This window comes from Medicago sativa, chromosome 2, assembly GCF_051527215.1.
Source record: "Medicago sativa cultivar Bolivia chromosome 2, Bolivia_mono, whole genome shotgun sequence".
Classification (NCBI taxonomy): Eukaryota; Viridiplantae; Streptophyta; class Magnoliopsida; order Fabales; family Fabaceae; genus Medicago; species Medicago sativa.
In genome coordinates, this window is record NC_140750.1 from 14,932,440 (window position 1) to 14,993,387 (window position 60,948).

Below are 60,948 nucleotides of genomic sequence, written 5' to 3' on the forward strand. Positions count from 1 at the left end.
AGAATATGAAAATAAAGCATTGATCGATGTAGTGTTTGAATTTGAATTTGAGTTAAATGCATTGAATTTATATTTTAGAAAGTGTTGCGGATTCGATGAGAAAACTCACACCAATAACAACTTGATGTGTGGAGCAAGGGATAATAAAGCAACCAATAATCAAAGTGAATAGAACAGTTATAATCACAAGCCAAAAGTAGAAAACAACACAGCAAGAGAAAAGAAGAAGAGAGAACACAAAGAATCTGTTTACCCAGTTCGGTCCAAATTGACCTAGTCTGGGGGAGAGAGCAGCCCTCCGTTCCACTATATGATGAGTAACGTTACAAAAGAGATGGATTACAAGAATAAGTCTCCCGCCTAATTCTACCCAAATCCCAGCCTCTTCCCGTAACCAAGAGACTCAACCCTAATAGTGTTTCCCAAGGTGAATCAACCCTCAAAACCTAGTGTTTGTTCCAAAGAGACAAACTCTATACAAACCCTAGTTTTGTTGTTGCCTTTCTAAACCCTTGTTTCAGCCCCCTCTATCTCAAAGTTTACACTGATACAATGCCTATATTTATAGTAAAAGAAACTCCCATAAAATTGTACCAAATCTGGCCCAAAAAATATGTTTCTGAAAAATAACAGCACGCAAAATCGGGCCCCGATTTTTACCATTCGGGCGCCGATTTTTCCAGTACCAAACTGCTCCCAAAGACAGCCAAAATCGGGCCCCGATTTTTGCCATTCGGGCCCCGATTTGTACTTTCAGCAAACATCAATTTTTGGCCTCCAAACTCCAATTTTGAGTCACTTTCACAACAATCTCCACCTTGACTCCAAATTAGTGATGATGCCCATTTAACATCAACACCTTGCTGCTCTTTCCCTTGTTCCCACTACACCAAGTAGCTCCACAAGTTTGCACCCTAATCCCTTCAGCCATCGGAATGTCTTCCGCCTTCTCGAAGGTACTTGCAGTCCAACTACGCCAGGAATTTTAGGTTGTTCCACAAGCCTTTACCATACCTCTTCAATACGAGACATCTCCCGCTTCCTTGAAGATCTACTTGTTCCCAATCACCCTTGGCTTTTAGAGTAATCCACAAGTATACACCTCCCATCCCTTCAGCCCTCGGAATGTCTTCCGCCTTCTCGAAGGTCCTTGCAGTCTAACTACGCTAGGTATTTTAGGTAGTCCCACAAACATTCACCATGACATCTTCAACACAGGACATCTCCCGCTTCCTTGAAGGTCTCCTTGCATCCAATCACCCTTGGCCTTTTTTTAGGGTAATCCTGCAAGCTGTGCAGTACATTCTTCAACCTTATGAAGAAATCCCTTGCTCACCATAGAGCATAGCACCCAAGGTTCTCCATAGCCGTACCATTACCGGTGTGTTCAACTCCACCTCAAGCTGAGCGTACTTTACCTCAACTAGCAAATGCGTACATCCCATTATGTCTTCAACCTTGAAACTCCACCTCAACAGGTAGATCATGAGTATTGTTGCCTCCGCCTCTCCAGACTGATCATGAGTATTCTTACCACCGCCTCTCCAGGCTGATGTTGAGTGTTTAACGTCTCTCCAGACGAACACCGCTCCACTAGGCATCAATCCCAAGGTGACCAACATCACCTTCATCCTCCAAACAACACCACACCATCAGAGCACCTGCATCCTCATAACCCTCAGTGACAAATTGTGCGGAGTTACCATTAATCTCCGGACAATCCTTCATGAAGTGACCCATCTTGTGACAGTTAAAGCATTCAGATTTTGACTTTTTATCACTCTTTCTCCGGTTACCTCTACCTCCACCATTCCCTCTTGTGACACTTAGGCCTTCACCGTTTTCATGAACTCTCAAGTCCTTGGACTTGGTCAACTCCTTGGTTCTCAAAGCCGATTGAACTTCTTCCAAGGTAACAGTGCCTTCTTTGCCATAGAGCATGGTATCTTTGAACGATTCATAAGATTTCGGTAGAGCACACAACAAGAGTATAGCTTTATCTTCATCCTCAAGTTGCACCTCAATATTCTCCAAGTCATCAAGGATTTTGTTGAACTCCGTAAGTTGCTCCATGATGGCCTTTGACTCCACCATCTTGAATGAGTAGAGTTGTTGCTTTAGGAATTGCCGATGAGCCAAAGACTTTGTCATATACAAAGATTCCAACTTTGCCCACATTGATGCCGCGGTTGGTTCCTTTGCTACTTCTCTCAAAACTTTATCTCCGAGGCACAAGACAATGGCACTCCTGGCCTTGTCCACCATCTCGGTCTTCTCCGCACGTGACATGGTGATCGGTAACGAACCTTCACCCTTCAAAGCTTTCTCACACTTTTGCTGTATTAACACCGCTTCCATCTTTACCTTCCATAACCCAAAATCGTTATCTCCGGTAAACTTCTCAATATCCCACTTCGAACCCATGGTACTAGATTATCCTTTGACCTTTGCCCCACGGTGGGCGCCAATTGTTGCGGATTCGATGAGAAAACTCACACCAATAACAACTTGATGTGTGGAGCAAGGGATAATAAAGCAACCAATAATCAAAGTGAATAGAACAGTTATAATCACAAGCCAAAAGTAGAAAACAACACAGCAAGAGAAAAGAAGAAGAGAGAACACAAAGAATCTGTTTACCCAGTTCGGTCCAAATTGACCTAGTCTGGGGGAGAGAGCAGCCCTCCGTTCCACTATATGATGAGTAACGTTACAAAAGAGATGGATTACAAGAATAAGTCTCCCGCCTAATTCTACCCAAATCCCAGCCTCTTCCCGTAACCAAGAGACTCAATCCTAATAGTGTTTCCCAAGGTGAATCAACCCTCAAAACCTAGTGTTTGTTCCAAAGAGACAAACTCTATACAAACCCTAGTTTTGTTGTTGCCTTTCTAAACCCTTGTTTCAGCCCCCTCTATCTCAAAGTTTACACTGATACAATGCCTATATTTATAGTAAAAGAAACTCCCATAAAATTGTACCAAATCTGCCCAAAAAATATGTTTCTGAAAAATAACAGCACGCAAAATCGGGCCCCGATTTTTACCATTCGGGCGCCGATTTTTCCAGTACCAAACTGCTCCCAAAGACAGCCAAAATCGGGCCCCGATTTTTGCCATTCGGGCCCCGATTTGTACTTTCAGCAAACATCAATTTTTGGCCTCCAAACTCCAATTTTGAGTCACTTTCACAACAGAAAGAAAAAAAACTAACCTGAACGTCTATAATTGATAAAGACAATGCACAACTAATAAATGAGTTCATTATCATCTTCATATCTTTGTAAAGATAAAAGGAGTTTCATTTACCTACCCTTGTTGTTCAAGAACAACTTTTCTGCAAAAGAGAGATGAAAATAAAATGAAGGTTAGAAAAAATTGAGAAGAAAAAAAAAAGTTAACATAAAAACCAGTGAAAGAGAGGAAAAAGAGAGAATGATATAATAGTGAAGGAGTATTGGATGATATATAAAGGAGTATTTGAAATTTTGCCCCCAACAGTACAACTTGCAGCGTTGGTATTGACATAAATGCTGACAAGATACCAGCAGGAGTGATTTATCTAGTTGCAATAGTAAGGGAAATGGTGTTTTTGTAGAGCAAATAAACTAAACCAAATCCTTTTAATAGTTACATGACATCATCATAGTCAATTGTGTGATTTGACAAGCAACCAGCTTAAGGTAAGAATAGATTTTCCACAACATCTTCCCTTCTTATATCAAGAGAGATAACTATAGAAAAGGAAGGCAATGCTATTAACAGTTGAATGTCTCACCGAAGATCTAAAGAAAAGAAGTTAATGCTGTTTTTTGTCTCATTAGGAAAAATAATTTACTAAAGGATAAGATTAGCCCCACAAAGATTTTGATAGCTTATATAGTACTCCCTCCGGTCTCAAATGTAAGAAACTTTTCACTTTTTTGGTTCATTCAATAAATGATGTATGTGGTTTATAATAAAGACCACATACATCATTTATTGAATGAATCTAAAAAGTGAAAATTTTCTTACATTTGAGACTGGAGGGAGTATAGTCTGTCTAGTTAAAGCATTCAAACGAACATATTAAAATTGTCCCACATCGGGTGTTTTAAAACAATAGATAGAATGATTCATCTATAAAAATAGAGGCTGCCCATCTCAATTTGCAATGTAATTTAGGTTGGAGTATGATTCCAAACCAGTGAGAAGTTTCTTCTCATTTCTGAGGTGATATTGGGGATGGAGGACCTTTAAAATCCTCGATCCCAATATTTTCTCCGTGATAAGGAGAAACTCCTAAAAAATAAAGATTGTGAGTAGAAATTAGACTTTAGCTAATTTTGGTATGATTGTTACCTCTATTAATAATTTGATTTCTCCTCCATTTCTATAAAATTTGTTATTAATATAGTTTGTAATAGTGTTTTTTTGTCTAAAATCTCCATTTCATTTTACCTTCTTTTTTTTTTGAAAAATTAATTCAAACAAATAAAAGATGCAAGAAGCCAAGCTAAGAACAAATAATCTTAGAACATTCTTTTCCATTACGTGCGCTGTGGCTTGTTCACAACAATCTTCAGCCACAAATGAATAGGTATATTTTCATCTCAATGCAATATCTATGAAGGAAGGTCATCAGACATAACACGAACACTGACACATCGACACCTATAGTAATTGTAGAAAATGACATAATTCAATGTCGGATGCTAATAGTATGAGACATTGGGTACGTCTTCCATCATAATGCTACAAAGCTTAATATCAAAAGGTTGATTATTTTACTTTGAGTGATTTGTGGATAAAAGTAGGCATTATTCTCTGGTTTTTGAAGGCTCTTTGAGTGTTCAGGTATGAATACAACCTCCACTTTTCCCCTCATCATTTATTTTTTTCAGCGCAAGATCAAAAAAAAGGTTGGTTTAATTTTTCTTTACTGCTTCCTTTGAATGAAAGAGCATATACAATAATTTGAAGTCATCAGCAGTTAATATCTGCTAATGAGAATGCATTTAAATGAGAAACTATGCTGCAGCATCCTTAAATTTTATTCCACCGCCAAGTGGAAATGTTTGCCATTTTGTTTCTATTTGGCTTATGTTTTAAATGCTACGAAGTTTCTCATTTTTGTTGATATTGTCTATCATATTTTACAAAAATTGCTATGGAAACCATAAAAGACTAAGTCCCAAGTCAAGAAGGTCGTGAGCTCTATCCTGAACTTCCATTTTGACACAAAGATCAATTAGGCTGTTGCACAAAGAATTCTTCATAACATAGTCATCAATTGAATTCAAAAGTTCTAATGCCTCCTTCCTAAAATCTGCACCCTCCCTCTCTTCCATCAAATATCTAACCACAAAACCAAGCTTTGGATTAGCCTTCTCAATGCAATCTGTTATTTTACCATGTTCTTGTTTTGGTATTCATGTCATTACACACAGAAGACAATCACACAAGCGATCATCGGGACTAATGCCTAAATCCAAAATTTTATCAATTATCCTCACAACATTATCAGTTCGTTTAGCTTTTCCCATATGACATACAACATATTAGTGTATGTTGCCAAGTTTTCCTTAACACCAAGAACCTTCATATCATCGTAAAGACTCTCGCATCCATCATAACTCCCCAACTTCCCATACATATTAATCAACGCAGAGAACACCCCCTTATCAACTTTCCATTTCTCCTTCTTCGCAAGATCATATAATCTCAAAGCCGTATCAACATCACCAACGCATGCATAAGAACCAATAATAGAAGCCGACATATTATCATGCGGTTCACATTCAAACGAGCCCATCATCTTAAACAACTCCACAGCCTTATGATGCATAGAACAAAATGCAGCACAAGTAATCATCGCCGAAAACGTAATAACATTAGGCCTCACCCTTCTTTGAAGCATTTCATCATTTGGTTGGCTATAGATGTTTAATTTTGACTAGAGTCACATGACACCTAAAGAATACTTTTTTGATTTCTCTTTTGACTAACTTGTTTCTATGATCAAATATGTGGTTTTGCTCCATATTCATTTTGTTATTTTATAGTACAATTCCGCATATTCATGTTCATATGAAATTACAACTTAGTGTAATACCACAACTTAGTAGGTAAAAAGTATCATTTGCAGCACAACATCATAATTACAATCATAACTATATAGATTTTCAATATTTTGGTCTCTGAGCATGTTTGAATCAATCCTCATACTCCAATCCAAACAGAAAACCTTTAACAAACAAAAAAAAAACTGAACCTACCAAAATCTATATAGGGTTCATTATGAACTGGGATACTCAACATACGTATCTAAGTGTCCTATACAAGTAAAAGAAAATGGTCTTATTGAATATTGACCCAGATTCGCATCAAAAGAAGCATAGTAATCTTCAGAAGGCATAACAATCCAGATCGGTGGTGCTAATCCAATCCATTAGGGATAATTTTTTTATTAAGATTATGATTGGACAATTCATAAAGATCAACACCTCTAACTAATTTTTGTTTGATAAACATCCAAAGAAAATTAATTTGAAAAATGATACAACATCACCCCTTTGAAAGAATCAAGACCAAAACAAACACGATATAGTTCAAAATGTTTTTGGATAATGTTTTTTTTTAAGATGCCAAACTAGTTTACCGAAATTGGCATCAGAAAAAAATCGAACCTAAAGACCTTGAGAGGAACAAATTCAAAATTCCTAAGTCACCAGACCAACCCAAGTAGGTTAATAATGCTTTTTTTAGTAGCATGTTTATGAATAATGGTTGATATAAACACATGGGGACAATGCATAAGTAAATATAGCGGTGCACGATTGTGTGAATGTTCTCAAAAAATAGGGGGCACGAAAACTCATTTTGAAATGGTGGGTTAATTTAGTGAGATTCATAAAATAGAGGGACCAAACTTGCAATTAAAAAATGAATAAGGTCTCGTTAACAAAAAAAGAAAAAAGGATAAGAATAGCTCCACATGCATGGATATTGGCAGAGTATACTAGTATAGGCTAGACATGGCAACGGGGCGGGTCGGAGGCTGATTTAAGCATCCCCGTCCCCGCCCCCGCTTCCATGCATCCGCCCCCGTCCCTAAACCATATTGGGGGTAAAAATTGAACACCTAACTCCGCCCCCAATGGGACGGGTCTCCTGGACCCGCCCCCACCTCCATCCGCGAAAACTCTATTTTTTATAAAATATTTAAAAAATGTATATTTTTTCATAGCAATAAAAACAAATAATTTTATTAATAATTAAAGATCTAATTAAAGATCTAATAAACTTTTTTCAAAAAAGTAAAATAATTATAATAAATATGTTTCTAAAGAGTAATAATATATTAAAATAGGTTGGTGCTTATGAAAATAAGATTATAAAATTTAATAAAGTAAATTTCAAAAAGCAGGTGTGGGGCAGGGGTGGATGCGAGGCGGGTGTAAGCGTCCTCGTCCCCGCCCCCGCACAATAAATTCAGATTTCCCCCACACCCGCACCCGCACCCAGTTAAATCGGTTTTTCCCCGTTAAATTCAGGGCGGGGGCGGGGTTTGTTGCCATGTCTCGTATAGGCTCACATCGAGAGTTATAAAACAATAAAGAGAATGACTCATATATGAAAGAGCAGTCCATCCCATTGTGCTATGTACTGTAGGTAATATTCTTGAAACGAGTAAAGCTTCTCCTCATTGTTGCGACTTATCAGTTCATCGAGGACCTTTAAAAGTTGTCCCTAATGAGTTTAATGAGTTGCAACAATAAGGATTAAACTTGTAAGAAATAAAACAAAATAGACTTGAGCTTATTTTGGTATCATTGTTGCCTCAAAGAGTCAAGACTAATGTGTATCCAACAATAAGGAGTAAACTCGCAAAACATGACCTTCCTGCATGATTTGTTGTATACTACTTGAATTTTAGTTTAATGCGCTTAAGTTATAATTGCTCTTAGATAATAAGATTGGTATAAACTATACTATCATAAGGTTAATTTTTTCTTTTTTCTTTTAAGGTAAATTGTTGATCTTAGTGTGGAAATTGTTTTGCAGGATCCTTAAATTTTCTTCTAAACAAGGAAATAAAATAGTGTTGATCATTTAGAAGTTTCTAGCTTTTGGCTCATCTCTTTAAATACACTCCTTGACAAGGCCTCGTTTAAATAATAATGTACTTGAGAATTAGTAGAGATATTACTCAATATGATGAGACTTGAGTCAATCTCAATGCTTTACCTCATCAGAATGAATAGGATTATTAGTTTTTCTAATTATTGTCACGTTATCATTGAACACATTCATTGTGTTGCAAGTTCATTAATCTTTGGAAGATCTTCAATGTTGATTTGTGGAAGAACACTGAAGTTCATGGTGAGTTGGTGGCTGCCTACAACAATCCTTTGGTGTGAAGGCTCTACTGTTAGCAATGGTACACAAGTGAGGGATTCAATTGGACCATAATACTACTAATAATTATACAAATTATTTGAAGTATCATAAATAAAGCACAATTGTGGTGCTATCCGACTTGAAGAATTAGTCTATGCAGTTGTACGTAGCGGTACTCGGAAATAAATCTAAGCGGTTTAAAAAGGAGACCATCCTACTCTTCCTCAATCATTGGTAATAATTAAACCTTTCACTACTATTGGAAATCTTCGCAAGTTTATTTTGGAAATAAATATTAATATCTTGCAGTATGCTCTAAATTTAAGCCATGGTAGCTTCTTGTCTTGTAGAATACTACTGATAATCATAATTTTGGCATTTCGAAATTGTTCTTTGCAGTCTCTATTATCAAAAGGTAGAAGAAAAGAAGGGTCAAATGGAGAGTAAAGTAACAGGTAACATAACATCTACATGATTTACAGAAGCAAATTTATTTCAGCCAGTGATTTAATTTCTAGTAAATCATGTTTCAAAGAGGGAAAAATTTTTGTATATTCTGAATTTCAGATCTTGTGTTTGTCATTTTTCCTGATATTGTCTTGTCTGTCCTATCTTACAACAATTGCAGTGGAAAAACATAACATAATCAAACTAAACAAGGAGACAATATAGTGTTGATCATTTTTAATTTTCTATCTTTTGGCTCAAAAGGAAATTTAAACTAAAAAATATTAAAATAAATAAATATGAAAGTATGGTTTCTATCCATCAATAATTAATAAGGTGTATGTTTATAATTGGGTCTAATCATCTGATACATGAATAATAAGATGATGCAGTTTTGATACTTGATCCAAACTTCACCATTAATCTATCACTCAAGTACAACCCTCGTTTGATGTTGCGAGTTATTAAAACCTCCTAAATCAATCTCTGTGCGACACTCATATTTTTCATAACAAAATTGAAATTTGTTACATAGTTTCAGTCAATAAAGCAAGCACAAAGTGAAAGGGGAATGACTACCTCTAATAATTGTGTTCACTTTTTCTTTAAAGGAAATATTATTTATTTGATTAACAATTACTATAAAATAAAAGATCGATTTGGATCCTCAGCTGCAGCATCCTCTACTGCAATGTCTGCTGCTAAATCTGAGCCATTGGATTAAATAATTAATTAATTAAAATAGATAATAATAAAAATATGAAAACTGCCCAATTACTGCATGTAGTGCGCCCGTTATTTTGTTTCTACCAGGGAAGTTATTCATTGATGCTGCAAAAACTAACTAGCTTGTGCCAAGATACAAAGAACACTAATATTCTTTGTCCTTATTTACTTTTTCGATTGTCTCAAATCTTAGGTATGTTTGTTGTTTTTTCTCCAATGGTCATTACTAATTTCATATGCTGATCTATTTCTTTTACTTGTAATATTTTTCACATGTTTGTCCTTATTACTTATATAAGAAACAAATTATTTCACATGTTTGTCCTCATTCACGATTACAAAAAACTAACCAAGAGAGTTGAGAATTGATTTTAAAATGTGAGACATTAAATATTATATATATGTTTCTTTTGTGAGTTATATATACTCTTTTACGATAATTTAGATTGTTTAAAAAAAAATGTATAATTAAATAAGGTATACATTTGGCTACCGCAAATAAGATATACATTTATTTTTTTTAGGAATTTTTAAGACTTTTGATACAAGATGAATGAAGATTGGAAGCCAAAAGTTGATATGGTTTTCGGTAGCTTTGAAGATCCTTGGGAGTTCTGGAAAACTTACGGTGGTAAGGTTTGATTCGGGGTGAGGAAAGATTATACACACAGAAAAAAGGATGGTTCAGTTTCTTCTTGTAGGTTTGTTTGCTGCAAAGAAGGCATACGAAAGCCAGACAAGCGAGATCATAAAACAAAGAATCCAAGACTAGAGACCAGAACAAATTGTGAAGCAAGGTTAGGACTTAAGAATGTGGATGGAAAATTGATGGTGCATGATTTTGTGGAGGACCACAACCACGAGTTACATTTGCCAGAAACAACTCATATGTTGTCTTCTCAACGAAAGATTTCTGAAATTCAATGTCAACAAATTGAACTAGCTGATAGTGCCGGTGTACAACAAAGGAAATCGTTTGATTTACTGAGTAAAGAAGTAGGAGGCAGAACTAACTTGAGTTTTATTTGTCTTGATCAAAAGAATTATCTTCGAAAAAAAAGAGAAAGAAGTTTGGTACAAGGGGAGGCTGGCTATTTACTGCAATACTTTCAAAGAAAGTCAGTAGAAAATCCAACTTTCTACCATGCTTATCAGCTAGATATTGAAGATCAGATCACCAATGTGTTTTGGGCAGATGCTAGGATGTTGATTGATTACAGTTATTTTGGTGATGTTGTTTCTCTTGATTCAACATATTGCACAAATAGTTCACACAGACCACTAGCAATCATCTCAGGATTTAACCACCATCGAGGAGCTGTAATTTTTGGAGCTGCATTATTATATGATGAAACTGCTGAGTCATATGAGTGGCTCTTTGAGACATTTCTAGAAGCACATAAGCAGAAAATGCCTCAAACAGTTTTTACTGATCAAGACAAATCAATGGCAAAAGCGTTAGCCGAGGTTATGCCCGGAGCTTACCATGGTTTATGTACGTGGCACTTGATGCAAAATGGAATTAAACACTTAGGAAATTTAATGAAGGGGGAATCTTATTTTCTTACTGACTTTAAGAAATGCATGTATGGTTATGAAGATGAAGAACAATTTGAAGATGGTTGGACATCCCTCTTTATAAAGTATGGTGTTCAGAAAAATGATTGGTTGCAAAGAATGTACAGTATAAAGGAGAAATGGGCATCTTGTTACATGAAGAAGACTTTGACATTAGGGATGCGAAGCACTCAACATAGTGAAAGCGTGAATGCAGATATTAAAAATTTTATGAGTAAGGACTTGGATTTAATTAAATTTTTTGAGCGTTTTGAAGATGTTGTAGAAGAAAAGCGGTATAAAGAATTGAAGTGTGAATTTGAAGCACGCCAAAAAATTCCAAGACTGAAGAACTCGTATTCTGATATTTTGCAACAAGTGTCCAAGCTTTATACTCCTACTATTTTTGACTTATTCCAACGTGAGTATGAGTTGTTTGAAGCATGCTTTGTGAATAGCATGGACATACAAACATCATCATCTACTTATGTTATTGCAAAGAAAAGGAATATGGGAGAATGGCAAGTGACCTTCGATTTGGAAAAGAATACAATTTGTTGCTCTTGTCGTAAATTTGAGAGCTTTGGCATACTTTGTTGTCATTGCTTAAAAGTCTTCATTCATATGGACGTTACTTCAGTGCCTGAGCCTTATATTTTAAAGAGGTGGACAAAGATATCAAGAAGTAGAGCTTCACAAACTATTGGTGTTAGTCATGTTGTAGAAGACTTGGATTTATCTCCAGCACAATGTTATAAGGAAATTTGTCCCCGCTTTAGTAGGATCGTCACAGAAGGATGTAGAAGTCCAGAAGCTGTCGAGTTTCTTAAGGAAGTTGCTGATGAATTGGATGAGCAAATGTTGAAGTTTCAAAATATGCAAATAAGTAGTGAACAAGTGAATGGAACCTCTAACAATATTAAAGAGATATCAAGTACTAATGATGGTGCAACACAAGTAAAGGGGTTTAAGAACAAAGAAGGTCCAAAGGGTTCAAAACGTTGGAAAGGTTGGGTAGAAACGAAACTGGCCAAGAGAAAGAAACGCGCAAAGTCCACTGCTTCACAAATTCAAGAACCTATGGTATTATTAATATATTTAGTTTTATTTTTTGTTTTTGTTGACTACATAAGCTCACCTTTATATTCCTTTTTTTCGTGTAGAAGAACAAAGCTAAGCAGGTTTCCAAAAATGTAATGAGGCGGGATGAAGTGTCAAACACAAGTGCTTCACAAAGTCAAAAGCAATATGTTGTGTCCAACATTAGTGATTTACAATGTCAACAGCCATATGCATCGCCAATTACAAGTGCACCTATATGGCTTAATAATGCATACAATCAACCATCTATGGTTAGCTAATAACAATTTGAATTTGTGAATGACCTTAACTATGTTTAGTGTTTAAATTATTTTGGTTTTTATGTAGGGAGACGATGGAACATCTAGTCAATTTGGTGTCGCTAGTTTTACTAGCTTATTGATGGTAAATTTCAAATTATACGATTCACTTTCAAATCTATATATATAATATTAACTTGCATTTTTTAAATTATAGGAGCAACTTGATGATGGTACCTGAGACTTGAATGGAGGCCTGTAGTTGTGCTGAGATGTTGAAGAGCTTATGATACAAATTCAGTGTTGACATGAGTTTTTTTTTATCAGCTGCTATTTTTGATTAGTTATTTAAGTGTTACCATGAATTTTTAATTAGGTGTTGCTTTACATGAGCCCCTTTTACAATTATTGTACTATTTCTTTGCTGTTTGATTAGGTACTGTCAAATGTCAATGCAGGTAAAACATCCATTTGCTTTTCTTGTTTTAAATAATCAAATGATATATTGTTATGTGTTTAGCTTCTCTAAAATGAGTTTGTACCGTCATTAAAATAAGTTTTTTAATTTAAAATCCAAGCAACATGATATAATAGAGGAGTAAACTGTCCGTCGTTGTGTGTATTTTGTAACGACCGTCACGAGGACTGTTATCATCTGTTTTTCCACTGCTGTACAGCAGTTGGTATTTGGAGAAGTACAGGTTTATAACAAGTAATAGAACCACTTCTGCATAGATTTCATAATGCACCGGAAATTATTTTTTATCTGTTGGAACACGGTACAGCGGTGCAATCCGAGCTACTTGTCAAAACTATGTGGAGCATTTGGAAGAGTAGGAATAATAAGTTATGGCAGCAAGTAACAGAGTCAAATGGAAGTATAATTGAGCGAGCCAAACATCTCCTTGAAGACTAGAGAAATGCAAACAAGAAGCAGGAAGTGCAGGCATCTCAGCAAGGAAATGCAGCTGCTGTCATGCTGCCAACTACACAGCAGGTCACGGCAGGAAGTAATGAGGGGAATAGGTGGAAAAAACCAATGTGTGGACGGCTGAAATGTAACGTGGACGCTTCGTTCTCATCTTCCACTAACAAAGTGGGTGTAGGTATGTGTATAAGGGACGAAGATGGATGTTTTGTTCGTGCAAAAACAATGAATGTGGCACACACCGTTATGTTCAGTTGATATTGGAGAAGCATTGGGGCTGCATCACATCATTTGTTGGGTTCATGAACTACAGCTCCAAAATGTTGATTTTGAGGTAGATTCAAAGCGTGTAGCAGATTACTTCAACCGAGGCAATGGTGATTTCACGGAATTTGGGGTCATTATGGATAGTAATAGGCACTATTGTTCTCTTTATTTACCAAACTCTCGTGTTGAGTTTTCTAAGAGGCAAGCGAATGGGGTTGCCCATGAATTAGCAAAGGCAGCCCTTTCCGAGTCTAGCTTCCGTATTTTTTATTATGTTTCAACATGTATTAACAATTTGATATCTAATGAAATGCTATAAACATATTTCCTTAAAAAAAATGATATAATAATCCAAACCATTACTTGTTCAAAAAAAAAATAATTCCAAACCGGTAAATGAGTTTCTTGTTTGTACAATATCTTTTGCACTTTCAAATCTTACAAACTAGTATGCACTAACCAAACCAAACTCCACCAAGCCACAAGGCATTTATAAGTCCACACAACTTGCTCCATCACCCAATGACCATATCTCTATTTAAGGAGAACTAAACTTTGATAAAAAAAAACCCTGCTAAATGCCATACAAAATCCAGTACAGCCAATAAATCTAATTGCAACCCAACAACTCATATGGCAAAATACTAACATAATCATATGACAAGAGCATGGCTTGAGATGTGGATGTGCAGCTCGAACTCAATGAAAACCGTGATCATCCTCCAAAAACAATTCTAATAATTGTCTGAATTTGAGACTGAGACAATTGTAAAGTTAAGCCACCAATACCAGAAAATTGCAGAAGAAATATTAGTTAAAATCACTTGTGACTCCGCAGTAAAATTAATCACCAATTCACCATCCACCTCAAAGCACATACCAAAACACAGAGAGCCACACTCAATAACTTATCCATTTTATAAGAAGCACTAAGCAGTGATTTCATTTTTTACTGATACAAGCAGTGATTTCCAACAAAATTTCTTTTAGTTTTATCAATGTTAAAACCTGAAAAACTTATCTCCCTGTTTAACCCAATTCACAGAACCACAATAACATGTATATGCCAGATTTTGAATTGCAAGAAAGATGAGAAGTGAGATGATGAGAATTGAATAGAGGACCATTGATCACTGAACGATGACAATTTTGATCCATGGTTCTTCAAATCACGTTTCGCAACTTGTCTCCGCACGGACCACACCCAAAACAAATTTAGGGGTTCCAATAGGTGAGTGATTGTTGAAAGAGACGGTAGTTCCGATAGGTGATTGTTGAAAGAGACTGTGTATCTGAAGATTTTGTCATTCACACTCACTGAGTCGTGTGTTCTTGTTTGCCATTCGAAAACAAAATAACGCGCGCAGAACACGCCGTAATTGGCCAGTTTTCATTTTTTATTATTATCTATTTTAATTAATTAATTATTTAATCCAATGGCTCAGATTTAGCAGCAGACATTGCAGTAGAGGATGCTGCAGCTGAGGATCCAAATCGCAATGCATCAAGAATAGACGGGTAGCACTTTGGTGCCATTAATGGCACCGTGGCATTAAATCTGGGCCATTAATGGCACCAAGATAGACCACAAGGATCTTGACAGCGTATAAGATATAGTCCCACATCGGCAGTTTTAAAACAGTATAGAGTAGGACTCCGCTATAAAACTACTCAGCTATAAAACTGTTGTCCATTGCAAGTATTTTGGCTAGTAGATTCATGCCTTGCTCCCTTGTACATTGAAACTTCTCTCCATTGTTGGGATTCGTGATGATAGGAGGACGACTTCTAAAAGTTGACCTCCATTGTTGATGAATCTTTATAATGTGGAGGAAATTCCTAAGAATTAAAAAAACAAAATTAGACTTGGCATACTTTGTAAAATTGCAAATGTCACATACTTTGGTATGATTGTTGTTAATGTTAGACCAAAAATAATTTAGGCATTACACAACCGTGCTTTGATAGTGTTTCTCTCAGTTCTATCACAAAATACTCCAAGTCTCCAACTTCTCATCCATTATTCCTGTATAAATTATTATCATTGTTATAGTTTATGAGTTTTTTTTGTTCAAAAACTCCATTTCATTTTCCCTATTTTTTGTTGAAAAATTAATTAATTCAAACAAATAAAAGATTGCTCACGACAAATTAATTGATTCGTATGATGTAGCTTGTCTTGGAACTTGTGTTGGGGGTCTGCTGCAATAACTGTACCAAGAAGATGATGAAGATGAATACGATGAAGTGTGCACATAAATTCCAAAGATTGTTGTATATCTTGATTGTTGGGAAGAGGCTGCTGCACCCTGAAAAGTTTAATAGTTATGCATGTAAACTCAAAGCGTATGGGGTTGCCATACTAACCTTTAGGTTCGATTCGCCCCCACCAATAACTGTATATTGGATGCAATAAGGAATGACCGCCGAATCCCCTTCAGGATACTATGAGTTCCTTGACGTGTATTGCACAACCACACCAAGCATATCTCCTAACAGTATTTTACAGATTTATGGTTCCAGCAATTCACTCATGCATTAGAGAATTGATGGATGATTTAGAGTAAGAGAATGAGGGAGAATTATGTTGTTAATGCAACAAAATTCTGTCCAAAGTTGTGTGTTGTAGTGTTCTTGCTGTATCAAACTAATGCCCAAATGCCAAGCATTTATAGTGCATTATATGACCCTTCACATGAGAGAAAGCACCCCTTTGACTTGAAACAATGTTATGGTTCATTAAACATCCTTTTGCCAAATGTTATAACCATATACATTTGAATCAATGCAAATGTTCATTAAGCATCACTTTGCCAAAGGTTCCAATGTATATGAATGATTCCCATGAAGAGTTACAACTTTTGGTTCTAAAGTGATTCCATTATTTTGGAAATCACCAACAATCCCCCACCATTTTCAAAATACTAAATCACATAAATCCGGAAATTCCATGCCTTCAGATAATGGTATCTCGCGATTTGAACCATTACTTAGTAAGTTAAGTTTTCGCTCATTCCCAAATAGTATGGTAGGCAAGCTTTGAACCAACTATTCATTAGAACAAGTGTGCATAACTTACACATAGAATCTTGGTACCATTGATAAAGAGACTTGTAAGATGACACATTAAGAAGGCCTTGTGTCATATATCCCTTTTCATGAGAATTTAAGAGTCAAACCCTTGAACTCCGTGAAGCGGCCAAACTTCATTCTCACATAGGTAGACTATATCGGAAATGCCCCATAAGTATGCATTCCAGCAAATATATGCTATATGTCCATTAAGAGGAAAACCTCATCCTACCCTTTTTCTTCTTATGGTCCAAGTACTTTTGTCCCTTGGGATGTTATCTATTGTCAAGTACTTCAATTACTCTAATAGTGTACTTTCACCATTGAACCCAAGACTTGATGCTACTCAAGTGTGGGTTGAGTTTCCACCATTGGTAATCAATTAGATTTGGGTTTGTACCACATCCCTAATAATGTCTTCAATGTATTCAACATCATTTCCAAAGACATCATTCCTTGTCAATCATTTCGTCAAATAATTGCAACATTTTCTTTTAACTTTTATAAACTTTGAATCTTCAATTCTTCACATAGATTTTTAATTCTCATAGCTATGTCTATGGATCAACTTATATACTCTTGATAGTATTTACTAACTATCATCAAACCATGACACTTTTGTCAATATTATAATAATACACAAACTTTTATGTCATTACATCTTTGCTATAACAATATTTAACATGCATTTCAATTTGAACTTCAACTTTTCTTTTATATCTAGCCAAGATATATCATACATTGAATGCATTAAACATACATAGCAAAATAAAACTTGATCATAAAAGAATGACATAACCAAACTTCATAAGATGAGATTAAACATGTAATTAAGTCATATACTCCACATAAAATTAAATATAACACAAACATTTTGATTTTAGTTATCATATAACTAATACATATATCATAAATTCATTGTGTTAAATTCAAGTTTATGTTTAAATATGATCAGTGCTAAATTTCAATAAACAATGACATAGAAGAATAAACAATGAACCAAAATCATTAATGTTTTCTATGACTTTTCTTCCATGAACATATATTAACTTACAATAATTCAAAACATACCCAAATTATTTTAATATCATGATAAACAAGAAATAAACCATTACTTTTCATATTATCATGTACATATAATATCAACACAATATTAATGATAATAATTTCTTACACAAAGTAAATAATATCATTAAAGCAACCACTTGATATTTTGACAATTTATCTACACTACTTTCATAAATAAAATAGTGTTTAAACATTCTTAACATACTACTATACTCATCAAAATTCATATACTTGAACAATTTTTAAATCATGTATATATATGTCAGCACATGTTAAATCTAACATATTTATATTTACTTAGATACTATACACATGCATTTAGAACACCAAATATTTCATAATAGGTAATCATTTATATGCACATCATCTCATGTTCAAATTAACATCAAACAGATTCCAAACGATAAATTTCATACATATCAAAATTTATCATGCATATATTATCTACAACCACACGTAAACTTAACACAAGCACATCACATATGAAATATTTATCCATAAATTTCCATAACATATATTCATAAATGGAATTTGTTTACCGTTCACCGTAGTCATGGATGAATATGTAAGATTTCATCTCTCCCAAAAATTGCAGCCATTAATCACAAGTAAATCATAAATCGAACCTAAAGATTCTTGGAACTTGTGTTGGGGGTCTGCTGCAATAACTTGACCAAGAAGATGATGAAGATGAATACGATGAAGTGTGCACATAAATTCCAAAGATTGTTGTATATCTTGATTGTTGGGAAGAGGCTGCTGCACTTGAAACCTGAAAAGTTTAATAGTTATGCATGTAAACTCAAAGCGTATGGGGTTGTCATACTAACCTTTAGGTTCGATTCGCCCCCACCAATAACTGTATATTGGATGCAATAAGGAATGACCGGCGAATCCCCTTCAGGATACTATGAGTTCCTTGACGTGTATTGCACAACCACACCAAGCGTATCTCCTAACAGTATTTTACAGATTTATGGTTCCAGCAATTCACTCATGCATTAGAGAATTGATGGATGATTTAGAGTAAGAGAATGAGGGAGAATTATGTTGTTAATGCAACAAAATTCTGTCCAAAGTTGTGTGTTGTAGTGCTCTTGCTGTATCAAACTAATGCCCAAATGCCAAGCATTTATAGTGCATTATATGACCCTTCACATGAGAGAAAGCACCCCTTTGACTTGAAACAATGTTATGGTTCATTAAACATCCTTTTGCCAAATGTTATAACCATATACATTTGAATCAATGCAAATGTTCATTAAGCATCACTTTGCCAAAGGTTCCAATGTATATGAATGATTCCCATGAAGAGTTACAACTTTTGGTTCTAAAGTGATTCCATTATTTTGGAAATCACCAACAGCTTGCTCATCACAACAATCTTCAACCACTTTTGGCTCCGAAATATGTTTGGAAGCTACTTGAGTTTTAAGGTAAAATGGCTCTGGAATAAGTTTGGGATATTTTCATCTCAACAAGGACGTATGCATAAATTTCGACTAATATTTTCATCTCATGTTATAAACGTTTGTATAAAAGATACAATACGCACGTTAATCACAAATTGACAACTCAATTGAGGAGTTAAGCGATTGTGAAAGAGTTCAAACAAGAACATTCAAGACTCAAACCCTAAAGACAAACATAATCCACTATGTTGTTAAATATTTATCCATAAAAAACGTCTTTAAACTAAAAGTTGGAGATTACAAAAACTATATCATTATATATTAAAAAAATGAAGAAACTCAAACATATTCAAATTAGAATCGCTCTACGTATCTTTACTTTCTGAATTTGTTTTATGATTATTGATCGATTTTCAACACTATCAAAAAGAATTCTCTATATACAATCAAACAATCATTTAACAAATTATCTCACATGTTTTATGACCAAAATTAAACTAACTTAAAAGTAAATATATCATTGAATATTCAGCATGCATATGTTTTCGGTTTTCACCGATATTTTTGAAAGAAATACTTAATCCTTAATCCTTTGTGGAGGCAAAAACTAATGTATTCAACAATTGCTAACAAAAACTATTTGACGAAAATCTTGCAGAATGAGTTTTTGTTACCAATGTTACCAATGTTCTTGCAGAATGCTTGGAAATATGTTTCGTACTATGTTTGGAAGCTATTTGACGAAATATGACGAAATTAATTTATTCAACAATTGCTAACAAAAACTATTAACTATTTGCCTCCAAATACTTAATCCTTTGTGGAGGCAAAAACTAATTTATTCAACAATTGCTAACAAAAACTATTTGACGAAAATCTTGCAGAATGAGTTTTTGTTACCAATGTTACCAATGTTCTTGCAGAATGCTTGGAAATATGTTTCGTACTATGTTTGGAAGCTATTTGACGAAATATGACGAAATTAATTTATTCAACAATTGCTAACAAAAACTATTAACTATTTGCCTCCAAATACTTAATCCTTTGTGGAGGCAAAAACTAATTTATTCAACAATTGCTAACAAAAACTATTTGGTTTACAAGTTGGTGTTTGGGAGCATTTGCCACCAATGTATAACACTTGAATGTGTCCCTGATCTCAGTACAATATCAAAAGATTGATTGCGTCCCTAATTAGAGACAGAAAATTTCCGTCAACCCACAAAATTTAAAATAAAAGCTGAAAATGTTATTTCATATTATTAGTCCACTTAAATTAAAACTTGTGTAGCAGTAGAAGAACCGAAAGAAACCTGATTATTTACATAATCAAAAGAAGGTTACATCCAATAACTTCCATTTTATCCACCAACTTCATTTCATTTCATTTTTTTAATATTCTCTTTCATAATAAATAAGGCTACAAATGAAATTTAACATCTAATACATTTGAAAATTAGTCATGTTTCTTATAAAAAGGACTAAAAAATTTGACATTTTTTGGGGAGAGTAAAAGTCAATATTTTTTTTTAGGGATTAAACATGGAATGTTGTAATTTTAAATAGCCTAAAAATATATTTACCCTTTATTTTAATAAGTTTGTAGGACTTTTAGTTAAGAAAAAGTTTGCAGGACTTTAGCGATTAATTTTGCTTAGATTTTATTATGTAGTGAGTATAATTTTCAAATTTAATATATTAAATATTATACATATTTACCTTCTCTCTCTCTCTTTTTTTTTTTTTATGGAACTTTACCTTAATCAAATATATATGGATCGGTATCAAAGAATATCACGTTGGATCCTCTAGTTAAATGGAAAAGTAACCTGTGGAAATTTTACCCTATACCCTTACATCTATACTTTCACCCCTACATTTTACACAAACTTCCTATTCTACCCTCCTATATAAACATAAGAGCATCCAGTTTAATAATTTTTTTCTCAACTTTTTCAAGCTTTCCGGTTTAATAATATATGGATCGGTATAGATGTAAGGGTATAGGGTAAAATTTCCCCATCTTTAAAAGAATTTTGGGCCTTGGTTGCACAATTTAAGACCGTAAAAGTTGCAGTCTAGCAGAGAATGGAGTTATGATGCAAGAGAGTGAAAATCATAAATTTAAGTGTATGCAAAAGAATTTATTTCTGACGTAATTGGTACAAAAATTTAAAACTGAGGGTGTGCAAGTTCTGACCCTCAAACTAAGGTAGTTCCTGCTTAGTCTCTCTAGTTTAAGACTTTAACATTCAAAATAACATATTAGAAAAGTCCCACATCAGGAGTTTTAAAACAATGGAGAGAATGATTCATCTATAAAAGAGTGGCCCATCTTACTCTTCTCTGAAGTATGAGTAGTTGAGTCATTTGTTGATTCCTTACTCTTGTTAATGGTCTTCCTTATTGCTGAGAATGTATGGTGATGGAGGATCTTTAAAGATTCCTCTGTTAGATTGATCTGATTAAAGTTCCTTCTTCACCATACATGTCACTGCGATAAAGAAGAAACTCCTAAGAAATAAAAAAACAAGATGATGAGTGGTGAAATAGAAATTAAATCACTGGCTTAATTTGTTTACATCTGCTTATGAGAATGCTTACATTTTTGTACTAGTGTCCTTGTTCTGATTTTCATGTGGAAATTGTGTTGCAGCATCTTTAAATTTTATTCTTCCATAATGTGAAAAGGTTCACCATTTTGTTGCACTATTTGACTAGTGTTTTAAATACTACTGAAGTCTTCTCATCTTTGCTGAATCTCTGGAAAGTCTTCAATGTTGGTTTGTGGAAGAATAGTGAAGTTCATGTTTGGTGGAAAACATAGGAACCTTAAAAACCCGGAGAACCTTAAAGACATTATTGTTCCTTAGCCATATCGCATACTAAGGGTCATTATGAGGAAGGTTGCGAAATTGAATCATCAACAAATCCGATTTTGTTCTTCACACCAAGGGCGATGAGTATCATGCGACGAATGATTTTCCTCACTCAAGAGATGCAAGAGTAGAACAAACCCTGGATGATCAGAATGATGGATGAAGAAAGGATTCTTCTATTGATCTTCCATGATTATGAAAAAGAATTGTTGAAGAAGATTGAATTGAGAAGCGGGAACAGGAAATCAAAGCTTCCGAAGAGTCTCTTCTGCTACCATATAGAGTCTTACACAATCATCAAGCATGCACCATTGATTTTGTGAAATTGAACACAAAAGAACGAAAGAGAGCATTTCTGCCGTCATCCTTGAAGCCACCATTATACTACTATGATATACAAATTTTTAGTATGATCATAAATAAGCAGAAACCTACTTTCATTGGCATGTTTTTACTTTTTCACTTGGAATTTTTTAACTTCACAAATTTTAAAATAAATGTGTTTAGACGTCTTTTGCCACAACCCTTTTCTTGACTAGCTAGCTACTTGGTTTTAATAGGCCCCGAAGCTTTCACCCATCAAACCCTGTTGCTACAAATGCCTGCAAGATGCTATGTTAGTTACACATCTTCTTCTCGGTTGAAAATCAAATACTTTTCCTTTTGGAAGCTAACATGATATGAAATGAAAACATTGTAATGCAATAAAAAAATGTTTTTCAATTTATTTTCCTTAAAAGCGAATAATTGAGGGACAAAATTGTTCGATTTTAAAATGAGGAAGACCATTTTCGTGAGAGTGGTAAAATAAGGGAGACCAAAAGTACAATTAAACCTAAAATATATGTACTCGGTTTATTTCGGTTTTGAAAAAAGGAATATGAAATTCGATTTTGAGTAGCTTTCACAAAAGATCATCGAATAATATTCAGTTTTGTGTAATTTTCGCTTTTTTTAAGATTGTTTTTTAGTGATAAATGTTAATAATTAATTTTTTGAGAAAATGTTAATATTTAATTATTATATTAATAATTAATCTTTCGTTCGGATTTAAACCCAGACCTTTACCTTTTATTAAACTTTTAGTTTAATCCAATCGAGCTAGCTAGCTGAACATTGTTTTATCTAATATTTGTGTACTCTTTCTTTAAAAGAAATATTACTAATCCGATTACCAATTTAACAATTACAAAATAAAATTAAAAAAAGTAGCTAAGGCCAACAGCTAACTATAATATTGAATTCTGCTCTTCTCCCAGCACATTTTGCTCACGCCCTGCAGCCATGCCAAATATACCCTTGCGCACCTTAAGTAACGTAGCGCACCTTAAGTAACGCTACGCTACTTAACTTACGCAGCGTGAGTTAAGTCACGTAGTGTTACTGTTTTCGTACAAAACCCATCAGTCCAAACTGTAACACCCCGTTTTCCCAATATAAAAAAAATATAAAGAATATCAGAGTTTTCTCATCAGAAACGGAGCATCACATTCATCATACAACATTATCCACAATTATAATAATAGACAATACTATTTATTAAAATAACCAGCCTTTGTAGAAAAAAATCCAATAATCATATGCAGCGGAATAGTCTTACATCATCTTATAAAATCCTTGGCACTAAAAGGCCACAACTTAACATCTTAAAATAGTCTTCATAAAATTAATCCAACAATAATAAAAAGAAATACGTAACAAGGAAAACAATGCATCAAACAAATCCTCATCCTGTTACGTATTAGAGCATCCTAGACGACACGACGGAGATCACTCACAACTGCACTATTTTACCTGCAAGTTACTCATACGAAGAGCAACATTTTTAAGCAGAAGGGGTGAGATTTCACATTCATTAATAGCAAGAAACAATTCATAAAGAATAATCAACAACATATATTTAACATTAATATACTCATAACGATCAAAATTGCTGACCCTTTGGAATGCATTGCTTAAATTTTAATCCTTTTGTTATAGTTACTAGTTTGCTACCACAATAAGCATATCACGTTGCAATTGCTGACACTTTGTTCACACAGACAAATGTTTAATGGATCTTGTAAGCGTTTGCTGATTTGGAATTGTTTTCATAATCCTTAATATAATCAATTGCAATGTCAATGATCGGAAAATCATAACAAAGTTGGATGGATGAGAGCAATTACTACTATAGAAATTTGTAATTATGTTGACAATCATTTAAATTTATTTCCTTTCATTTTTTTTTTCAGTTGAATGGTTGTTTTGGACAACACTGCTAAGCACAACTTAACTTATCTTTAAACTGTGTATATGAGTAACTTTGTCATTAAACATTAACACTTAATTTAATTCATTGATTGTTCTTGTGCAAATGTGCATACAATTGTTGCATGTTGGTGCAACTTTTCTCAATTTCTTTGACAATTATATTAATAGTTAATTCATCGAGGTTTGAAACCATGACCTTCAACTTTTTTTTGCCTTTAACTCAAATCAGTTTTCTTTTTTTAATTTTGATTTCGATATGAGCATTGTTTTCTCAAATATTTGTGTACGCTTTTTCTAAAGGAAATATTACTAACTTGATTGCCAAAATAGAATGTGGTTTTGCTTCATGTGAAATTACAACATATTACAATACGTACCACAACTTAGTAGATAAAAAATACTCCTTCCGTCCCGCAATACTTGACCTACTTGGTCATTTCACACAGATTAAGAAAAATGTATAGATGAAAGAAAGAGAATGATATTTTTACTGAATTGCCCTTATTATTATTTTTAAACCTTCACTTTTTTAAGTAATGATTATTTTCCTTGTTCCACTATAAACTTTTACATGGAGACCACAAAAAGTAAATATAAGGGGTAAACTTGTCAAATTAAGCTTAAAAATTTGAGAAGGTCAAGTATCGTGGGACAATTTTTTTTTCAGATAGATCAAGTATTGCGGGACGGAGGGAGTATCATTTAAACCTGCAGCACAACATCACAATTAAAAGAGCAATTGAAATCATAACTATATGAACCTTTTCAATTATGCAATTAATTACTCTTCGGATTTCTTTTTGTATGGTCACCTAGAGAGAGACAACTATTTTATAAATAAAGAAAAGAAATTGTATCCAAAACTCCTAATCAATTTAATACTGTCATAATTCACTCACTAGATTGTGATACTTTCTTGGGTTGGTGTTGAATATTTAAATCTTGAGAGTCTACTATTACTCTTAGTTTTTTAATTGCTTCCTTTAATATTGTAGGTGAGGTTGGACATTTAAAATAGAGATTTAATTGGATTAAAAGTAAGTGTGATCTGAAAAAATCTTTAACACCGGCTCAATCACTCTTGTGATACTTTTCTTGGGTCGGGGCAAGCTGAAATTGGAATATGATTACCTCTAATATTTTTGCACCCATTTTTAAAGGAATTATTACTTTTGACACGAAAAACAAACATTACTAATTTGATCAACAATTACTATAAAGTAAAAATGTAAATAAGCCCAACAGCAGCTGAACTAAAATATATAAGATGTCGTTAGGAAATAAAATAGTAATGGATAAAGAGAAAGCGTAATTGGTATAACAACAGTCCCACATCGGGAGTGATAAAACAATATAGAGAAGAACTCATCTATAAAACAACAGTCCATCACACTGAGCTAAATAATTTGGGTAGAGGAACAAATCGCCGCTTTCTTTAATGTGTGAAGCTCCTCTTTATTTTCTATCTTATCTTGTTTTAGAGGAATTTGACCTTCGAAATGCGGGAAAGATCTCTGAAATGAAGTTAAGATCAATAATAAGGAGGAAACTTTTAAAAAAAAAAAATTAGCTGATTATTTTTTTCCTATAAAATAAAAAAATTGAGCTAAATATTTTTTAAAATAGTTTTTTTGGTCATGGTGAATAAGTAGAGTGTTTGGAGTTTATAAATAAAAATGTAACTAAGCATCCTTCCTTTAAAAATGTAACACATATTACAATGCAATTTCGCCCACTTTGTTCACACAAACAAATGTTTAATGAATCTTGTAAACGTTTGCTGATTTGGAATTGTTTTTATAATCTTGATATAACCAATTGCAATGTCCATGGTCAGTTTCAATTCCTGTCAATTGTCATGCTTATATGTTGTTGGATTTGCTACTAGTTGCTAACATGGACTTCAGAAAATCATAATAAAGTTGGATGAACGAGATCAACTACTATATAGAAATTTGTAATTATGCTGACAATCATTTAATTGATTTCCTTTCATTTTTTTCAGTTGAATGATTGTTTTGGATAACACTGCTAGTTACAAGGATATAGTATCAACTACCAAAGATAGGATGAGTTGTTTTATTAGCACAAGTTTACTTTTCTTTAAACTGTGTATACGACTGTTTCTGTTTGCTAGTATGCAAACAATTAACTTTGTCATTAAATATTAACACTTCATTTTTTTATTGTTTTGCAAATGTGCATGTAATTGTTGCATGTTGGTGCAACTTTTCTCAATTTCGTAAACAGTTATACTAACAGTAGTATACTAGCAGTATATGATTTAGCAATTTTAAGATTTTAAAATGGCTCAAATTATTGTTAATATTGTTGGTTACACTTAGCAGTGTGTATGAAAAAACTATGTGACTCATTTAATATAACTAATTTAAAATAAAAAATAAAAAATTATTAGATGGCCCAATTTCAGCACTTGATTCATGATTTTATGGCCAAAATCTCTGTTTTTTGAATTAAAAATCTGACGAGGAATTTATTTTAACAAAGTCCAAATTAATTCTGTCCCAATTCATGTTGGCCCAACCCATTCAGGGCATTACAGTTTTCATAATCAAGGTGGAAGAAAAGAAAGATGAAATGGAGAGTAAAGTTACAAGTAAAATCTACATGATTCACAAGTAACTTTTTTTCTTTGAAACATGAAGTTGTGTCTGTTAAACAGCAACAACTACTCAACTGAGTAGCATGAGTTCAATTCAAAGAATCTATATGCTTTACATTCTATACTAAGCAGGCATTGATATCCAACAATTTACTCTCAGCAATGCTTCATATTGAATGTCAATAGAAACAACCCATTGCTGCCAAATTAAACAGAATCTGATTGAGCATTTTTACATCGTTTTCCATCTTCCATCTAGTATGCTTTCCCTAGTCATGAGCTCTGAGCAATCACGCCCTGACCAAACTGATGCGGTTTGGATTCCTAAAATAAGCAATGATGCTTCCAACTTTATCTTTTGAGCATCTATTAGCAAGATTTTCAGTATGGAAAATCTTGACTAGCTAGCTACTTGGTTTTAATATGCCCTGAAGCTTCCACCCACCAAACCCTGCTGCTACAAATGCCTGTAAGATGCAATGTTAGATACACAACTTTTTCTCGGTCGAAAATCGAATACTTTTCCTTTTGGAAGCTTACATAATATTAAATGAAAGCTTTGTAATGCTACATGAGATGTTTTTTTCCCCTTAAAATATTAATCAATCAAAAGGTGACCGTAGTGGTGTGCGACTATGTTTCAAATCTTATTATCATGATAGGTGAACACAATCATAAAAATACATTTATCAGCAAAATCTCATTGATATCCTTTCTTGGGGTAGGTGTCAAGCATAATAGCTACTGGTTTAAAGTTCCAGTTACACTAATAAGGTTTTATTTTAGGCTTAAAAGGTAAAATATCAAGGCTTGGGGACTAATCATATAAGGGTGATAGAGTAGTTTTGAGCAAATAATGACCACGAGCAAAAGACATTCCCTGCCGTAATTGAAGTTACTGGAACTAAGTTTTACAAGAAAATTTCTAAAAAAATAACGAATGTTGTGTGCGACATGTGGGTACTAACAAATAGGGAGTACGTCATAAGGTGATTCCTAAACCATTATAACATTTATGATGGAAATAGAATTTTATTACCAATTTTCCAATTCATTAATCAATAAGAATCATTTAACATTTCATCCATGTAAAAATATTAGAAACCGTGAAGGACTAACTCTCCTAAAAGTTGAAACAGTTATGTATAGGTCATGAATGGACTTCTTATCTTTATAGTATTCTTATCTATATAGTAAACAAATCTAATTAAGAGAGAAGTACAAACAGAGTTCCTATTATCATTTTATCATCTTTTTATGAATTTTCCAATTGTGATGTATGAAATTTGAGGTAAGTTAGAATGTTCAAGGTTTATGGGTTCTGCTACTAACTCATTCCTACCATCATGCTAGTAAGACATCCCCAATGGTAAATATTGGTTGACTCTAGCCAAAAAAGGAACAAGAATACACACACTCCTAACACAGTTTTGTAGGGAGATAAGAACATTTTTACTGACATGCACAAAGATAAACCCTTCAAACACATGTTCCACAAAAAACATTCCAAAAATAAATTTATAATCTCGGAAAGTATCAAATGAAACTCCTATAATTAGAAGTTAATTTATTTTTGCATAAAATAGTTTGCAGAAGAAGCCCATACAATTTCTGTGCGATCTTTAGTAGAGAAACTAAACTTCATAAAAGTATAAACTGAGGTTATCATTATTATATACCACAAAAGACACAATAAATGCATTTGAAATAAGATATTAATGTACACAATTGTGCAAGGTAATAAAGTAAAACCTCATTCCAAGATTTCCCAGCAGTTTCAAGCAGTGCAGCATTGCATGTCTTTAATTCTACAGATGCCCCACAAAACATTGAAGCTGCCTCTTCCCACCCCCTGTTGTGTCCCATGCACCTGTAGACCACCCAATATCAAATATCCATCAAATCTTATTAATGTAATTTTTATGTATCAAATAAAAGCAAATAAAAAGATATTGTTGGAAAAAGAATAAAGGGCTCGTAAAGAACTATTTAAATCAGGCTGGATGTTGATTCATTAAGTATAGGCTTCATAATTCACATTACATCATATAGTGACCACCTACAAACATTGGATGTTCTTCATGCTAGATTCAACCAATTTTGAGTTGGGTTTCAGTCCATAGTGTTGAAAGGTTGAAAACACTACCTCTAAAAGTTCAAAACAGATGGAGTGTAAAAAGCACAAAAAAAATAAATGGCAAATGTAACTCCACTAAATTTCCATATTTGACCTTTACCATCTGATTTCTCAGTTGTAGCAAATCCACTCTGCAAATATAGCATTATAAGTAAAAAGTATTGATTATAGCCACATTGTTTTGTTTTTCCATAGGTTGTTTGGGTTCAAACAAGGAAGAACATAAAGACCCATTCAACCTCCACCTTCATACAAAGATAATAAAGAATTTAGAAACCAACATAAAAGGCTAGACAAAATCTTTAGCTACTCACATGACAGTTAATATCTCATCCCTTGAATATTTACAAATAACCTTTTGAAGGTGATCTGCGGTTTGCCCATCCATGGCTGCAATCGAATAGAAACTAGAAACAAAATGAACCTCGGCGTCCAGTAGTTCCTGCACTTGTTCCTGCATTATCTTGAGTGTCTCCTTAGTCCGTGCTGCATCGCTGTCGCAAGCAACAGAAATCAACATATAACCTCAAAGACAGACAGCAAACTCAATTCAATCTCACACCACAAAACTCCCTACCTAGATAGTATAAGTTCAGGAATCCAACCCAACTGTTGGAGTTTGAGGGAAACTTTCACAGCATCTTCCTTCCCTGACTTACTCAGAGGCCGGTCATGATCTGCACAACGCAAAACTAAATAAATAACTAAATTCCTCCATTTACACCAAACAAACAATACATTTTCATTTCAAAACATGAGACAGAAACATAAACATTATTAACATGGGTGTTAAAGCTTAATACTTTATGACCCTGTTTGGATAAACAACTTAATTAAGTGCTTATAGATAAACTATTTCTATAACAAAAGATAAAATAATGTCAAATTGGTTTTATATAAGCTATAAGTTGTTTTCTCATAAGCTATCATACATAACTTTTGAAAATAAGCTCAAAACAGCTTATGGACATGTCATAACTTGTTTCCATTAGCTCTCAAAATTAGTCATAAAGTGCTTCAGTAGATAAGCTTAAATATGTCAATCCAAACCAGTCCTACACTTGAAATAGCACAAAGCAAGAAACCCACTACTTGTTTTACGTAGAACTAGAAGCCATAACATAACGTGTTTCAATTTCAACTACAATTCCTTAAACCAGAACATTCCAAGTTGAATAGAGTTTGACACTTTATTTCATTTCCTCCATTTACACCAAACAAACATTTTCATTTCAAAACTTGTTGTGACAGAAACATAAGCATTAATAACATGAGTGAGTGTTAAAGGTTGGGACTCCTATTTGGATAAACAGCTTAATTAAGCACTTAACATATAAATGCTTATGCATAAACTATTTCAATAACAAAAGAAAAAATAAAGTCAAACTGGTTTCATATAAGCTATAAGTCATTTTCATAAGCTAACACAGAGAACTTATGGAAATAAGTTGAAAACAGCTTATGGACATGTCATAAGTTATTTTCATAAGCTCCCCTAAACACTCATACAAGTGCTTATGTAAGTAAATAAGCTTAAATAAGTTAATCCAAATAGACCCTACATTCAAAATAGCACAAAACAAAAAGCCCAGTATCTGTTTTATCCAGAACTAGAAGCCATAACATAAGCAGTTTCAATTTCCACTAAATTCCTTAAACGGGAACGTTCCTAATTGAATAAAGTTTGAAACTTTAATTCCAAAAAATGAAGGGCTTTATACCTCGGAGTGAAGGGTGTTCCCAGGAACTTTCGGCATGGCGAAGAAGGATGAGGCGGCGAGAGATGGAATCTGAGAAAGGCTCTTTTAGCTTGGTGTCTTGTTTGGGAATGAGGATTGAGGATTTGGCGCGTAATCTGAAATTAGGGTTCCGAATGTTGCTCCGGCGATGATTGAGGTGGTGGTGGAAAGGTGAATTGACGGTGCTGCATGTGGTAGAATGCATTTCATACCCAATTTCAGATTTTGTGGCGTTAAATCCCTGGTTTGCTTTGTGTTGTTGTATATATACGCTTCCATTGTGCCCCCATTATGTCGACACTCATTTCAACTTAAGATTATTTAGATTTAGATAAACAACTTATTTGCAACTTATAGCTTATAGTATAAATATTTACATGATGAGTACCTAAACGAAGAATAAAATAAAGTTAAATTATTTATTTTTTAAGGAAAAATAAAGTTAAATTGTTTTTTTGAAGAAATAAAGTTAAATTGTTGTTGTTGTCATAATATAAAAATTTTGCTAAAAAAAAAGGTTTTGTAAAAATTAATGTATAATTGGTAAGATAATTTATAGTGCACTTGGGTTAGTTCAGTGTTATTGGTTTGAAACCTGTGAGTGTGCTCTTCTTCGATGTCTCAAGTTCGATTATCTCTGCTGCCAATTTGAATGGACTAATTTAGCTTCTTTAGCTTCTTCAAAAAAAAAATATAAGTTAGTTATATAAGTTAGTTTATTTCTTTTAACTTGTTGACAACAAATAAGCTACTTTAACGGCTGAATTACCTTCTAATATCAATATCTGCCAATTTGAATGGACTAATTTAGCTTCTTCAAAAAAAAAAAATATAAGTTAGTTATATAAGTTAGTTTAATTCTTTTAACTTGTTGACAACAAATAAGCTACTTTAACGGCTGAATTACCTTCTAATATCAATATGGAAAAAGAAAAAAAATTGGTTACATAATATAAATATAAAATGAATATACATTTGAACTACCTTATATTTAACTAAGGGAAAATTACAAAGACCACCCCTAAGGTTTGGTTAAAAGACACACACCTCCCCTCTAGTTTTAAAAATATAGTAATCTCCCCTCAATTTAACTCTGTTAACCATCTGTTAGTTTACTAACATCAGCTAGCCTTAATGCTATGAATTACCCCTCCCTATATGATTGAATGCATCCGCAACACTAATTCAACCCACCAATGTTAATCCAAATCTATATATAGACCTGGCAACATGAAATGATGTGATGACACTATATTCCTCTTCTACTTGTTTTCACTTATACTGTACTCCTCACATAGATTGCTGAGAAATTAATCAATTAACCCCTCTGCTACGAATAATAACACAATTACTTTTTCTAGAGCTTAACATTCACCTTATTGGTATCCCATCACTAAGTCCATTTAATTATCAATAGGTACATATAACACGGCCATTGAACATAGGCAATGCTTTCCATCCATTTTCCAATTTAGGCAAACCTCGATTCAATCCATCAAGCTGAACACAAGCTTTACACCATTTCTGTACAGGTTCAGTGGGATAAGGGTATCTTCAAGTCTATTTGCATTTTAACAGAAAGATAACACTGTTTAGAGAGTGTTAAGAGAGAAGGGAGGAATCAATCTATTTAATAAAAAGTTAAGGGAGGTTAGTGTCTATTTTAAAACTAAAGGGGGTGTCTCTGTCATTTAAAGAAAACTTAAGGGAGGTAAGTGTAATTTTCCCTAAAAAATATTAAATTTTTTTAAACTAAGATTGCATGTTGGTTCTTAAAATATATTTGATATGCATATTAGTATTGGTTTTTTTTTAAGGAATATTAGTATTGGTTATGCACAAAAAAAAAATGACTTAATTGAAGAATATAAGAATGTGGTGAACTTTGTTAATTTTCTTTTTTTTTCTTTCTTTTTTTTATTTAATTGGGTTTTTATTAGTGCATATACATTTGTTTTTGGTAGTGTTTATTTAATCTGGTTAAGTTTATATTCCGGGACTTTTGTTTTTATTTTTATTAATAAATTTGACTATAATTGATTTTACCTCCTGAATTGATTTTAGGTCTGTTTTTTATAGGTTTTAAAAAAATGAATTTTTCTTTGTATTTCTAAAAATGGATTTTTTGAAAATTTACTCAAATCTAGTAAAAGTTATTTCAAACTCATTTGTTATAAGTTAAAAAAAAAAGATTTTGAAATTTTCTAATTTATATATTCATTGTTCGAGATTTTACATAGTAAAAATCTCATATTTTTTCAAAATGACATCTTTTAAAAATAATTTTTATGAAAAGCTATTTAAAATAGTTTTTTTTAAGAGATTTTTTCAAAATTGTAGTATCCAAAAAAAATTATAACAAAATGATGAAATACTTAAAATAACATTTTAAGATAAGCTCAGGAACGACGTAGGATAGCAATCTTGCGGATGATATTTGGCATAAATGTATTCCGACAAAGGTTTCTCTTATGGTGTGGCTTCTTCTCCGAAACAGGCTTCCGACCAAAGACAACTTGTTACGGCAGGGTGTTATTCATGTTGATGTTGCGACATGTGTAGCTGGTTGTAGTGTTCCTGAAACGGCTTTGCATCTATTTCTTTCTTGTGACATATCTAGCAGCTTATGGGCTGAAGACGGGCTTTGGTTAGGTATTTATGCGGTTTCTTCGGGTGACCTTCGACATCACTACCAACAGTTTACTAAAATGGCGGGTATGCCTAGGTGCTCTCACACATTTCTAACGATAATTTGGTTTGTTACTGTTTGGGTTCTTTGGAAGGAGAGGAACAACCGAGTCTTTCAAAATACGGTTGCTACTCCCTTTTTCCTTATTGAAAAAGTTAAGTTAAATTCGTTCCTCTGGTTGAAAGCCACGTTTGCTTCCTTCAGTTACAGTTATCATGATTGGTTGAAACAACCGCTTTCATTATTTATATCACGTATTTTTATTTTTCATTATTTATTTGATTTTAATTAATATACTCTGTTATATGGACATTTCAAAAAAAAATTAAACTTTAAAAAAAAAACTAATAATATTTATTTATTTATTATTGAAAAAATTTAGTCAAAGATGATATGCATGTGAAGCACGTCACGTCCAAGCTTCACTCCCTTCGCAAAACCCAAACTAACATCACAATCTTCAACTCAATCAGAGACCCAATGACGATTTTCAAAGAAGAAAGCTCATCTTCCTCTTCTACTTCTCGCTATTATCTCTCCAAATGCATCCTCCGAGGAACCGCCATTCTTCAAGTCCTCTACGGTCCACTTCCGTTCTTCATCTTCCATGGACGTTGTTTTCGGCAAGGTTCATATTTCTTCTTTTCGCTCTTTCAGCACATTCATTTTTTTCAACTGAATGAATTTTTATCATTTCTTATGCAGGAGACATCTATAGAATTGCTTGTCATTCATGATGATGGACATTTACAATCTGTTTGCGATCAGCCTGTTTTTGGCATCATCAAAGATCTTGCTATATTGCCCTGTCATGAAAAATTCCAACCCGACAATCCACAGGTGTGTGCTGCTACTCTCCTTGTTCAGTATGAAGTAGGGATACCAGACATGACACGACACTACACACTAGTAAAAATTTGAAAAAAAATAATTAATTAATCGAATGTAATCACATGTGTCGTGTCATGTCTCATATCGTACTCGTCTTCCATGATGAGAAGTGTCGGTGTTATTGAGAGTGTAATACACATTTAAAAATAATAAATGGATGAGTATAACAATTTGAGCTTAATTATTACTACAAATATATGGTGGAATATAATGAGTTGAGAGTGTTGTACAAGTAGAGCAATTCTTGGGTGGACACAAGGATTGAACACTCTGATTGGTCACACACACACATAAAAAGAAAAAAGTAGCAAAAATAATAATTAAATAATCATTAATTTTCAATTATAGCATGTGCACTTTTTTGTCTGTGTGACCAAATGGAGTGTCCAAATTTTTGTGTCCACCCAAGAATTATTTTGTGCAAGTATTCATTTGAGGTAAAATTGGAAAAACTAGATCAACTGTGGCTTCAAAACACGACACTCATTTAGAAACGGAAAGAGTAGTTGCTTCATTGTCTTTCACAACAAATGTGTATTTCCAATGAAGTTAGTTGTTCGTTGTTGGGAGTTGTGAATGTTTCTGTTTTTCAACTAGTATAGATATGAGGGAGCAATGAAGTGTAATATTTTGTCATGTGTTATATGGAAAAATAAATAAAAAATTGTTTTAAGGTAAATAGATAGATAGAAATTTGGATTTTATTTAGCCCCTTTCATTTGTTTTGTAGATGTGTGGCAAAGACCTTTTAGTTGCTATATCTGATTCTGGGAAAATGTCAGTGCTCGCATTTTGCAATGAAATGAACAGGTTCCCTTTCTTTTTTACTCTGTATGAACCGATATTTGGTAACATTCATGGTGTATTTCCAATTTGGTCCATTAAGATATATCTCTACTAAGCTTTCTTATTTTCCTTTAAGCAATGCTATAGGTTTTTTCCATTAACACATGTTCAGCTATCTAATCTTGGAAAAACGAGAGACATTTGTATACTAGCCGTTGATTCCAGGTGATGCTTCTTTTTCTAGTCAAATGAGTTTCTTGGAAAACATTCATATTATCTTTCTTGTTATCCCTCATGTGTGTGTTTTATTGCAGTGGTTGTTTTATTGCAGCTAGTGAATATGAAGATCAACTGGCTCTATTTTCTGTGTCAATGAGTGGCAATGATATCATTGATAAGGTCCAAACTACTACACCGTTATGCACTTTAAAAAGGCGGCATGTTGGTGTGTGTTTGAAATATGCATATATCAGTAAGATATGATTGTTTCTAGTGGTATAGGACAATGGTTAGGAAACTAAACATGCATATAGGACACCATTTTTGTGGTTATCTGTATGGTTCAGCTAATGATTTTTTACTTTCTCATGATTTGCTACATCTGTAGCAGTAACAGAACTATTGACTATATACTATTTTTTTCTTAATTTTCATTAGTTTATTCTTTTTTTTTTTTTTTTTTTGAAGAACTATACTTATGTTATCTTTTCTGCTCAATTCCAGAAAATAATACATCCTTTTGATAGTGGAGAGACAGAAAGTACTTCCATAAACATGAAGAATACCAGCATTTGTGGTACTATTTGGAGTATGTGCTTTATTTCACTAGATTCCAGACAAACAAGCAAGGAGAAGAATCCTCTATTAGCAATTATTCTACATAGGTATGATGATTCACTTATTTGACCATTGTCAAAAGTTTATTCTAAGTCTTGGAGATAATTCTATCTTGTAAACAAGCTTCTGTTAATGAACTTTAGAGATCCTTGCAATCCATGTTGTGTGTATAGGACTAGCTTGATCCCTTTGTCATCTCCCAATTGCACATGTTGGCATCCACGCAATATGAATATCAGTTTGGGGGCAGTTGGACATAATTTCATAGTTGTGTCAACCTCTAACCTGTGCTCTTTGTTTATCCTCGGGGTTACATATATATCAGCTTATGCATATGAAGTATTTGAAATGAAACATTTGAAATTGCAGAATGAAATATCATGCATTTCCATCGATAGCTTTGTTATTGGCACACATAGGCCTTCTGTGGAAGTTTGGTCTTTTGCTCCAGATGGAGAAGTAATAGTAATTGCTCGTGCGACAATTACATTAAATAATGCAATTTGTATACCTCAAGATGTACGCCTTGTATTTGTTGGTAAGTATTATGTTCTTGCTGGATTGAAGAACGGAATGCTTCTTCGCTTTGAGTGGCCATCAGAATCGTTTCACTCTACGACTAAAGCTTTTGACAAATTAAATGACCTTCCTTCCGTGCTTCAATTCTGTGCTTCAATTGATTGCCATTCGTCACATTGGCATTAATCCTGTTTTCTTGGTTCCCTTGGATGACACCCTTGACGCTGATATAATCGCATTGAGTGATAAGCCTTGGTTGTTGCATACTGCAAGACAAGGCCTTTCCTATACTTCTATCAATGTTCAATCTTCGTCACATTTAACTCCTGTTTGCACTGTTGAGTGTCCACAAGAAATATTACTTGTTGCAGAAAACAGCTTACATCTGGTAAGAAAATCACACACTACAACATCGCTGCTTCCACGTTACTGTCAATTGATTAACTCATGAGATGCTTCAGACGTCATAGTGTTGTTGATAAAACTGTTTTATTTTCTATCTTTTAAACTTTTCCCTCACTACAAAATAACTATGTTTTTGTTCCTGATTCCGCGTTGTATGTGTGTCTTTTTGTATGTGTTGCTACTTGCTACTATCTTGACTTAAACTATTTATCATTTGAAACTTTAGGCGGAGATGTTACCCAATAAGAGACTTAATATGCAGAAGTTTCATTTAGAGGGCACTCCACGGAAGGTTCTGTATCACAATGAAAGTGGAATGCTGCTTGTAATGAGGACTGAACTGAATCATGGTACATATTCGTCTGACATATGTTGTGTCCCCACTAAGTGGGTCAGTACTGGCGTCTTTTGAACTTGAACATGGAGAAGTAAAATCAATGGAACTTGTCAAGTTTGGAAGTAAGCTGGTGATTGTGGCTGGAACTAGTCTTTCTTCTGGTCCATATGTAAAGCCCAATGGTGAAGCTGAGGGGTAGGACATTGAGCTTTTCTTGTTTTTTCACTTTCCCTATAGTTTTATATCACTATTTTAATCATGGTACATTTCAGATTGATTACCATATTCTAATAGGATGTTTCTGGCAGTGTTAAGGGTTGTCTTCTTGTTCTCTGCCTTGATAACGTGCGAAATTCAACTGATGTTTCAATGGCATTCTGTTCGAAGTCAGCATCATTATCTCAAAAAACTTCACCTTTCCACGAATTAGTAGTACATTATCTTGGACCACTATCAAGCTGTAGCCTCAGCAGTATCCCTGATAACCAAGGTAGACAAACTCTCGATCCAACTCGTAGGATCGTCCGAGTTCACGATCTCACATCCCCTCGCCGTGCCGGAGAGTCGTCGGAATCGGTTTTTGGTGGTCGCTGATTGGATCGTAGTTGAAAAACGTAAACTCGTTGGTATCGTAGATCCAGACGATTAGTTTTGAAACCCAGAAAACCGGGTACGCGGGTCGGTTTCGTGAACCGTTTGGTGTTTCGTTTCCAGAAATCCGGATCTTTTCGGGTCGGGTTCGTGACCCGCATCGCAAAGAACGCATTTTTGCTATCAGAAAGGAAAAAAAACGTGTTTCACTCTTCTTTTTCTCTGAAACGGTTTCAAATTCCCTAATTAAACCCATTGATTATTGAAAATCTTCCCAATAAAGGCACTATCAATAATTAGGGAAATTTTCCAATACACCCATAAATCATGGAACCTTACCAATACAATTCCCATATTCATAGCACTCAATCTCCTCTCTCACGTTACTTATTTGGGAATTGACCATTGAGATAATTATGATTAAGTTTTATTGTTGTTATGGAGTTGTATGAGTACTGTTTTGAAGCTTTTTAAGTGTTTTTTTTTTCTTTTTTTCGTTTTCTGTTCTGGTCTGCAGCTGCATTGGATTTTTTAAGATGGTTATAGGTGTTATTTGCTACCGTTTTGGAGTTTTAAAGATGTTTTTAGGTGTGATGTGTTACTGTTTTGAATTTTAGAGCTGTTTTAAGTTGTTTTAATGTGCTACTGTTAATGAATTTGAGTGTTATTTAAAGTTATTTTTCTATTAAATTATGTTGCTTCATATGAATATGTATGAATTTATATGTAATATATATGAATTTCTAAATTTGGTAGGATCTTACGATCCGTGTTACGATCCCCCGATTCACGATCTCATGGGTCCTACCCGATCTTACTTAGGATCTCGAGTTTGTCTACCTTGCTGATAACAATAGTTTGGATGTCGTCAAACTTGGTAATAAAAATGAAACGTGGCAGTTCCGAGTGGTTTGCGCAACTATATGGAATGGAATTCCACTTGCTATCTGTCCTTTAGTCCTTATCTTGATCACTACTTCTTAGCATCTTCTGGAAATACTGTAAGTTGGATAAACCTTGTATGTTTACCTCTTCGCATAAGAAAACTACATTTGGTTACTGTTTTCTCATTTAATTATTTTCTTGTTATTCAGTTCTATGTCTGTGCTTTAGAATATGACACTATTTTGATTGGGAGAGTTAAAGTGATAAAGTATGCTACTGAAAGGACACATTTCATCATAAAATCTTTGACAGCACATTGTTCTAGAATTGCAGTTGGTGATGGTCGTGATGGTATCATTTTCTTTTCTTACGACGAGGTGAGTGTTGATGGCGCCTCTCTTGTATTTTTATTTATTGAACTAAAAATTTAAAGGACAACAAGATTGGAGAGAAATTTTGTATTAATGATCTGCACGTTTGTCCCCTAGGTCAAAGGGTCATGTATGGCAATGTTATGTCCCCTAATTCCATGGATGTTGCGTTTAAGAGGATTAGTTTTGGCATTCGAAAAGAGTTAATGGCACAGTTTGTTGCATGTTTGCCTTCCATTCCTCTATAATGATCTGCGTATTTCCAATTTGTAGTAAATGAGGCTAACTTATCAAACTAACCTTTTGTATATATTTCCTTGTAATGAAATGATCTTAATGTTTGTAAGAAAAGCCAATGCTGAACTAGTTTAATTTGTATCTTCTACGCTAGGATGCAAAACAATTGTCATTTTTCTCCGGTGACCCATCACAGAGGTTAGTAGCTGATTGTACTCCCATGGATGATAATACAGCTTTTGTATCAGATTGTAAAGGAAACATTTCTGTTTTATGTTCAGATCATTTGGAAGGTAAACCTGAACCAAGGCTTTTGTGTAACTTGATTTGTATTTGCCACTTTCTAATCTATAGAAGCACACAAGATTTTCAAAGAAGTTTCTTGCTAGTTTATAACTCTTTGTTCTCCGTGAAAACAAAAATCTAACCATATTTTGTTATTGGTCACCTGCATCATCAGGGTCTACATGTGCAGAATTCAATCTGAGACTAAGCTGTGCTTATTTCATTGGAGAGGTAGTTATGAGCATCCAGAAGGTATGTCCTTAAAGTTTCCTAGAACAATTTAATTTATTAATTTGTTTCTATAGTAGTTTAGATGATTTTTTTTGGTAAAACAGCTGTTTTTCGCTGCAGTGCTCATTTTCATACAGATTTCCAGCTGAAGATGCTAAGCTAGGTGACACGGTCCCCAATACAAATGTTGACTCACCAAAAAATGCTGTCATTGCTAGTACTCTCTCAGGAAACATAATGATCTTCTTCCCTTTGTCATGGTAACTATCAATTATTAAAGTAGTTCTCTAAACATCAAAGTGAGTAATTTTTGTCGACAGTTCATTTCCCATTACCTGGAAAAAAAAATCCATGTATGGAAGTTGAAGTCTTGTTGTCCAAGTCAATATCATATAAAATTGATTATCATTTTGGTTCTGAACTCAGGTTGGTTTATCTACTTGGATAGATTATGACAATAACTAACTATTAGACATAAATTGGACAAGACTTTTATAAGATGAATTTGTCAAAATGAAAATCATTTATAAGTGTGCCATTTCCATGATGAAGTGCATGCATATTGTTGGGGTTGGCTAACATTGTCGATTTTTAACTTTGTTATGTTAAAAGTGTTATCTTCAAATACTTAGACTGTACCAAAATACACAATTTTCCGTTGTCAATGAATCAATGATCAGTACTAGGTTAGGCTAATGCCCCAGTTCCTTAATTGCCACGAAGAATTTTGGAAGGAGAGACTTACTTTTCTTTTCTAAGTTAAGGACGCTATAAAATATTTCTAAAAATAACTTAAAGTGTGAGTGAAATGTGTTATACGATCATGTATCATGTTATTCTTTTAATTTTTTTAAAAATAAAATAGTGTTAGCTATCTAAAATCCTCAATCTATACATACCCTTAATTCATTTTGTTTTTGTTGGAGTTTCGAATCTTTATATGTATGATATAAACAATTTATCTTGTATGTAGGGAAGAATATAAGCTCTTAGAAGCTGCACAAGCAAAACTTGTTGTCCATAATTTGACTGCACCTATTCTTGGAAATGATCATAATGAGTTTCGGAGTCGCGAAAATCCAGTAAGAACTACAAACTAAATTTAGTCTAAATTTGGCATTCAATGCTCACTGCTTTTCATTATTGAATTTTTTCATGATTTTTTATATAAATATTGCATAGTAATTTTTTAAACTACATCTATTTTGTATTAGGTTGGAGTACCCAAGATACTAGATGGGGACATACTGACTCAGTTTCTGGAGCTAACATGTATGGACCAAAATACCATTTTGCAATCACAGATAGTAAAAAAAGTGGTTCAAATTCTTGATGGAGTTAATTATGCGCTGAACTAAATACACTTTTTCTTTCACGCCTATATTAAATTCTTTCAAAAAGGAAAAGCATTTTGTGCATTTTCTAGAGATGAGTATATCAGTTCAATACAAAGAATTTTTTTAATTGAGACGGGATGATACGACTGAGACATAATATGGATCTTTCATGCAGTTCCATCAATGATTCAGTAGTTCGACTAATGACTCGGGACTACCTAGACGATGATCGAGTAGGTTTTTAAAATACTGTACACATTAGCCTCTTTTCCATTTCTAGAACAGAGGCATAAAACTTTATCTTAACTTTTTTCACTCTCTCTTCTTTGCAAAGAATACAGCTAAACACCATAAATAAGCTTCCAAGACATGCTAGGGGGGGCTCTCTGTCTTCACTCAACTGTATGAGTCATATAGTACATATCCACCAACAACTCCTAACAGAGATGGTACATTTTTGTTGTTTCTCATTAAACAAAGTTTGGCATTTTTCAGCATCCAACATGGATCATAACCTAGTTTAGTGAGGATCTATTTTATTTTCTTCCAATTTTCTCACAAATCAATTCAATCTCTTATAAAAAATAATATTAAATTAATCTCTAACATATTTATAGAGAGTAACTAATTTGTTTCTGTATGAAATATCCGAGACTAGCTCATGTATTACTTTTTATTGCATACTGAAATGGTCCGGAAGAAAATTGTTAGAGACCAAATTCAATCTTTAATCTTTATTTTTCTTTTTTAATAGGGCAATTATTTTCCAGTTTTTGGTAGCAAAAGAGAGAAGAAGAAAAAAGCAAAACAAAACAAAATGAATAAGAGACCCCAACTAGGGTCGAATAAACTGATCATCCATCGCATGCGTTAAGAGAACAAATATCTTATCAGGAGGGGCTTTACGAAAGACAAAAAACCACTGTCACTCAGCATCCTTCTTAGCTAGAAAATCATTTGCAGTGTCACTCTCATGCAAAATGTGTTGCAAATTTACCGCACTAAAATTTTTATATAAATAATTATATCAAAGTATCATTGTATATATAAGACATATTTAGTTTCCTAATCATATACATTTTAACTAATATTGTATGAGGTCTACGATATCATCATCCATACTCTCAAGACTCTTCGACTTTGACAACATCTTCAATTTTCTTATCTCTTCATCTTTTTCAAGGTATTCAACGGTCATATTATATTGAGGATTCACATCGTCTCCAATTATCACATCACCATGAGTAGGACTAATTTCATTACACCTAACCATTCAAGGAAAATTTTTAGACTCCTAGTTCAATGCATCTTGTTGACAATGTATTTTCCATAGTTGACACTTAGGAGGTATTGGACGGCCGTCCTTTATACATATTTGTAAAAGACAATTTTACATGCATAAAGTGGTTGTAATTAACATCTCCACGATACATGAGTTGGTTACCTTCTGGTGGTGTGCTAGAGGGAAAAAAATGTTTTCGATATCCCATTTTTGGTCGGTAGAACTACCACATATTTACAGATTTGGATTCTAAAATCTGAAACACCTCATGTCAATTTTTACATATATCACCTGTATTATTTGTTAGATATTTTGTTTAACCTAATGTTAGCTTATTCGAGCTTGTTTGTCGTTGTATTACTAATATGCATGACGTGGTCCGTCCAAGAGCTTATTGTTTTCTTCTTCACCGGCCCCAATGTCGTCCTTTCCACATATTCCAATTTTTTTGGAAAGTTTGCACAAACAATTTTGAACAAATGAAGGGAAGCAGGATACGTTTCTTCTAAAACAAACTTCAATATATCTTAACATGCATCTATAATTGTTTTCCATACTTCTGTTGGTTTGATCGGTTTCGCATCCTTGGATTTAACTTTTTTCACTCAGACATCTAACTTACATCTTGTTCTGACATTTTTTAAAATCTGGTACCGACACACGACAGAGTAAAGCAATAGAGTTGAGAAAAAAATATGTCAACAACATTCATCAAAACATTGTATCGGTCGATCACAGTTACCTTGGGATGTATCTCTGAAGATTTCTACAAATCACAACACCTTTCTAGAGTCCAAGTAAGGTTGTCTTCCTTCTCATACACCATATACGTTAGCTCAATTGAGTATATCTTCTCAGTATAAGTGACATGGACTAACTCAAGAAACAGTTGGTGGTATTTGTTGCTTTTATAAATGGAGTCCTCGCCACATTTCTTACCTTCCACTCCAAACCCCTTCCAAAAACACCTCTATTTCACGAAATTTTGGATTTAAAACACAATACAGTCATCTCAATGGACTCCTTACACACTATTTTCATCTTAATGCAATGGCAATATGACTCTAATACCTCCCTCATTTAATTATTAACGATTTCGTTTCATTCACGTAAAAAACTCTACACTAGCGTCATTCAGATTCTACAACCCGAATTATTCAGATTCTACAACCCGAATTATTCAAATTTTCAGTTTGGAATGTAGAATCTAAAACTTGTTTTCACAAAAATAGTCTAGTTTTCTGAAATTATTTACACTTTGGAATGTAGAATCCGAAACCTTCTCTTATTGATCCCCTCGTTGAATTGAAACTCAACATTACACCTCCCATTGTGAATCCTGCAAATGATGTGAAGCCAGCCATTGTGTGGTATCTAGGATGGTTTTGGAGTCTAGAATCTGAAACCCTAATAACACACTTCGAATTCTAGAATTCAAACGAGAGTAAAATGGACGAATAGTAGGACGCGTGAGAGGCTTGGGGAGAGGGGGATTCAACAACACATTAATATCCTTTAAATGAGGTCAAACACAAATAAGTCTAAGAGACACAACACATGCTTATAGCAGAATCCCAACACAAAATTCAAACCATGATATAAACTCAAGATCATAGCATGCAGAATGCAAAGGCTACTTGATTATTTTTCATTTTCATTCAATAAAAATGTATTTTTTTTTCATTTAAAAAAAGTATTTTGTTTTTTCTTGTACAAAAAAAAGTATTTGGTTTTAATGTTTTGTTTTTCGCTTTTGCCACACACAATAGTACATACCAACCACTCCTAGTAACAATGGTACTTTTTTTTTTTTAAGGGAATGGTACATTTTTGTTGTTTCTCTTTAAACAGATCTTGACGTTTTACTACATCTAACATGGACCACCAATCCACCATAACCTAGCTGGTCGAGTATATATATGGCTTTTTCCTTTCCACTCAAACTCATCCATATGAATCATTAGTTAGTCTGCAAATCCTTCCCTTCTCCCGGAAATGGATTCTCTCATATGTATTTGATATATAAGTTGAGTAAGTAAAGTGTGATTTATCACTATTTAAATTTATTTTATCTAAATATTTTATGTGTTTTTTCTTTTCATGAACGATGATACATCATACTTTGCACTCTGATGTGTAAATTACTATTAGAGGATTCATTCCACCCTTCTCCCACAACTTTCATATTTTTTAGATTTCCACTCCCTCAAATTTTTTATTATTTTTCCTTTCTTTATTTCACTTTATTGTATTTACTTATGTTTATTGTTGAGTTGCGGTGAGTAGGCTAAGTTGATATTTTAGCCCTGTTTTTTTTTTTTTGTTTTTTTTTTTTGTTTCAGTGGTTGCTCTTTAAGCATGTAGTGATTGTTCACGGACATCTATCATGTACGGTAATTAACTATCGTTTAGTATTTCTTAAATCAGTTTAATCGATTTAAAAAGTGATTTGAACAGTAATTAACTACCGTTTTGACAAAGTGTCTAAAGAGCGATTGTCTTTTGTTTGTCTTGTACCATGGTCGTCCATGGTTTAGATGACAGAGTCAATATTGGACAAATGACTTAATATAGGATATATTTGTTGAGTTCTTACATAAAGAAATGTTGTGCTTTTATTTTTGTGTGTGAATATTGTGTTTTTATTGTTTGAATGGAACAAATATTGTAGACAGATTAAATTTTTAATGTTATTTCTATGATGTTGCTTTGTATTTTTTTTTTTTTCAATACACATGCTTCCTTACTCTTTCGTTCATTATTTCAATGTTTTAATTATTTTCCCTTTTCTTTATTTGTTTTTCAAATTCCTTCTTGGTTGGGCCCCAAGGTATGTTGGATTCGCCATGCATATCTTTATAATCAAAGAAACGTTAACGCCCTCCAAAACCTCACTCTTCTTTTTAAAGTAACCCTCTAGGATACCTAAAAGGGTTTACTCAATTTTGAGTGGTTCTATATAGACAGGTAAAGGAGAAAAACTCATATCAATTACACAAACTTTACTCATTCAGAAGCTATGTTTTCCTTTTCTTTTTGTAAGTTCATCATATACTTCATGTTATTCATTTTTTGTTCATCATACTTCATCGATCTTTTGCTGAAGATGAGAAAGATGGATGAAGTATGATAAACAAACGATGAAAAAGATGAAGTATAATGAAGTTGCAGAAGAAGAAGGAGAAATATGCTTTTGAGTGAGCTAAGGTTAGTATCTTTTTTTTTTTTTGACGTTAAGGTTAGTATCGTTAATGGGTCTAGGTGTTGTTCGGTTGATAAGATGATTACAATTTGGGTTTGAGAAATAAGACTTAACTAGTCTTAGAATATAATAACTCAATAAATAAGACACTTCTACTACGGAGTGGTGTAGATACCGACGGTGTGACACCCTAAACCCGATTTTTCTTTTTTTACTTTGATAAAATTGTTCAAAAAAATGAGTGATCTTTTTTTTCTTTTTCTTTTGTAGAATGGAATAATAATAATAATAATAATAATAATAATAATAATAATAATAATAATAATAATAATAATAATAATAATATAATAACTAGTTTAGAGACCCGGTTTTGCTCGGGTTAGATATTAAATAAGTTTGTATGAACGAATACACATGTAAGTATATTAATTGAATTTATTTATATAATATCTTAAAAATAATGTCTTAAAAATAAATATATATGTAAAGTAGAAAACTTACACCAAAAAAATGTAAAGTAGAAAACTCTCCTTTTCATAGTTAGTGATAAGTAGCATATTGAAAAAAGACAATCCTCTTTTTATGTTTCAAGTCATATTTTTAACTGATTTTTCATGAGTCTATACACAACTCTGGGTTCTCGTCTTCCTGCAAATATTTCTTATTGTGAGTTCTGCATTCTTGGTAAATCCAAGAAGGGTCTGTTAAATCTTAAGAAATTTTTCTTATTTCTTATTGTTGATCGCATCTCAGACAGACTATTCATGGTTTGTTCGTTTTGCAGGTGTTGAGTCTATTTGATTTGTTTGTCAAATTTGTTGATAAAATTGTGGTCGATGATCTAACTCAACAACAACTCAAAAGAGATAAGTTTATTGATTTCTGTTTTCTTTATATTTAATTAATTTTGATATACATATATATATATATATATATATATATATATATATATATATATATATATATATTGATTATTATTTATAGAGATAATGGTTTGCCTAATTTTTACATTTCTAACTCTAGATATTTAGTAGACTAGGAGTACACGTTTAGCGTCTCTATTGAAGCAACACCTCACAGGATGACTTCGGTGCTTCACACTCTCACTGAAAAAATATTGTCAGTTGACTAATGAAGGATGTCCAGTTTTAAGTATGTCCTGACATCGTGGGATCAACACGAGTCACCTAGAAGTTCCAGAGAGGACATGTAGATTCGTGGATCACCCCAAGGCCTTGCAATTGGCCTCTGTCATCACAATTCATATCTATTATCACCCCGCCTAACCATTCTCTAATATGATGCATGTTTTTACAAACAAATACAAACGACTATCCACCTTTACTCCTCATTTCAAAAACGAGTATCGTTGTCGCCTCTCTCACAGGCTAAGTACATCATAAATAAAACATTATAGTATTGAAAAGGATTGCATTACAGTCTTTAAAATTATAACACGAGTTGGAATATTGGTACCTTGATATCAAGAACATGTGGTTTTGTATTATAATGGAGATGAGTAAAGGAGTGGGTGCCAAATATAACCTATTTAATGACTAATGATATTCTTGTTACTTGTACCAATGATTGTGTGTTTTATAGGATGAAGAAATTTTTTCCGGTGCTTTCTAGAGACAAAGCTAGTTCTTCGACTAATCAAGAACCATCGAATACTCAACATCCAAGTGAGCCACAAAGTGAAGTTACACCTAACTCGGCCAATGAGGGTATTCAAGTTGTTGATTACAAATTCTCGGAAACGGATCCAGGACTTAGGTCTCCAATTTAAAGCTATCATCCTAACATCCAAGATGAGGTACGTAAAGCTTACCTTAAAAAAGGTCCTTATCAACCTAGCAATTTCGTTTACCCTTGGTCTGATCATGGTAGACAAAGACGTAGATTTTGTAAGAATTGGTTTAATTTGTATGATTGGATTGAGTATAGTGAATCTAAGGACCTAGCGTTTTGTTTGTCATGTTTTTTGTTTAAAAATGTGTCTAAAAGTGGTGGGGATCACTATGTGGGGGATGGTTTTGGTGATTGGAGGCATGCTCATAGATTGGCTAATCATGCGACTACTTCTTCTCATGTAGATTGTGTGGATATGGGTTTTTCTCTAATGAACCCAAACCAAAGTATTAAGGCTACATTGTTTAAACAAACTAATCAAATGAATGTCGAATATCATGTTCATGTGAACACATCCCTTCTAGCTGCTAAGTTTCTTTTGAGGTGTGGGTTTCCATTTAGAGGAAATGATGAGGATAAAAACTCTTTATTCAAGGGGCCATTTCTTGAGTTGTTGGACACTTTAAAGGAGGGTAACCCAGAGATAGCTACTGTATTAAATTGTGCTCCCGGAAATAACTATATGACTGCCCCTAGCATTCAAAAGGATCTTGCTTCTGCTTGTGCATTTGAAATAACTCAAGAAATTGTATGTGATATGGCGGATGATGTGTTTTCTGTTTTGATTGATGAATCTCACTTTAGAACTCTCACTAGGTTGATGACTTTGTATGGTGACATTGTTGGGGTGATTGAAGAAGTGGGGAATGATCCGACATTTGATAAATTTGGTGAAAATGTGCTTTTGCTAGATGTGCTTCAATCATTTGATTTTATCTTCATGTTATATCTGATGTTTGAGATTTTGGGAATTACAAATGATTTGAGTGTAGCACTACAAAGGCGTGATCAAGATCTTTTGAATGTTTTGTCACTTGTCAATGATACCAAAAAACAATTACAAATATGAGGAATGAGGGGTGGGAAGAACTTATATCTAAGGTTATTCAAGTTTGCAATAAGCATGATATTGATGTGCCTGATATGGATGCACTATATGCGCAAAGGAATAAAGCTAGACAACTTTCATCAACTTCTAGTGTTTCTAATTTGCATCACTTTAAGAATGATTGTTTGTTTAGTGTTTTAGATTTGCAGTTGCATGAGCTTAATGCTAGGTTTGGTGAAGAGAATACTGAACTTTTACAGTGTGTTTCATGTTTGAGTCCCGCAAAATCATTTGCAGCTTTTGATGCGAACAAATTATTGAGGATGACTGAGTTTTATCCAAATGATTTTATAGATGTGCCGGAAGTGGTGTTACGTCGTCAACTTAAGAATTATATTACAAATGTTCGATCTGACCCAAAATTTGCTAAGATGAAAGGGACTTCAGAACTTTGTGCAAAACTTGTGGAAACAAATAAGTGCAACACATTTGCTATGGTTTATAAACTTTTGAAGTTGGCTTTGCTCTTGTCGGTAGCAACTGCAAGTGTTGAACGTGTTTTTTCAGCTATGATGAAAGTTGTGAAGAGTAACCTATGTAATAAAATGGGTGATGAGTGGCTAAATGACCGTCTTGTAACTTATATAGAAAGAGCTGTTCTTTATTTTAGCTCATTTTCAACATATGGATAGGAGACGATTTTCATTGTAATGTATTATATCATACAATGTCATTAAAATCTTTTGAATCCTTTGTATAAGCATTGTGTTTGCTTGTTTGGCGTGCCGCCTATATACGGTGCACTTTTTGTTGTTTTTTCCTGGTTTACCGCGAGTTGGTGGTGTGTCTTACACCTAACTTGTCGATGAATAAAATTTGTTGTTTCAACAAAAAAAAGTTATTTCTTATTTTTAATATAGTTTGCATTATTGTTTTTATGAAATTTTAGCTCCACATATACTTAAAGTCTGGATCCGTCCCTGAGGCAAGCACGACCAATTTTATGATACAAAAAATGTCATCAACTTAGTGAAGTGTAATTTCTTTTTATACCGATTTTATAGTTCTTCTTAATCAAGATCTTCTTCTTTTGCTTAACTTATGGCTGTGGTTGTCTTTCTCACGCTTTGTACCATTCTTGTGACTTCTTTTTTCCTTTTGAAGTTTCACTCCACTCCTAATGGCTTTCACAGCAATAACACCATCAGATGGCATTTTTCCACCATTATTTTGTAAAACAGACTCAAAGTCAGGAGCTAAGTCTGCTTCCTCTTTTAACTTCATATCATCCTATATCAAGTAATAATCATTTCAGAAAATAAGAGCTACTAAAAACTGAATGTGGAAACAAGCAAGTGACAAGGGCAGGGATTGAAGTTGGAATATTTAATGGAAAAAGAGATAAAGTATATACCTCAACTTGTTTAGCTGCATTATTGAGGTCTTCATCCAAAGATACACTAAGAGGTTCCATGACAGTCTAGGGAGTCCACAAACAAGAAAAATGAAAAATAAAGGGAGATACAAGATTAGTTGAGGGTAAAAAGGGAATCCACAAATTAATAGAAGCTATGTCCCTATATACACACTGCAACTCATGCATGAGGAGTTCAGTTCCCAAACTTGCTATGAATCATAGTGACACAAGTTAAACAATTAATTATTAAACAAACTTACATCTTTTAATCGTGGGAATGTTGATTCGATCTTCTTGGATTCAAGACCATCTAGATGTTTGTAGAACTTCTTCATAATTTTTTTGAGTTGCTGCAATATTTGTTCCTCTTTCAGCTCCATTTGTCCCTATTGAATTAAATGGCACTTATTAGAATGTGACTGCAGAAGCTTTACAAAAAAGAACCAACAAAGACAACAAATAGGATTTTCTTTTTTTAAATCACGACGAAACACAACAGGTTCTACTCATCCATCAAAAACAAAATCGAGCAACGAATTTTAGCGACTCGTATGGTGGTAAATTGACCAATGTACCATAGCAAACATCAAATGATAATGAGGATAATTTAGAAACTTTTAGAGATTCAAAATCTGGTTGACCTTCTATGGTTGCCAGGCATTAGGGCTACCAAGTCATATGATTGTAATATTTCAACTAAGAAAATTGGTAAGTTGGTAAACAAACCTCAATGTACGAAATGTCCTGATTTTGCAGACCAATGCAAAGTAACACAGAAGCTTGTAAAGCTGACAATTCAACCGGAAGCTTTTCTTGAAAATACAAATGAGTAAGGATGGGAACTAAATCTAAAATCTGTCCAAAAAAAATATAAAGGTTAGCATCATACTCAAAAGCACTCCAAATCGCATAAACATGTGTTCAGCATTATGATACATCAGTAGCCAGAGCTTGAGCAGTTACATTACAGCTTCAGCAGTATGTATATATATGGTGGCATAATGTTTAATACTACATTAGGCCACCATCCTGGATTGTTTTATAGGTCATTTAACTTTAAGCACAACTTCGTCTCATTTTCTCATTTGGTCCATCACAATTCTCACATTGATGCTCATGCACGTGACGAAATATCTAAGTGGATGTTGATTTAAATTGTCATTTTACCAAGGGAGTTATAACTGTTAGGGCATAGGAAAGAATACAGAATAACAATTTCCAATTACCAAAGAAGTATCAAATTGGTCATCATCAAGAAACCATTAAGAAAAAGTTATCAGTATCCAGCATTTGAGATTACTCACCACACGAAACTCGTAAGGACCATCAACATAAGCCTTTAGTCGCTTCATATCATATTCCCCGACTGACCCCAAAAATTTATCAGAAGTGGACTTTGTCTGCTCCTGCTCTGTGAACTTGATTTTTGGATCCATGATCCTGGATAAATTATCACTATAATGAGCATTTCAAAAATCAATGTGTAAAGTACAAATCCTACATAGATGAAGAAAGTTTTAAAATATTCACTTTTAAATTTAAAATTATAGTCAATAAATAAGATTAATGAACATCTTTGGAATTTTATGGAAGGATAAAAAACGAATTTAACTTCCGTTTAATTTCTCAAAAGAAACGGAAAAAATGGGCAAATGAAGTAAAACGGACAAACACGAAGGTGGTTATGTTATGGTAACCATTAAACTTTTAGTACTAACCTCATAGCAAGCTTGTAATCCATGCCACGAAACGTGGAAGATAGAAGTCTAGTAAATCTTTGCCTAAAATCTACAAATAGTGAACATTTTAAATCAACAACAATTAACAAATGAATCGTGAATAAGGGCATAGATCATACAGCATAGGAAGATGTTCAAACCTTGGTAAAATGGTCTGAAAAAGTCCCCGTGATTTGATCCATCAACTTCAATTTCATCATTGTCAAGAGGTTTCAAGACCATACATGAATGCTCACCAGTCACAGTATTCTGTCAAGTTGAGAAAAGAATATGGTAATTGATTATTAGATAACAAATCTGTATCATTGTCCATTTTTGGTAAAAAAAAAAAAAAAAATAGAAAACTTAACTGGAATCTGGCCAATGTAGAAAGGAGAAAATTTAAGCTTCCTCCAAAAGGAAAATAAGTCCAGCGTTAGCCCAAATGAGACACCAATGTAATGAAGCTTCTCTGGGCGTCTTTCACGCAAATTTACAAGCAGATGAGGAAGATCTGTCCTTGGTTTTACGTTTTCTTCAAGTAGTGAAGCCTGAATTCATATAGTATTATCATAAAAAGAGATAAAAGCATATATTGAAAAGATAAACATAAACTTATATACTTCGAATTTAAAAGCACAGACAATAACAAATCAAGTATAGCTTGCCGTTTTGCATTATTCCCAGTATTTTAAAGCCAATCATCAAACACAATCAAAAAGCTAAAAGAATGCCATTATCAAGAAGTGTTCACATTTGAACTAAATACATAATAGGATAGGACACTGGAACATTGTATGATCCATGTAGCCAACCACCTATAGATAAAATGCTTGGTGCTGGTTATTTGTTGTTGCTGCTAACTGCAACTTACATAGGCAAGGACCTACCTAAAAGCAATGTTTGTCTTTCTTGATTATAGGGATTAAACCTGTCATATATCAGTCTAATAGGGATTAAATCTGTCTTTCTATAGGATAAAGGAATTGGTGCTGAATTGCTTTAGAATTTATCTCCCGGTGTTTTGTATTTATAACGATAATTTGTACAAAGGGAATGTCTTGATTATAGGGATTAAATATGTTATATATCAATCTAAATACATCATAATTATATACATGAAAATAAAGAATATTTACATAGAGGAAATAAGGGAGAGAAGAATAGCAATATTGTATCAAACACCAATCACTGACACCATATTTCAACAAAACCTATCAAAAAATGGGAATTTAGAACTAACATACCTTCTCTGCAGCTTCTGTAACTCTTGGTGGAGCCTGTATTTCAGGTTCAATATCCATCTCAGAGATAGGAGTAAGTTGTCCTTCATAGTAACTGTAGACAGCATGTATTAGGATCAGAGCAAATTGAGAGAATTTGAGAAAAATAAAAATTTTGAAGACACGCAGTTACAAGAGCTCTATTGATCGTTATATAGAGCTGCCAACTCAGCATACAACTGTTGGTTACAAGCAGAGAATAATTGATGACGTGCTGCTTAACATTTTGACATATTTCAAAAAACAAAATAAGCACCAAGTTACAACGTGTTTTATAGCAAAGTTCATAGACAGGCCTAGCTCGGTCTTATGGGAGCCCCGTGAATGGGGCCCCAGCATTTTGCGGTCTAGAAGGTTAGATGTGCATTAACACACACTCCATAAAAATGAGTCAGCTGCTACCATGCACACAAATACCTAAGGTATTTTCACTGCACACACTGGTAGGCAACAACCGCGTATAAGTAGGGTGCATGTCAGGCAAGATAAGTGAAACCTATGTTAGTTGGGAGTTTGAGTTTATATTTAAATTTAATAAAAGGAAGGGATAGGGAATTCCTATTAGTCCGTTAAGATAGATTTAAGGGTTTTAGATAAGGAAAATCTTTAGGTTGATAGAGGGAATTAGGGGCCATTAAATAGGGAAAATAGGGAATAGTTTGCATATGGTTTGATTTGATCAATCTGAAAGTGAAGAGTTCAGGTATCTTTGTTAAGTTGTTTCAGCTCTCTCTTTTATTCAAGTCGATACAAAATTCCTCTCAACTATTTTGTTCTGGTATCACACACCTTGAACCAATGCTAGCCCCGAACCATAGCAGTATCAATTTTAAAACTTTCGAACACTCTATGCTCATGGAACCTCTTGTGTAAAACAGATGTGAAAATGAATATCACTCCAATCAAAGAAGAAGGGAGCAATCTACTCACCGTATTAAAAGCTCAACTGCTTGTGAGCCATAACCAAGCTGAAATTAAAGAAAGATTAGAGGGTTGTTACAACTTCGGAAGAATCTGGTTAAGCAAAACCATAGAGGCAAAAAATAGAAATTACCCTCATGGCACTTGGGTGTGTAGCAATGCGTACAATGCGAGCACCTGAAAGTGAAGGAAAATTTGTGTCTTGGAATTGCTCACAGAATTTCCATGGAATTTGATCGCCAAATGGTTGACGACCACTGCTCAAACTCTGGATTGCCGAATGACAAGATATCTGCCCCTCAAGACAAACCTGTATGTAAAAGATATGGATTACGAGATATTGCTGATTATCGTAACGAAAAGCAACCATGGTAAGCAGAAAGTGGGACAAGCATGATCATATGTAGTATAACCATAATTAACCTAAGGGATCAACTTGAAACTTTTAAAAGTTAGAGACCAACTTGAAACATAAAATAAACCTAAGGCTTCAAACAAGCAACTTAACAATAATTAATATATTCTCATAATATCAAGATATTATAATATATTATTTTATATTCCAACATGCTCTTTCCAGTACAAACTTTGAAAATAGGAAATAAAGTCAAAACAAGGCATAATTTTTTGAATCCTTATAGAAAGAAAAAATTTAAATCTTAAAACTGAACAAACCATCAAATTCTGTCAAAATGGAGTAGTAAAGCCCTATGGAGTACAATAATTTTTTACTCTAATAAGCGCTTCAATGGAAGCCAATAAGACGGACCATAAACAAAATTGTAGCAGAAAAAAGTATTATCAGATGCAAACCTGGATGACGCACAAAATATCAGGAAGTTGATTCTTTGATTCATCAACAGGTCCTGTCATACAAATACTGTTATGTGTCTAATTCAAATAATGTTATAATTTGAAAAGAGGAACTAAAAAATAATGTGACTTGAAAGAAAACCAAGTATACCAAGTAGTACAAATAAGTGGTGTGCTGGAGCATCTGACATCAGCTGTAGATCATTTGGAGAATTCTTGTAATGTGATGCAACATATAAGGACATCATTTGCTGCAAGAATACTAATATTTTAGTTTCCCCGTTTAAAAAAGAGAAAATATCAATCAAAACAACCCAATATCATCAGATAAATCTAGATTCACCTGCAAAAATAATTCACTATCTTTGTGATAAGAAAAGAGGGTATCCCGATTGACATAGTATAAATCACACTCACTACATGGAGGTAACCTGATTTCATGACAAAATAGCTATAAATTGAGATAAAGAAATGGTCTCTTGTTTCAAGTAAATATGAAATAAGCTAGAAATAACCTGCTAAGATTAGGGATGGCATTTGAAACATCTAAGCAAAGTAATGTGTTAAGCCAGTTTTCAATGGGATCGCCAGAAGCATATCTGATGGATTCACTCAGTTCAATTTTCTTAAATCCTGAAAGATGAAAAAAATTAGCAATAACACACAGGGGCCTTAAAAAATGTATGTATCAAAACCATTTAATGAACTATGGATGCATCTAGAGTATATTTCCTTTCTGAACAGTACATGACATGCGCGTTTTTATTTTTAACGACTTTTAAAATACAGAAACAAATAAGTACCAGAATCAGTGCCCTCTGATGTCTTGGCAGAATCATTGTTTTGACCTTCCAATTGATGCAAAAGTTTTAATGATAAAGAGCGTCCAGTACCTTCATAACTGTCCAGTGTAAAAAAAAACAAAGTTCTTACTGTCAACCAGTAATGTAGAAGTTGACTCTTTTAAATGGGGAGATATATGTAATGTTTCACCAAAACAAACAATGGCCATACCCATTAACAGTAGAAGACAGGAAGACTAAATATGGGCCAAGCAAAGACTTCACTACAGGCAGTGGAATAGCAGCAGCTTCATCAACGACCAACAATTCAACTTGCGAGAGCTTTTCATGTTCGTGTGGCAGTATATACTGAAAAAATTAAGATGAATAACAAGTTCAGAATTTTATTACTTGCAATATCAGAGCAACAGTAAGTTTCCTTAACATTAAGACATTTTTTACATCGTATATATTAATGCAAAACCATAACTGATGAAGTTACCTGAATTGTCTGTCTGTGGTGCTTATAAATATTGATTCTTTCAGTAGCTTTATGGAACGCGGGATTCACACTTTTCACCACATCAAATTCCTATACATTGAAAATCATAGCATTCTTATATGAATTTCATTTATCGTTCTACACAGAAACATAACAAAAGACAAAGGAGGCTGGATAGAGGCGTAATTAGGAAATAAAAAAAATTAGTTGAACTATCATAATATTTAGGTGAAATTCACAAGGAAATCGGTATCTTGCAGATTTCAGAGTAAATAGATATAACACTAACTATCACAAAGGATATTCTTACAATAGTGTCCTACCAATGAAAATATTGAGTAAGCTAGCTGCACAGCACTTGATACGAACTATGATTTCTCGGTTGCATACAGTGTGTTAATCAATATACTGTGCCAACAAATTTATAGTATAACGGACCTGTTTCTGAGTCTTCAAAACTTACTTAAATTGATTAAACATGCTCAGCATTGTAGTTCCCAATTTAAAGTGATATTTCACAAAGCAAAGTTGAAAACAAACAAACTCTAACTGTATCCTATTTAAACAATAATGGTTATATATGTCAATGAGGGAGAGAGCCTGTACCTTGTAGTCAAGTGCAGATAAACCTTTGCATACAAATTCAAACAAGGTTTTCAAATTCTCAGGGCTTGGTGCAGTTACAAAAATATTTGAATACCTACAGAGACGATTTTTCGTTGAGATTCTAAAATGTTGTGCATCTATAAAAAATGAACAAATTTGTATGTCTAAAAGGCATATTACCCAACAGCAACGGCTCCAGCAATAGATAAACCAAGAGCAGCTGATTTCCCTCGGCCACGAGCAGCCAACAAGGCAACAACAGCACTTCGCAGTTTCGTGTTCAAAATTGCGTCCATAAATGTGACAACAGCTTTTCCCTAATTATAAGAACCATATAAAACTCACATTCACCACACAAAAAAATCAATTTGGTCAACCTCAATGAATATCAGAGAGGTAAGAAATCCTACCTGATCCATTGTGCAACACTTCCTGATCAATGGTCCAACATGTAAAGTTTCATCAAGTTGTTCTTTAAGGTTCTTCAGGTCCTGTTCTGTTTTTGACAGTCCTTCAGAGTCCTATAGCATAAATTCAAAGACAAATAAATACATAAAACTCCCCCAGAGTTTAAACACGCGAGCATTTTGCTAAGCTCCCAAGAAAAGAATGGAGAGGAAAAGGCAAGAAGCATTAAAGCCCAAAATCATTTGCAACCTCCATCCCAAAACAAAACTGGAAAAGACAAAAGGAAAGGAAAAGATAATTAATGATGTTAAAACGGTAGGCCAGTACCTCATTGACAGAAACCGGAGTGATGGACCTTATGTGAGATGAAATAGGTAAAATATTCAGCTCGTCGTCCATGAACACACATGCCTTGCAAGAAGCGAGTGATAATAAGAAGCGTTCATTAAAGCGCCCAGTGGCCTCCGTGTGTGATTCAGTTCGAAATCTTTCATGGACATCCTGCAATCAATGGACAAATTGAAAATTAAACTGAACGAGACTTTTAACAAAAAAGTGGCATGGTAGACATTGGCCTTATATGCTACTTCACCGCATTCATAAGATGTCATGAAATATATGAATGTCATTGAATTTGTTTCCTTACCATCACCATTGTGTACAAACATGTAAGCGATGATAGAGTACGAATAAGCAAAACAACCAGACCTCCTCCCTCAACCGTCTCTATTGTTCGTGCTAGGAGATTAGGCGTTAACGCCTCAAAATCCTGAAAGAAAAAACAGTGATGAAATTGGTTCATCTTGGAAAAAAAAGGAAAGAGAAATACAACCTAAACTAGAAAAAGTGATTAAGCTAGTAAGAAGTGTAAGATACCTGGAGTATACACATTCCAAAAGTACTACCCAGAATTTTGTCTGAATCCTTATACAAACAACGAGTTATTTGCTTACTTTTCATAAACATCACAAATGGATCAGCTCTATCGGAATCCAATAAACCCCTCTTCCTCAATTTTTCTATCTGCTTCTCATGTTCTTTCATATGACTGCATTCAAAATCATATTAAACAAGTTCATGTTAACCCTCATCCTTCAAACAAATCAATACATCAATATATCACAACAGAAGACAGATTCATCAATTACATACCGCTTGTCCTTGTAACACCATAAAACAGTAGGACTGGATTTGATCTGTGCCTGGCTAAGCATGTAATGAAGATTTACAATCTGCACATAGTAGAAACTTCACTTAGTACTCAAATTGTGCTAACCTTAAACGGAGTTTCCAAAATGTCATACACTAAAATTTATGGAAAAATATGGAATGCAATCAAATCATAATCGATTCTATTAATCGAATGTATGATGACATAAAATTGCATATATATAATACTTCTTTCCCCACCAAATTAGTAGATAGGTTTTAATCAACTTTTTCTTTTATTCAATTTTATTCCATTCTCCATTGGATATCTAAAGGATGGTACGTCGTTAAGGAGTTAACTGATACAACACAAGGGCGTAGATTCAACTATCTTTGAGCATTGAGGTCTAACATGACCCTGGCAAGCTTCTAGAACCCAACCAACCTAAACCTATACTTTTTCGCTTAAAAAAAAAAAAAAAATGCTCCCTACCATCCGTTTCTTTTAAAATTTGAATGCAAACATTAGTTATACCTGGTCATAGTACTTGTCACCAATGATGACAAACATGGACCTGTGCCTTGTTTTAACACCATTCTCAATGAGAGTTCTGATTCGCTCATCCACCTTCTTCCTCATGTCACTCTGCTAAGAAATTGAAGTTAATTAGTATCAAATTAATAGAGTCATGCATAGTAGCATAAAAAGGTTTTAAACAATGATCAAATCGTACTTCAACTTCTTGCCACGGAGTGGGAGATACCAATTGTCGAGTTCACGGTGGTCAGTAGTTGACTTATAACGCAGGCGTCTTACGGTTCACGGCGGAGCAGCGTCGAGTGAGTTTTCACTTTCAGGGTTTGGAGAGTATTAGGAAACACAAGGTATATATACGTTTGGTCAGTGTTTGAGGATTCTCTTTTTTCCTATTATTTTATTTATTTTATAAATTAAATATTAAAATTAATTTATTATTTTGTTGTTTTTGGTCTCTATAAATATATCAATTTTTTATTTTAGTTCTTTTAAAATTTTCCTTCAACTTTTAGTCCCTATAAAATTTTCAATCATTACTTATAGTCTCTATTTTTAAGTTAACTTCTGTATTTTTTTAATGAAATTATGCATTACTTATAGTCTCTATTTTTAAGTTAACTTCTGTATTTTTTTAATGAAATTATGCAGAAATGTGTACAATATTGTCAAAAAAAATTAGAATTTTCTAACAAAACATAAATTAAATATGAATTTTTAACCGTCAAAAATATAAAAATTCATATTAAATTTTTGTTTTGTTAAAAAAATATAATTTTTTTTGTAAGAGATTCTTATAGGCTTAATTACACTTTTGGCCCCCTAAGTATCCAAAAGTTGTGATTTTGGCCCCCTAAAAAAATAACTCTTTTCTGGCCCCTTAAGTTCACTTTTGGTTGCAATTTTGGCCCCCAAGCCAATTTTGACCCCGCCAACGCTGACGTGGACGCATTTTTGTATTTTTCAATATTTTTTTATTTTGTAATTAAAAAATAAATAAAAATTCTGGAAAAATGAAAAATTAATAAAAAAATTGAATTTTTTTTAAAATTCTGGAAAATTGAAAAATTAATAAATCAATTGAAAAAAAATATTAAAAAATTCTGGAAAATTGAAAAATTAATAAAAATGTAAAATAATTGAAAAAATACGTAAAAAATTTAAAAATTCAGGAAAAATTAATAAAAATAAAAAATGATTAAAAAAATTGAAAAATTGAACATTCATTAGTATTAAAAAAATTTAAAAATTGAAAAAAATTAAAAAAATTTAAAAATTTCGAAAATATCTGGAAAATTTGAAAACGGAATTCTTAAAAAAACGGAATTCTGGAAAATTGAAAAATTAAAAATTCTGGAAAATACGGAAAATATTTAAAAAATTTCAAAATTTTCATTAATATTTTTTCCAGGAATTTTTGTGTATTTATAAACCGGAATACACGTAATTTTTTGTGTATTTACAAACCGGAATACACATAATTTTTTCTAAACCGGAAAACACATAATGAAAATTTCCCGGAAAAAATACTAATGAAAATTTTCCCGGAAAAAATACTAATGAAAATTTAGAAATTTCGAAAAATACACTCAAAAAACCTAAGCTCGACATATATACTAATGAAAATTTTGAAATTTCGAGAAATACTTCATTTTTTTAAAAATGATTAATCTTTTTAATTTTTTCGAAAATTTCGAATTTTTTTTAAATATTTTTCACAATTTTTATTTTTAATTAAAATTTTAATTAGAATTTTTCCAGAATTTTAATTAAAATTTCAAAAATTTTAATTAAAATTTCGAAAATTTCATTTTTCCAGAATTTTAATTTTTTTCGGAAAATTTCGATTTTCCAGAATTTTTTAGATTATTTTATTTTTTTAATCATTTTTTTATTAATTTTTCAATTTTCCAGAATTTTATAATATTTTTTTTTAATTTTTTTATTAATTTTTCAATTTTCCATAATTTTTTAATATTTTAAGAATTTTTTTCCAATTTTTTTCAAATTTTTTTGTAATTAAAAAAAACATTTTTATTTTTGTAATAAAAACATCTTTTTAATTACAAAAATATTTTTTAAATTTTTTATAAATTAAAAAAATAAAAATAAAATAAAATAAAAATAAAATAAAATAAAAAAATTTACACACGTGGCGCCCACGTGTCTGTGGACTGGGTCAAAATTGGCTTGGGGGGCCAAAATTGCAACCAAAAGTGAACTTAAGGGGCCAGAAAAGAGTTATTTTTTTTAGGGGGCCAAAATCACAACTTTTGGATACTTAGGGGGCCAAAAGTGTAATTAAGCAAATCTTATAATATTATTAACTTTTCTATAAAATTTTATTCAAAAATATGAAT

General features: G+C 33.3%; 2 protein-coding genes and 4 pseudogenes across 5 annotated transcripts; 4 read left to right on the forward strand and 2 right to left on the reverse strand.

Moving 5' to 3' along the window:
• The first annotated feature begins 10,052 nt into the window (after positions 1 to 10,052).
• Positions 10,053 to 12,884, forward strand: LOC146944861 (protein FAR1-RELATED SEQUENCE 5-like; annotated as a pseudogene). The gene is made up of 4 exons (XR_015026149.1): positions 10,053 to 12,194; positions 12,275 to 12,463; positions 12,540 to 12,596; positions 12,669 to 12,884. The product of XR_015026149.1 is annotated as a protein FAR1-RELATED SEQUENCE 5-like (transcript).
• LOC146944862 (uncharacterized) lies at positions 12,700 to 14,068 on the forward strand (annotated as a pseudogene).
• Positions 14,069 to 26,929: 12,861 nt separating this feature from the next.
• Positions 26,930 to 31,064, reverse strand: LOC146944863 (Phosphoglycerate mutase family protein). 2 transcript variants are annotated; one of them, XM_085743205.1, is made up of 5 exons: positions 30,812 to 31,064; positions 29,668 to 29,767; positions 29,446 to 29,584; positions 28,706 to 28,823; positions 26,930 to 27,420 (listed from the first exon to the last, which is right to left on the reverse strand). In XM_085743205.1, exons 1-4 carry the CDS (start codon positions 31,032 to 31,034, stop codon positions 28,731 to 28,733), a joined length of 555 nt encoding a protein of 184 aa, XP_085599331.1. In that variant the 5' UTR covers positions 31,035 to 31,064; the 3' UTR covers positions 26,930 to 27,420; positions 28,706 to 28,730. The 2 variants fall into 2 exon arrangements, with proteins under 2 accessions (XP_085599331.1, XP_085599330.1); XM_085743204.1 differs by having other exon boundaries at positions 29,405 to 29,584.
• A 2,891-nt stretch (positions 31,065 to 33,955) lies between these two features.
• LOC146944864 (uncharacterized) lies at positions 33,956 to 41,408 on the forward strand (annotated as a pseudogene). The gene is made up of 14 exons (XR_015026150.1): positions 33,956 to 34,358; positions 35,140 to 35,219; positions 35,343 to 35,420; positions 35,510 to 35,594; positions 35,919 to 36,939; positions 37,183 to 37,488; positions 37,602 to 37,767; positions 38,725 to 38,885; positions 38,979 to 39,146; positions 39,532 to 39,670; positions 39,838 to 39,914; positions 40,014 to 40,153; positions 40,867 to 40,975; positions 41,108 to 41,408. The product of XR_015026150.1 is annotated as an uncharacterized LOC146944864 (transcript).
• Positions 41,409 to 47,142: 5,734 nt separating this feature from the next.
• LOC146944865 (uncharacterized) lies at positions 47,143 to 49,369 on the forward strand (annotated as a pseudogene).
• A 17-nt stretch (positions 49,370 to 49,386) lies between these two features.
• Positions 49,387 to 58,917, reverse strand: LOC146944866 (RNA cytidine acetyltransferase 1-like). The gene is made up of 27 exons (XM_085743208.1): positions 58,788 to 58,917; positions 58,589 to 58,699; positions 58,057 to 58,136; positions 57,781 to 57,952; positions 57,551 to 57,673; positions 57,232 to 57,405; positions 56,907 to 57,017; positions 56,677 to 56,813; positions 56,497 to 56,590; positions 55,891 to 55,980; positions 55,621 to 55,757; positions 55,410 to 55,507; positions 55,122 to 55,239; positions 54,950 to 55,037; positions 54,758 to 54,857; positions 54,607 to 54,659; positions 53,927 to 54,103; positions 53,803 to 53,840; positions 52,837 to 52,927; positions 51,961 to 52,140; positions 51,751 to 51,859; positions 51,590 to 51,659; positions 51,176 to 51,311; positions 50,598 to 50,726; positions 50,132 to 50,257; positions 49,869 to 49,934; positions 49,387 to 49,744 (listed from the first exon to the last, which is right to left on the reverse strand). The coding sequence occupies exons 2-27, from the start codon at positions 58,691 to 58,693 to the stop codon at positions 49,529 to 49,531; spliced, it is 3,018 nt and encodes a 1,005-aa protein (XP_085599334.1). The 5' UTR covers positions 58,694 to 58,699; positions 58,788 to 58,917; the 3' UTR covers positions 49,387 to 49,528.
• Between the last annotated feature and the right edge of the window lie 2,031 nt (positions 58,918 to 60,948).

Coding starts and splice junctions, on each gene's coding strand:
- LOC146944866 (XM_085743208.1), bottom strand. CDS start 58,693: ATGAGGAAGAAGGTGGATGAGCGAATCAGAACTCTCATTGAGAATGGT. Junction 58,137..58,588: donor GTGACAAGTACTATGACCAG/GTATAACTAATG, acceptor TACTATGTGCAG/ATTGTAAATCTTCATTACAT. Junction 56,591..56,676: donor GCTGGAGCCGTTGCTGTTGG/GTAATATGCCTT, acceptor TCGTCTCTGTAG/GTATTCAAATATTTTTGTAA.
- LOC146944863 (XM_085743204.1), bottom strand. CDS start 31,034: ATGCATTCTACCACATGCAGCACCGTCAATTCACCTTTCCACCACCAC. Junction 28,824..29,404: donor GATGAGATATTAACTGTCAT/GTGAGTAGCTAA, acceptor GGTGGTCTACAG/GTGCATGGGACACAACAGGG. Junction 27,421..28,705: donor CTGGGAAATCTTGGAATGAG/GTTTTACTTTAT, acceptor TGCATCTTACAG/GCATTTGTAGCAGCAGGGTT.